The 72,089-nt window shown below is 46.9% G+C and overlaps 1 protein-coding gene and 1 pseudogene across 3 annotated transcripts; both read right to left on the bottom strand.

Moving 5' to 3' along the window:
• Nucleotides 1-25,308: 25,308 nt before the first annotated feature.
• On the bottom strand, nt 25,309-30,149 carry LOC147974885 (uncharacterized; annotated as a pseudogene).
• Nucleotides 30,150-33,479: 3,330 nt separating this feature from the next.
• On the bottom strand, nt 33,480-45,435 carry LOC125550759 (uncharacterized). 3 transcript variants are annotated; one of them, XR_007301852.2, is made up of 5 exons: nt 45,071-45,435; nt 44,756-44,912; nt 44,604-44,666; nt 34,171-34,259; nt 33,480-33,847 (listed from the first exon to the last, which is right to left on the bottom strand). XR_007301852.2 is itself a non-coding variant. In XM_048713841.2 (3 exons), exons 1-2 carry the CDS (start codon nt 36,578-36,580, stop codon nt 34,213-34,215), a joined length of 1,788 nt encoding a protein of 595 aa, XP_048569798.2. In that variant the 5' UTR covers nt 36,581-44,597; the 3' UTR covers nt 33,480-33,847; nt 34,171-34,212. The 3 variants fall into 3 exon arrangements, 1 of the variants encoding a protein (XP_048569798.2); XR_007301853.2 differs by having other exon boundaries at nt 44,616-44,666; XM_048713841.2 differs by lacking the exons at nt 44,604-44,666; nt 44,756-44,912; nt 45,071-45,435 and adding an exon at nt 34,840-44,597.
• Between the last annotated feature and the right edge of the window lie 26,654 nt (nt 45,436-72,089).

Here is a 72,089-nt window from a genome sequence, read left to right as displayed (position 1 = left end):
AGTGTATAATAAAGCCCATAAACATCCAAAACAGTAGATAATATAGCATGGAGAAATCAAAAATTATAGATACGTTGGAGACATATCAAAAATCCCGAAACTTGGCATGGTGTCATGACATGGCACCAACATGTTGCGGTAATTTTTTTGACCGAATTGGGACAAGCTTTGGTGTAATCTTCTTGCAAACCGGAGCTTCCCTCAATAAGGCTCGTGGTTCCGAGAGGAAACGTGCCACCTCCGTGTGCGAAATAACATACGTACACTGTCTTCTCCTACCTTAATTTTTTTACACAGCCAGATTAGACAAAATTGAAGTACCGTGCTAAATTTTGGAATTATTCCGGGTTCGTTTGGCCTTTTTATACATTAATTCAGTTTCTGGGCATTTAATGTGCATAATTCAAATTTGGACTACAAGCACATGCTCCAGTGCACCAAAGTTGTTTGAAAAATGACATGTGTGTCCTTGGGTGAATTTCTAGGTCCCATGCAAGAGATGAGAGTGAAATTCAAACATCTGGGCGTCGTGGCTCGGCCGGAAATATTAAGAAATTTGGTTTTTTTAATTCCTGTAATTCCAGAACACACCTGAAAATCATAGAACTTGGCATGGTCTCATGACATGGCACCAACATGCTGTGGTAACTTTTCTGTCCGATTTGCGAACGCGCACACATTAACAATCAAAAGTGTCACACCCTAGTTAGTTCAAGCATTAGAGTGTGCATCATGTTTAAATTCCTCTTAAATTTGAAATGGGGAAGACAGAACCCCCAACACCCCCCCCTTGGAAAACAACTAGGGTTTACTGAAATTATTTTTCAATGAACCTGAAATGCCCTTCTAAAAAGTTCACTCTCTTTGTCTTGGGTTAGAACCTCTGGCAAAATTGGTGCACAATTTTCTAGGCCAATAGAAGGTCATTGAATTAAATCATAAGTATTTGATTTTGGGCATTTAAATGCTATAAAATAATTTAAATGCTCAAATAATTCTAAAAATAAATGTTTGTTGTTGGAAATATTCTAAACAGAGCCCACAATTATTTTCAGGATTTTTGGAAACGTTTTAGTATTTTTAATAAAGCCCAACACTTGCAGTTAAATAGAAAAAATAGAAACAAATCAAAAAAGAGAGAGAGAGGGAAGCCCACCTGGGCCTTACCTGTGCTGGCCCAGCCCACCTGGCTCGGCCCAGCCGACTGGCCTTGCCAGTCGTCGTCCTCCTCCCGCCAGGAGGACGAGGAGCGCGTGGCCGGCGCCTGCGGCCACACGCCGGCCACCTCCTGCTTCTGCCGATGCCCTGGAGACGTCCAGGGATGCCACGCCGACCCCCACGTCCCCCTCTCATCCTCCCTCACTCTCCTCCTCGTCTCCCTCACCCTTTCCCGCGATGGCCGAGCGCGATCCTCGCCGCCGTTCGCCGTAGACGTCACCAGAGCCACCCCCTCGCCCCTCCGACAAGCCCAATAGCTCCGCCTCGTCGCCCTGGACCTCTCCGCTGACCCACGCGACTCCAAACGCCACCGAATGCCGTCTTCGTCCTCGTCTTCAACCTCGGGCACCTGAGCCGTCTCCGATCGATTCGTCGCCGCCAGAACCTCCCCGCTGTGAGCTCCTCTTCCTCTTCCCCTAGCTCCCATGCTCGTTTGGCCTCTGTAGTCGCCACTTCCACCGCACCCGAAAGCTCCCCGCCGCCGGCCATGGCGCCGTCGTGGCTAGAGCCACAGTGGCTCGAAGCCAAGCTCACCGTTGTGCTCAGCGCAGCACCAGGAGCCCGTAGCCACCACCAGCTCCTTCTCCCGTGCACCGTAGCGTCGAACCCAACCCCGTCCGAACTCCGGCTGCCGCTGTCGAGCTCGCCGGCGTCGTTTCCGGCGTCCCCGTGTCCAACCACTTGCACCACCGGATGCGGCAGCTCCCCAGCTACGCGTAGCACGTCTCCACCGGCGATTTGGTCATCGGAGGACCAAGTCCGAAGCCCTCCGCCGTCTTGGCCTCGCCGGCGACTCAACGTCGGCGGGATTAGCCCCGCTGACCAGGGGTTTGACCCCAGGTTGACTTCCCTGAGTCAATGACAAGTGGGCCCCCTCTGCTAACTAAATCAAATTAGTTTTAACTAAAAATAATTAGTTTAATTAACTACTGACACGCGGGACCCACCAATCAGGTTTGACCTGGACCTCCCCGTTGACCACTGACGTCACCCTGACGTAATGCTGACGCAGTAATTAAATTACTGGAATTTTTCTTATACAGGAAATTCCAGAAAATAGTCAAAACTTCTAAAAATCATAGAAAATCAACCATAGCTCCAAATGTAAAGATTTATATATGAAAAATGATTAGAAAAATTCAATCTATCCATCTGTAATGGTTTCATGCATGACAAAACAAGTTAACCTTGCTGTTTAAGCAGAATAAGGTAATGCACTAATGTGGCTATGTTAAATGAACTAACATTTGAACCTCTGGTTCAAATAAGCACATTCCTGTCTGTTGTAGCTTGCATTAGGCCAAGACACATTCATATTGCCATGTCATAGCACGCATCATATTGTTGCATATCGTCATGTGTTGATTGTGTTCCGATGTGTTCTTCGTGGTAGGTTCTGCCTCCGAGGATATTCACGAGTATCCAACTGAAGGGCAGTATCCCACTACCACTCCATCAGGCAAGCAACCCATCGATCATTCCGATACAAACCCATGTTCTCGCTTCTGCTCTTGATTACTGCATTAAGACAACGCGATTCAAACTGCTGTGTGCTACGGTAGTTGAACCCTTATCCTCTGCATGACCTGTCATTGCCACGGTAACTAGATGAAACCCACTAGCATGTGTAGGAGTTGATTGAGCCATGTATGTGATTCCTACCTTGCTATGCCTGCTATGCTTAGAGTTGTGTCAGGTCTGGTTCATCTGGGTGATGGGCTAGAGTGAAATGCTTATGTCGGTAATGTGAGGGATGTGTTGAACATGTTTTGGTAAAGGTATCGATGAGAGGCCATGTAGGAGTACATGGTGGGTTGTTTCATTGGGACCGTCCATAAGAACTGAGATCTGTATGTGTGATTTAAGATGCAGTTACTACCATACATTGGGCCCGAAACCAATGGACCCTCTCGGCTTCTTAATCACCCTAGTACTCTGTCCAGGAGTAGTTTCTGGTGTTTGTAGGTTATGTGTTGGCGGCCGTGCGTAGTGTTGACCCTAGGGGTGGGCTATGTTGCGGTAGATACACCGTGGCAATGTTTACCGAGTCACCCGTTTGGTGTCTCGGGAACCCTGCTCACATCGTTCGGGGCCGTATGTGGAAACCTCGGCCGGACTCCCTGCGGATGGAACCTGGATAGGCGATAAACCTGGACTAGAGACTTAAGTGTTTAGGTAGGCCGTGGCCGACACCCTCGCTGGGCTTCCACTTGAAGGTTGCCGAGTACATGTCGTGTAAACGGCGGTAAGTGGTGAAAGCGTGTATGAAGAAGTACACCCCTGCAGGGTATAAAACTATTCGAATAGCCGCGTCCGCGGTAAAGGACTACTTGGTTGCCTATACAGTTCATAGACAAGTTAATGGATGCTACTAAAAGACTCAAGATAAGTGTGAGTACCGAGGATGGCCCTCTCGTAGGATGACGAGGGAGGATCCACGGTGGAGTATTGTGTTAGTGAGTAGTGGACTCGTGTGCGAAAACTACTTTACTAGTGGAAGTTCCATAGGACAGCTTAGCCAAGAGTCAAAGCTGGCTTGCTGCAATAACCCCACCACCTTCTTGAGAATGAGCATGTATAGTAGGTTCTTTTGTAAGACTTGCTGAGTACCCTTGTACTCATGTTTGCTTAATTACTGTTTCCAGACGACAACACCGCCCCCTCCGATGGGTTCTACGTAGATCTTGACGTCGACGAGTGACTAGCCACCCAGGTGGTGATCCTGGCCATGGAGGGCCCTATGTAGATAGACAGGCTTCGAGAAACCTTCTTTCTTTCTAGTGTCTGTACTCAGACTAGTTGCTTCCGCTTGTGCTTGTATGATTGTATGACTTGAGTGTCGGGTCATGTGACCCCTATCTGTATGAACATGTTATGTATGGCTCTCTGGAGCCTTTAAATAAAGTACTTGAGTTGTAGAGTATTGTTGTGATGCCATGTTGTATGTACTCATATCGGGCATATTGTGTGTATGATTGAAATGCTTGGTATGAGTGGGATCCGACAATCTAGTTGTTTATCCTTGTCAGCCTTTCTTATGGGTAAATGTAGTATAGTGTTCCTCGAGCCATAGTAGTCCGCTACAGCCCGGTTCACCGGAGTCCTGCTAGCCCAGCACTACTGCTCAGGACACTTGACTGGCCGGCATGTGTTTCACTTTGTTCCTATGTCTGTCCCTTCGGGGAAATGTCACGCGGTGATATCCGGAGTCCTGCCTAGCCTGCTACAGCCCGGGTTCCCCGGAGTCCTGTTAGCCCAGTGCTACAGCTCGGAATCACTCGCTGATGACCGACATACTCGATGTGATTCAGGTATGCCTGTCTCCATAGGTCTATGCCGCTTTGGGTTCACGACTAGCCATGTCGGCCCGGGTTCTCTGTCATATGGATGCTAGCGACACTATCATATACGTGAGCCAAAAGGCGCAAACGGTCCCGGGCCATGGTAAGGCGACACCCATGGAATACCGTGCATGAGGCCGCAAAGTGATATGAGGTGTTACCGGCTAGATCGATGTGGCTTGGAATCAGGGTCCTGACAGCGTTGGTATCAGAGCCGGACTGCCTGTAGGTTCGTTGAGCCAAACTGGTCGATGTCGAGTCTAGAAATGCTTTAGTTATATGTAGGGGAATTGATTGTGGGAGGGAACGTAAGGCTCTTTTACTCCTTTACCCTATGCCTCTGATCTGAGTCATTCTCTTCTCATTCAACGTGGGTTAAGACTACGCTCTCTTCTTCTATCAGGTTCACGTGTTACCAATCCGTAGTAGCTTATAGGATTGTTGTTACAAGTCCCAGTTCAGTTTCTACTATTCTTAGTATGTTGCTAATTGAATCAGAACCTTGATATGATGTTGTTGAGTGGTATTGCAGACTGTTGTGGATGTCTCAAATCTTTTCTTAGCATTTACAGCTGTTATGCTGTCCAATTTTCCCTAGAAATTCTAATGTATTTGCATCGTGGTTGTGCTTTCAGATGGCCAACCGTGTTCAAAACCAAGTGGTTCGCCTGACCCGGTGCCTCGACGTGCCCGGTCATACTTCTATGTTAGTCCGGGTAATGATCGAGACGGGTTACCATTGGTATCCCGAATACACCGTCGAAGAGCAATTCCGAGACTTTAATCAAAGCCAATATTTCTGCACCATCAGGATATTTCCTTCTTATCCTGGATCTACCGAGCCCCTTCACTGTTCCTATGGACTCGGGGTTACTGTTGAGATGGCTGTGTAGGATGCTGCCTATTCCATGATGACCATCATGCGAGTCCGGACTGGCCTGCTTCGGAACACCGACTTCCGTTACATGCCAGCTTCACTTCCTGGAGCGCAAGGGTATCTCCAGGCTATCTATGCTGACTCCACTCAGGAGGATTCATTAACTCGTACCACTGCAGAGATGCTCGAAGATAAGGACCGAGAGAATCGGGCCTTGAGGTTGGAGCTTTTCAATACCCGTGCTGATCATTGGGCTACATTGACTCGGTTTGCACCTGCGGTGCAAGCTGGATGTATGGATACAAGGGATCTGTATCCTGTGAGATCTGCTTTGCCAGACATGGTGGATTGGCGTGATGTGGGAGGCATCACCCCACCCCGTGGTCCCCGCAGGCCACCGTTTGTTGGTACAAGACCTCATCCTAGCCCCTATGGTCCACAGGCTCCTCAGGACCGTCTGTTCCCGGATGGTCACGTTGAACTTCCAGGTTATGGAGGTGACTTCTATGAGGACTACTACGGAGCTGTCTGAGTTAGTAGTAGTATCACTAGTATTGTAGTAGTTGTATCTCCACTGTCCTGCGTGACTTGTGGAATATGACTTGGTGTGTAATCAATTCCGGAGGTGTAGACAAATAATGTATAGGAGCTTGGAATGCCTCCGATGAGATGTAACATTTTTCATCATAGTGGTACTGTAGCCTGGGCTTGTACTAAACTATGTATGATGTGTATGACCGTTGGTATATATATGGCAGTCTTATATTACCATGACATACGAATGAACATCTCTGCATTCCGTGTTATCCATTACATTCTGCACTTCCTTGCTAAGTTTGAGCCATCCTTATCTAAACTGTTGTCTTGTTTTCTCCTAGGATGGTCAACACCCGCAGCAACCCTGCTGCCTCGGAGCAGGGGAAGCCAGTGCAGCTAGGGGTAAAAATCTGCCTCACCCGCCTTCTCTGGCCGAAGTAATGCTGGAGGCGGAAAGAAACAAGCGCGAGACTAACCGCCTGCTAGAGCGGATTGAGCAGAACACTGCACGCCACCCGCGAAATGACTTGGTGTCAATCAATGACTTTATCAAGCTGTACCCACCAAAGTTTAACCATTCCGTCGAACCCCTCGACGCGGATGACTGGCTTCGCAGCATCACCCACAAGCTACGTTCTGCCAACGTAGCCGAAGCCGACAAGGTTACTTACGCTGCCTACCATCTCGAAGGCCCTACTAGCCTCTGGTGGGAAAATTTTGAAGCTATGTGTCCGGTCGGCCAAATCACTACTTGGGCTGAATTCAGTGAGGCTTTCCCTGAGCATAACATTCCGGAAGGTCTCGTGGATCACAAGAGAGAGGAGTTCTACAACTTCACCCAAGGAAGACTGACTGTGGATGCTTATAGTCGTGAATTTGGGAATCTGGCACGTTATGCCCCTGAAGAGGTATCTACTGACGCTAAGAAGCAGGCAAGGTTCCGCAAGGGACTTAGCCCTGAGCTTCGCCGCGATATTCGTCTGCACGAGTGCACCTCCTTTCAGAAGTTGGTCAATAAAGCCATCAGTGCTGAGACAGGCCAGACTGATTATGACGCTTCACACAAGCACTCCCGTGATTTTGGCTCTTCATCCGGCTCTGGAGCTCAGAAGTGCCGGGTGTGGATCCCAAGCACGGCACTGCCACCCAGGTTCATCCCGAGGCCATCCTTTGAGGCGCCTCGTCCCAACCAGCAATTTGCACCGCCCAAGCCCTATGGTGGCCCCGCTGCTAATGCTGCTCCACGCCCCAATGTGGTGACATGTTTCAAGTATGGAGAGCCGGGTCACTATAGCCGAGAGTGTCCCCAGAACAACAACCCCAGTCAAACTGGAAAGTCCGTTGGCCGTGGTAAGCCCGCGGGAAAGACATTCTACGCCAAGCCGGCCACCACTGCCCATGGACATGTCAACTATGTTTCAGCTGAGGAGGCTCATGAGGATCCCAACGTCGTCCTTGGTACGCTCCTTGTTAACTGCCATCCGGCATCTGTTCTTTTCGATACTGGAGCATCTCATTCATTCATATCCGAGAACTATGCTCGAGTGCATAACACGACATTCTGTGCCATGCCCACTTCCATGGTAATTCAAACTCCGGGTTCCAAATGGCAAACTTCTAGAGTAAGCCATGGGAACGAAATTCTTGTTGATAGACTTGTCTTCCTTGCATCCTTAATAGCTCTCAAGTCCTCGGACATAAACATCATCTTGGGTATGTACTGGATGTCAGCTCATTATGCTAAGGCTGATTGTGCCACTAGAACCGTTCAACTTATTCACCCATCGGGCAAGACAGCCAATGTCTTAACTCGAGTGGCCAAGCGCCAGGTCTACTCCCTAAATGCCAACCCCCTTCCAGACCTTGAGGACGTTCCGGTAGTCCAAGACTTTTCGGATGTCTTTCCAGAAGAACTGCCAGGTGTTCCACCTGACAGGGATGTCGAGTTTGTGATAGACCTTGTTCCAGGAACCGTTCCAATCTCTAGAAGACCCTACAAGATGGCACCCTTAGAACTAGCCGAGCTTAAGAACCAACTCGATGAGTCCTTGAAAAAGGGTTTCATCCGTCCTAGTTCCTCTCCTTAGGCTTGTCCTGTCCTCTTCGTCAAGAAGAAGGATGGAACGGATTGAATGGTTGTGGATTATCGACCTGTCAATTTGGTCACCATCAAGAACAAATATCCGCTTCCCAGGATCAACAATCTGTATGATCAGCTCCCTGGATCCTCAGTCTTTTCCAAGATGGATTTGAGGTTGGGCTACCATCAAATCAAAATCAGAAACGGGGACATTCCCAAAACGGCCTTTGTTACTCGTTATGGCCAATACGAGTACACCGTTATGTCTTTCGGTTTAACCAATGCCCCAACTACCTTCTCTCGGTTAATGAACTCGGTCTTCATGGAGTACTTGGATAAATTCGTCATAGTATACCTCGATGACATACTCATCTACTCCAAGAATGAAGAGGAACATGCTGAACATCTAAGGCTGGTATTGATGAAACTTCGAGAGCATCGCCTTTATGCCAAATTCTCCAAGTGTGAATTTTGGTTGCCCGAAGTGACCTATCTAGGCCATGTAATCTCTGGCAAGGGTATTGCTGTCAATCCCGAGCGAGTTCAAGCCGTCCTTGATTGGACTCCACCTGAGACGGTCAAGCAAGTTCGGAGCTTCCTGGGCTTAGCGAGCTATTGCCGCCGCTTCGTTGAGAATTTCTCCAAGGTTGCTAAACCTCTAACTGAACTCCTCAAGAAAGATAAAAAGTTCGAGTGGACTCCACAGTGCGAGTTCAGCTTTCAGGAACTGAAAAGACGCCTGACATCTGCTCCCGTACTGGTACCACCAGACTTCTCCAAGGACTTTATTATCTATTGCGACGCCTCGCGACAAGGACTAGGTTGCATACTCATGCAAGATCGTCAGGTAATTGCCTATGCTTCACGGCAATTACACCCACATGAGGAAAATTATCCCACACATGATCTAGAGCTTGCAGCTGTAGTCCATGCACTTAAAACCTGGCGACATTACCTTCTCGATAATCGTTGCAAGATCTTCACCGATCACCAAAGTTTGAAATATATCTTCACCCAACCAGATTTGAATCTCAGGCAAAGACGTTGGGTCGAGTTGATCTCGGATTACGACTTAGGAATAACTTACACCCCGGGCAAAGCCAATGTCATGGCTGATGCGCTAAGCCGTCAGTCCTATTGTAACAACCTGATGTTACAACAAAGTCAACCACTTCTCCATGAGGAATTTCGTAAGTTTAATCTTCACATTGTTCCTCGAGGATTCCTATCCACCCTGGTGGCGAAACCTACCCTTACGGATCATATCATCAAGGCACAGAAGGTAGATCCGGGAATCTCCCGTATTAAGAGAAGCATTAAGAAAGGAGTCACAAATTGTTTCTCCATTGATGATCAAGGTGTCGTATACTTTGGAAATCGCCTAGTGGTTCCAAAGGCACGAAACCTGAGGCAGCTGATCCTTAAGGAAGCTCATGAATCCCCTCTCACCATTCATCCCGGTAGTACTAAAATGTATCAAGACCTATGCCAGAGGTTTTCGTGGACTAGGATGAAGAGAGAAATCGCTCAATACATTGCTAATTGCGACGTTTGTCGTTGTGTTAAAGCAGAGCATCAACGGCCTGCTGGCACCCTTCAACCTTTGGCTATTCCTGAATGGAAATGGGATAAAATCAGTATGGATTTCATCACTGGGTTTCCCAGGACCAAGAGACGGAATAATGCCATCTTCGTTGTGATCGACCGACTTTCCAAAGTAGCCCACTTTCTACCTGTTCGTGAGAGTATCACCGCTAGCCAGCTAGCTGAGTTATACATCTCCTGAATAGTGACTCTTCATGGTGTTCCATTGGAAATTAACTCAGACCGTGGGAGTCTCTTCACCTCTCGATTTGGGAAAGTTTCCAAAATGCTATGGGAACTCATCTCTCCTTCAGCGCTGCCTTCCATCCTCAATCAAGTGGTCAAGTAGAGCGAGTCAATCAAATTCTGGAAGATATGCTCCGAGCCTCCGTCGTCTCGTTCGGAATGAGTTGGGAGAAATGCCTTCCATTCGCGGAGTTTGCTTATAACAATAGTTATCAAGCCAGCTTAGGCAAGGCTCCTTTTGAAGTTCTCTATGGACGAAAATGTCGAACGCCTCTTAACTGGTCAGAAACCGGGGAAAGACAACTCTTTGGGCCGGATATGATTCAGGAAGCAGAAGAGCAGGTTCGCGTTATTCGTGAGAAATTGAAAACAGCCCAATCTCGTCAAAAGAGTCAATATGACCGTAAACATAAGCCTATGACTTATGAAGTTGACGAGAAGGCTTACCTTCGGGTTACCCCGTTAAAGGGAACCCATCGTTTCGGTATCAAAGGCAAATTGGCTCCTCGTTACATCGGACCCTTTCGCATTCTTGCCAAATGAGGAGAAGTTGCCTACCAATTGGAACTACCTCCGCATCTTTCCAGAGTTCACGATGTCTTCCACGTTTCACAACTCAGGCGTTGCTTCGCGGATCCTATCCGTGAAGTGGACCACGAAGCGCTTGATCTACAAGATAACCTCTCTTATCGGGAATATCCCGTTCGTATCCTTGATCAAGCCGAGCATACCACTCGACGTCATAATATCAAGTTTCTCAAGGTTCAATGGTCACACCATTCCGAGAAAGAAGCCACTTGGGAAAGGGAGGATCGTCTTTGACTCGAGTACCCCACCTTCTTCCCGGAGGATCCTAAATCTCGGGACAAGATTCTTTTGAGTGGGGGTGAGTTGTCACACCCTAGTTAGTTCAAGCATTAGAGTGTGCATCATGTTTAAATTCCTCTTAAATTTGAAATGGGGAAGACAGAACCCCCAACACCCCCCCCTGGAAAGCAACTAGGGTTTACTAAAATTATTTTTCAATGAACCTGAAATGCCCTTCTAAAAAGTTCACTCTCTTTGTCTTGGGTTAGAACCTCTGGCAAAATTGCTGCACAATTTTCTAGGTCAATAGAAGGTCATTGAATTAAATCATAAGTATTTGATTTTGGGCATTTAAATGCTATAAAATAATTTAAATGCTCAAATAATTCTAAAAATAAATGTTTGCTGTTGGAAATATTCTAAACAGAGCCCACAATTATTTTTAGGATTTTTGGAAATGTTTTAGTATTTTTAATAAAGCCCAACAGTTGCAGTTAAATAGAAAAAACAAAACGAATCAAAAGAGAGAGAGAGAGAGAGGGAAGCCCACCTGGGCCTTACCTGTGCTGGCCCAGCCCACCTGGCTCGGCCCAGCCGACTGGCCTTGCCAGTCGTCGTCCTCCTCCCGCCAGGAGGACGAGGAGCGCGTGGCCGGCGCCCGCGGCCACACGCCGGCCACCTCCTGCTTCTGCCGACGCCCTGGAGACGTCCAGGGATGCCACGCCGACCCCCACGTCCCCCTCTCATCCTCCCTCACTCTCCTCGTCTCCCTCACCCTCTCCCGCGATGGCCGAGCGCGATCCTCGCCGCCGTTCGCCGTAGACGTCACCAGAGCCACCCCCTCGCCCCTCCGACAAGCCCAATAGCTCCGCCTCGTCGCCTTGGACCTCTCCGCTGACCCACGCGACTCCAAACGCCGCCGAATGCCATCTTCGCCCTCGTCTTCAACCTCGGGCACTCGAGCTGTCTCCGATCGATTCGTCGCCGCCAGAACCTCCCCGGGCTCGCTAACCCCCTCTCCGACCCCGCTGTGAGCTCCTCTTCCTCTTCCCCTAGCTCCCATGCTCGTTTGGCCTCTGTAGTCGCCACTTCCACCGCACCCGAAAGCTCCCCGCCGCCGGCCATGGCGCCGTCATGGCTAGAGCCACAGTGGCTCGAAGCCAAGCTCACCGTTGTGCTCAGCGCAGCACCAGGAGCCCGTGGCCACCACCAGCTCCTTCTCCCGTGCACCGTAGTGTCGAACCCAACCCCGTCCGAACTCCGGCCGCCGGCGTCGTTTCCGGTGTCCCCGTGTCCAACCACTTGCACCACCAGATGCGGCAGGTCCCCAGCTACGCGTAGCACGTCTCCACCGGCGATTTGGTCACCGGAGGACCAAATCCGAGGCCCTCCGCCGTCTCGGCCTCGCCGGCGACTCAACGCCGGCGGGATTAGCCCCGCTGACCAGGGGTTTGACCCCAGGTTGACTTCCCTGAGTCAATGACAAGTGGGCCCCCTCTGCTAACTAAATCAAATTAGTTTTAACTAAAAATAATTAGTTTAATTAACTACTGACACGCGGGACCCACCAGTCAGGTTTGACCTGGACGTCCCCGTTGACCACTGACATCACCCTGACGTAATGCTGACGCAGTAATTAAATTACTGGAATTTTTCTTATACAGGACATTCCAGAAAATAGTCAAAACTTCTAAAAATCATAGAAAATCAACCATAGCTCCAAATGTAAAGATTTATATATGAAAAATGATTAGAAAAATTCAATCTATCCATCTGTAATGGTTTCATGCATGACAAAACAAGTTAACCTTTCTGTTTAAGCAGAATAAGGTAATGCACTAATGTGGCTATGTTAAATGAACTAACATTTGAACCTTTGGTTCAAATAAGCACATTCCTTTCTGTTATAGCTTGCATTAGGCCAAGACACATTCATATTGCCATGTCATAGCACGCATCATATTGTTGCATATCGTCATGTGTTGATTGTGTTCCGATGTGTTCTTCGTGGTAAGTTCTGCCTCCGAGGATATTCACGAGTATCCAACTGAAGGGCGGTATCCCACTACCACTCCATCAGGCAAGCAACCCATTGATCATTCCGTTACAAACCCATGCTCTCGCTTCTGCTCTTGTTTACTGCATTAAGACAACGCGATTCAAACTGCTGTGTGCTACGGTAGTTGAACCCTTATCCTCTGCATGACCTGTCATTGCCACAGTAACTAGATGAAACCCACTAGCATGTGTAGGAGTTGATTGAGCCATGTATGTGATTCCTACCTTGCTATGCCTGCTATGCTTAGAGTTGTGTCAGGTCTGGTTCATCTGGGTGATGGGCTAGAGTGAAATGCTTATGTCGGTAATGTGAGGCATGTGTTGAACATGTTTTGGTAAAGGTATCGATGAGAGGCCATGTAGGAGTACATGGTGGGTTGTTTCATTGGGACCGTCCATAAGAACTAAGATCTGTATGTGTGATTTAAGATGCAGTTACTACCGTACATTGGGCCCGAAACCAATGGACCCTCTCGGCTTCTTAATCACCCTAGTACTCTGTCTAGGAGTAGTTTCTGGTGTTTGTAGGTTATGTGTTGGCGGCCGTGCGTAGCGCTGACCCTAGGGGTGGGCTATGTTGCGGTAGATACACCGTGGCACGGTGTACGGAGTCACCCGTTTGGTGTCTCGGGAACCCTGCTCACATCATTCGGGGCCGTATGTGGAAACCTCGGCCGGACTCCCTGCGGATGGAACCTGGATAGGCGATAAACCTGGACTAGAGACTTAAGTGTTTAGGTAGGCTGTCGCCGACACCCTCGCTGGGCTTCCGCTTGAAGGTTGCCGAGTACATGTCGTGTAAACGGCGGTAAGTGGTGAAAGCGTGTATGAAGAAGTACACCCCTGCAGGGTATAAAACTATTCGAATAGCCGCGTCCGCGGTAAAGGACTACTTGGTTGCCTATACAGTTCATAGACAAGTTAATGGATGCTACTAAAAGACTCAAGATAAGTGTGAGTACCGAGGATGGCCCTCTCGTAGGATGACGAGGGAGGATCCACGGTGGAGTATTGTGTTAGTGAGTAGTGGACTCGTGTGCGAAAACTACTTTACTAGTGGAAGTTCCATAGGACAGCTTAGCCAAGAGTCAAAGCTGGCTTGCTGCAATAACCCCACCACCTTCTTGAGAATGAGCATGTATAGTAGGTTCTTTTGTAAGACTTGCTGAGTACCCTTGTACTCATGTTTGCTTAATTACTGTTTCCAGACGACAACACCGCCCCCTCCGATGGGTTCTACGTAGATCTTGACGTCGACGAGTGACTAGCCACCCAGGTGGTGATCCTGGCCATGGAGGGCCCTATGTAGATAGACAGGATTCGAGAAACCTTCTTTCTTTCTAGTGTCTGTACTCAGACTAGTTGCTTCCGCTTGTGCTTGTATGATTGTATGACTTGAGTGTCGGGTCATGTGACCCCTATCTGTATGAACATGTTATGTATGGCTCTCTAGAGCCTTTAAATAAAGTACTTGAGTTGTAGAGTTTTGTTGTGATTCCATGTTGTATGTACTCTTATCGGGCATATTGTGTGTATGATTGAAATGCTTGGTATGAGTGGGATCCGACAATCTAGTTGTTTATCCTTGTCAGCCTTTCTTATGGGGAAATGTAGTCTAGTGTTCCTCGAGCCATAGTAGTCCGCTACAGCCCGGTTCACCGGAGTCCTGCTAGCCCAGCACTACTGCTCAGGACACTTGACTGGCTGGCATGTGTTTCACTTCGTTCCTATGTCTGTCCCTTCGGGGAAATGTCACGCGGTGATATCCGGAGTCCTGCCTAGCCTGCTATAGCCCGGGTTCCCCGGAGTCCTGTTAGCCCAGTGCTACAGCCCGGAATCACTCGCTGATGACCGACATGCTCGATGTGATTCAGGTATGCCTGTCTCCATAGGTCTGTGCCGCTTTGGGTTCACGACTAGCCATGTCGGCCCGGGTTGTTTGTCATATGGATGCTAGCGACACTATCATATACGTGAGCCAAAAGGCACAAACGGTCCCGGGCCATGGTAAGGTGACACCCGTGGAATACCGTGCGTGAGGCCGCAAAGTGATATGAGGTGTTACCGGCTAGATCGATGTGGCTTGGAATCGGGGTCCTGACACAAAGTCATTTTGGAACAAGTGCTGTCACGTTACAAATCAGAAACGCAAGTATTATTGAAACCATTGGTGTTCGACTTACCAATTACGTGTGGCCACGCGTCCCCTTTTTTATTAGCTAGGAGGTGCCGTGCGGGGTAGCTATTTGAGTACGGGAGGCATGCGATCAGACCCCTGCGCATGCTCATCGAGAGGAGAGCCCTTTTGACCGCTACCTGTCGCGCACCTCCCTCCCAACGTCTCCATTAATGGTGCCTGAGCACCTGTTCTACGGCATGGCTATATGTCTCACTGGACTGAGATTTAAGAGAGAAAAATGAAAATCTAAAAAGAAAGTTTTGCACGGATCTTGATGTAAGATCCGACGAACCTATATAGCATCGACTGCGACTTATAGCAAGCATGATGAATATATATATAAGGACGATGACATTGGATAATAATTGTCTTACATATTTATAAACATAATTAAAAAAGCCACATGCGGTAATGCCCGATATACACAAGGGCAAAAGAAGAAGGAAGACAACTAGTCTCCGTGGCGGGCGGCGACGAGCTCTTTCTTGTCCTCAGGATGCTGGTTGAGAGCATCCACGGATTCCTCCACCAGCCTTCTGCGTTCGATGCGCGGCATGGCATTCTCGTCCATAAGTTTCTCGACGATGACGCTGGTCCTCTTCAACAAGGCAGTGGTCTGCTCCTACTGCTCCGCACTTCCGGCGATCTTCGCCCTCAGCAGGTCATCCTCGGCCTGGAGCTTCGCATTACTCCCATTTAGTTGCTGGATGACGTCGGTAGACTGTTCAAATGAGGCTTGCAGGTCATCCTGCAACCTTGCCCACCTGGAGATCTGATCCATCTGCCTAAGGACGGGGGCACGCATGCGCCCGTAAGAGTTCTCGCCTGCCCGCGAGGCATTTTCCCAGGCCGCTGCGGCAAGGGAGGGCATCTCTGCTGCATTCGCGGCGCGGCGGGACATCTCTTCTGCTTCCGCGGCATGGCCGGACCAGTTTGCTGCATCGACGGTGCGGTGGGTCCTCCGTGCTGCTTCGGCGGTGCGGCGGGACCTCTCTGCTGATACGGCCATGCGGCGGGACATGTTGGCTGCTATCGCGGTGAGGCAGGACATCTCTCGTGCTCCCGCTTCCAGGCTTGCCTCTCCCTGGTGGCAATCTCTCGACCCAGAACTCATGCTGGCCATGGCGGACGCAAGGAAACGATGATGAATGACTTGTTTGTTTTTGACTTTTTGTGGATGAGGAGTTGAGGAGGAATGCGCAGTCATCTTGGAGTAGTAGTATTTATAACCGCGTAGTAATATGCTCCTAAGTGGGAAACCGTTTAGGTTTTGATCGGTGTGAACAGGTTTGCAATTTGGAATGTGACGGGACGCATGCTCAAAATTTACTGACGGTTATAAGTGCGGCACTATTCCCGGAAGGCGTAACGTGGGCGCGTACGCCTTCTCGGCCGCGTATGTGGCGTTTGCACCATATGGTGCACCGCAATAGGCAATGTCAGCACACGTCTTGTTCCAACAACCGTGTGCGCTCGTTATTACCATCACGCATGCTTCTTTTAATTAGAATGGGTGTGCCCGTCTAGCGCGCACATGTTGATCTATCTAACTATTTCAGTTTGTAGTGGCTAATCGCAAACAGTTCATCCATGTGAAGTGTATGCCATCAATCGCAGACACTTTGATCTGGCTTACCCGTTTCTATTTTGTTGCCTAATCGCAAACAGTTAATCCTTCTGAAGTGTATGCCCTCAATCACACACACCTTGATCTGGCTGACCATTTCTTTTGTGTTGCCTAATCACAAACAGTTCATCCGAGTGAACCGTATGTTGTATATCGCACACACCTTCATCTGGCTTCCCGTTTCTTTTGTGTTGCCTAATCACAAACAGTTCACCCGAGTGAACCGTATGATGTGTATTGCACACGCCTTCATTTGGCTGCCTATTTCTTTTGTTCCTCCTCATCGCAAACAGTTAATTGAACTGAATCGTATGCCCTTCATCGCACACGCAACTAAAATCTGAACCGTGTTTGATGCATCCTCCATCGCAAACATTTTCACCTTTTTTGATGGTTTTCATACACCACCATTTATGATTATTGCATCGCACACAGTTTCTCGAAGGGTCTCTGATCGTAGTGTCGCGTTAGCAGCATCTTGCAGTAGTGCCTTGGCAAAGTTTTGAAGAAGTCCAAAATGGATCGGTCAAAGAGAGGGTTCTTTCTTGTGTTGCAAGGTTTGAAATTGAGTCAGACTCAATGCCCGACCACTGCAAAAGATAGAGAGAAAATAAAAGTCATTCCCTATGCCTCGGCCATAGGTTCTATCATGTATGCTATGTTGTGTACCAGACCTGATGTCTGCCTTGCCATAAGTCTAGCAGGGAGGTACCAAAGTAATCCAAAAGTGGATCACTGGACAACAGTCAAGAACATCCTGAAGTACCTGAAAATGACCAAGGATATGTTTCTCGTTTATGGAGGTGACAAAGAGCTCGTCGTAACTGGTTACGTCGATGCTAGCTTTGACACTGATCCGGATGACTCTAAGTCACAAACTGGATATGTATTTATATTGAATGGTGGAGCTGTCAGTAGGTGCAGTTCCAAGCAGAGCGTCATGGCGGGATCTACGTGTGAAGTGAAGTAAATAGCTGCTTCTGAAGCAGCAAATGAAGGAGTTCATATCCGATCTAGGTGTAATACCTAGTCCATCGGGTCCAATGAAAACCTTTTGTGACAATACTGGAGCAATTGCCTTAGCGAAGGAATCCAGATTTCACAAAAGAACCAAACACATCAAGAGACGCTTCAACCCCATCTGTGATCAAGTCAAGGAGGGAGACATAGAGATTTGCAAAATACATATGGATCTGAATGTAGCAGACCCGTTGACTAAGCCTCTTCCACAAGCAAAACATGATCAACACCAAGACTCCATGGGTGTTAGAATCATTACAATGTAATCTATACTATTGACTCTAGTGCAAGTGGGAGACTGAAGGAAATATGCCCTAGAGGCAATAATAAAGCTGTCATTTTATATTTCCTTATTCATGGCAAATGTTTATTATTCATGCTAGAATTGTATTGATCGGAAACCTAAATACATGTGTGAATACATAGACAAACAGTGTGTCCCTAGTGAGCCTCTACTTGACTAGCTCATTGATCAAAGATGGTTAAGGTTTCCTAACCATGGAGATGAGTTGTCATTTGATAACGGGATCACATCATTATAAGAATGATGTGATGGACAAGACCCATCCGTTATCTTAGCATATTGATCGTTCAGTTTTATTGTTATTGCTTTCTTCATGTCAAATACATATTCCTTCGACTATGAGATTATGCAACTCCCAAATACCGGAGGAATGCTTTATGTGCTATCAAACGTCACAACGTAACTGGGTGATTATAAAGATGCTCTACAGGTATCTCCGAAGGTGTTTGTTGATTTGGCATTAGATCGAGATTAGGATTTGTCACTCCGAGTATTAGAGAGGTATCTCTGGGCCCTCTCGGTAATACACATCATAAGCTTGAAAGCAAATGACTAAGGAGTTATTCACGAGGTGATGTATTACGGAATGAGTAAAGAGACTTGCCGATAACGAGATTGAACTAGGTATGAAGATACCGAAGATCGAATCTCGGGCAAGTAACATACCAATGGACAAAGGGAATAACGTATGTTGTCATAACGGTTCGGCTGATAAAGATCTTCGTAGAATATGTAGGAGCCAATGTGAGCATCCAGGTTCCGCTATTGGTTATTGATCGGAGAGGTGTCTCGGTCATGTCTACATAGTTCTCGAACCCATAGGGTCCGCAAGCTTAACGTTCGATGATGATATTGTATTATATGAGTTATATGATTTGGTGAATGAATGTTATTTAGAGTCCCAGATGAGATCACAGACATGAAAAGGAGTCTTGAAATGGTCGAGAGGTAAGGATTGATATATAGGACGATAGTATTCGGACACCGGAAGTGTTCCAGAGTGTATCGGGTATTTATCGGAGTACCGGAGGGGTTACCGGAACCCCCCCCCCCCCCGGGGGGGGGGCATATGGCCCACATGGGCAATGGGAGGGGAGCACACCATCCCACAAGGGGTGGCACCCTTGTAGCGCCCTCGATGCGGCTATATCTCCCACGTGTCGAAGCATGACTTAGAGGCATAACCGCATGGAAAGCAATCTCGCAAGTGAGGTAATGTTCACACAACCCATGTAATACATAAGGGAAAGAGATACATAGTTGGCTTACAATTGCCACTTCACACAATACATGAATAAAGCATTACATCATTCAGATACACACAAGGTCTGACTACGGGACCCAAAATGGAGAAGACTACCCCAAATGCTACACAGATCCCCGATCGTCCCAACTGGGCTCCACTACTGATCGACTGGAAAAAGGAACAACAAATGAACACGAACTTCATCGAGCTCGGTTGCGTCACCTGCACGGTATCATCGGCACCTGCAAACTGGTTTTGGAAGTATCTGTGAGTCACGGGGACTCAGCAATCTCACACCCTCGCGATCAAGACTATTTAAGCTTATAGGTAGGGAAAAGGTATGAGGTGGAACTGCAGCAAGCGACTAGTATATATGGTGGCTAACATACTCAAATGAGAACGAGAAGAGAAGGCAAAAGCACGGTCGAGAATCTATGATCAAGAAGTGATCCTAGAGCAACCTACGTCAAGCATTACTCCAACACCGTGTTCACTTCCCGGACCCCGCTGATAAGAGACCATCACGGTTACCCACGCGGTTGATGCATTTTAATTAAGACAAGTTTCAGGTTTTCTACAACCGGACATTAACAAATTCCCATCTGCCCATAACCGCGGGGACGGCTTTCGAAAGTTCAAATCCCTGCAGGGGTATCCCAACTTAGCCCATCACAAGCTCTCACGGTCAACGAAGGATATTCCTTCTCCCAAGACAACCCGATCAGACTCGGCATCCCGGTTACAAGACATCCTCGACAATGGTAAAACAAGTCCAGCAAGACCGCCCGATGCGCCGACATCCTGATAGGAGCTGCACATATCTCGTTCTCAGGGCAACACCGGATGAACACTACGTACAGCTAAAACCAGCCCTCAAGTTTCCCCGAGGTGGTGCCGCAAGTGGCTCTGTTTCGGACCAACACTTAGACAAGCACTGGCCAGGGGGGGTTAAAATAAAGATGACCCTTGGGCTGGCCTAACCCAAGGGAAAAAAAGGCTAGGTGGCAAATGGTAAAACCAATGTTGGGCCTTGCTGGAGGAGTTTTATTCAAGGCGAACTATCAAGGGGTTCCCATTATAACCCAACCGTGTAAGGAACGCAAAATCCGGGAACATAACACCGATATGACGGAAACTAGGGCGGCAAGAGTGGAACAAAACACCAGGCATAAGGCCGAGCCTTCCACCCTTTACCAAGTATATAGATGCATTAATTAAATAAGAGATATTGTGATATCCCAACAAAAAATCCATGTTCCAACAAGGAACAAACTCCAATCTTCACCTGCAACTAACAACGCTATAAGAGGGGCTGAGCAAAGCGGTAACATAGCCAAACAATGGTTTGCTAGGACAAGGTGGGTTAGAGGCTTGGCTTAACAATATGGGAGGCAAGATAAGCAAATGGTAGGTATCGCAGCATAGGCATAGCAAAAGAGCGAGCAACTAGCAAGCAAAGATAGAAGTGATTTCGAGGGTATGGCCATCTTGCCTGAAATCCCGCAAGGAAGAAGAATGAGTCCATGAAGAAGATAAACGGACGTAGTCGAACGAATCCTCACAACACGACGTTATCGGAACCAACCCGAAGAAGCAACACCGGAAAGAAGCAAACAATCATGGTAAACAACCATCACATAATCATGGCATGATGCACAACCAAGTATGATGCATGTCCAGTTTAATGAGGCGTGGCATGGCAAAGAGCACAAACAATCCTACAAATTAAGTGGAGCTCAATATGCAACGAGTTGCATATTGACAGAACACCACATTAATTATTTAGTTCTCTCCCAGTTAGGTACTCAACAAATTTAAATGTTGGTTAACATGGCAAGAGGTGAAGCATAACAAAACTATACTATCTAAACAATTTAAATGGGGCCAGATATAACAAATAACGAATCCGGTAAATCCCCATATGCCTTAGTAATTTATTGCAACAACAATTTAAACATTTTAATTGTTGTTATCATGATGCGGATGACATGAACAAGTTTTATGCAATTTTTATTAAAAGTTGATAAGAGCATTATGAAGCATTTTGTCATCATGGCGGAAACGAAAAGGGGTGCCATGGCAACGATAACAATAACGGTGCCACGGCAACGTTCCGGTTCCGGTACTTTGATTGAGATACCGATGCAAAGGGGGAGTGTGCAGATGCGTGCAAAAGATGGTGGGGCGCTCCCGGATTCCGGGTGTCCCACGAGTTGGTGACAAGGAAACGAGTGACACTTTGGACACGATGCAAACATGAGCATCTCATACATTGCAAGCATTCGTTCACGGACGTCGTCTCGGGGTTATACCTTCGAAGTGTGCAAATGGGACGGTTCTCGTTCGGTGCCAAGTAAAGGAAGTATACGTTTCCGGGACGTAGTGGAAGTAGGGGGTACACAATGACGGTAGTGGTACACGTTTTCGTAGAAGGACTTGACGAATCCGAGTCACTTGGGGTCGACGGTAGTCGTTCACGTTTCGAGGAGGAAGTAGAGGTTCTCGCGATCTCGGCGGCGGTAGTTGTTCACGACGGTAGTGGAACTTGACGGATCCGAGCTCTACGAGGGTCGTCGTGGTACTCGTTCACGTTGTAGTCATACATGTTCAAGAAGAAACTTATGCGGTGTCGTGGAACTTGGTAACATGCCCGTCGACGGTAGTTGTTCTCATTCGTTCGGAGAGGTACTTGATGACTCCAACGTCTTCGGGGCGACGGTAGTGGTACACACGAAGGTAGTCGGACTTGATGGATCCGAGGGCTCCGGGCGTCGTGCACAGTTCGTAGACGTTCGGGTCTCCCGTAGAGGTACTAGACGCATCCCGGATATGTAGTCGTACACGCACGTAGATGAACTTGGCGGGTCCTCAACGTCCTGGTACTTGGCGTTCGGTGTGGTACTTGCCGAGCAAGAGGCGAAGTCATGGTTCGACGGTATTGACCGCAAAGGTGGTTGCAGCCACGGAAGGCCGTCGGAGAGGGAGCAGGGGCGCGAGGAGGGCCATGGCAGGCACGGGTCTGCCGGACCTGCAACTATGGTTGATGCCAACGGCAGAGGAGACTTTGGGGTCGGCCCTGGCGCCAACTTGACCATGGAGACGAAACAGAGGTTGGCGGCTGGAGGTGGAGGGGAACACGACGAGGCGGACGACAGCGGCAAGCTCGCTGGCACGGCTGGTGGCGGAGCTCGTCGGGCGACGGAGGCGCGGCGCTGGCGAAGGGAGGCCATGGCAGATGGGGGCGGCGCGGAGCAGCAACCTGCTGCTGGTCGCCGGTGCGGACGAGGCAAGGGGCGGCGGAGCAGAGGCTCGTTGGCGGACAGTAGGGGCAGGGAGACTCGCGTGGTGGTGGCGCGAGGGAGCTGGGCGGCGTCCTGCAGGAGCCGGCGAGGGGCGACTGCAGGGAGCGGGCGGCGCCATGGTGCTCGAGAGGCGCTGGGAGGACCATGATGTCGAGGAGGTCGAGGGAGTGAGGGAGTTAGGCGAGGGGATCGGGCTCCTGGCGCTGCGAACGCGTGCGTGGGTAGCGGCGGCAGAAGGGAAAACGAGGAAGGAGGGGTTTCGAGGAGAAGGGGAGCGCGTGGGGATCGGCTAGGGTTATTGGCACCGTCGCTGGGCCTTAGCCTCGGTGCAACTGGGCTGCGGGCTTAGAGGTCGGCTGGGCTGCAGGCTCTCTCTCCCTCCCTCTCTTCTAAAGCCCAGGAAAAAAACAGCAAAGGAAAGAAAAAAAGAAAGGAAGGGTGGAGAAAGGATTAGGCATGGGGATAAATTTACTGGACTCGCAAAAAAATGCGTTTGTCCCACGAAAAATAGAGAAGGCCATGATTGAGAGATCTAAATGCAAATCCATTTAAATTTAATTCAAATGGTTTGAATAAGTTCAAGGTAAAGAAGAGTCCAAAAATATTCGGATTTTTGGAGGAGCCCCGATAAAAGGGAAAAGAAATATTGGGCAAGGTTTGGAGATCAACACGAAGTAGAAAAGGCATGGGGAATATGCAAGTGTGTTTATGGGTGATTCTGAAAATAGAATATTTAATATAGCTCCCTAATATTGGGAGGGTATGTTATAAAGAGAAGTCACCCTTCCCTCGATTTAAATGGATCGGAGATCCATACGATTTATTTAGTTGAGCTAAGAAAAAGAAATGACATGATGGCATGATGACATGATGCAATGCACACGATGCAAAGATGAATGCAACAGACGAAACAAATCACACAACGAATCTCGGAAACCCTGGAAGGACTCTAAAGCTCCGGTCTTGGGGCGTTACAGCCCCCCCCTTATGGCAGGAGGCTGAATTGGAGGAGAAGAGGGGGTTCGCCCCCCCCCCCTCCTCCTTCTCTTCTTCCCTCTTCCCTTTTTCCTTCCGGCAATTATGGAAGGGGGGCCGAATTGGGGAAGACCCCAAGTAGGATTGAGCCTACTTGGGGCACACCCCTTGGCTGCTCCTCCCTCCCTCCACCTATATATATGTGGAGGGCGCCCCTAGCACACCCAAGACAATTTCCTAGCCGTGTGCGGCGCCCCTCCACCTTTTACTCCCACGGTCATATCTTCATTGTGCTTAGGAGAAGCCCTGCGCGGATCACTTCACTATCACCGTCACCACGCCACCGTGCTGACGGAACTCATCTACTACCTCGACACCTTGTTGGATCAAGAAGGCGAGGGACGTCACTGAGCTGAACGTGTGCAGAACTCGGAGGTGCCGTATGTTTGGTACTTGATCGGTCGGAGCTAGAAAAAGTTCGACTACATCAACCACGTTGTCAAACGCTTTCGCTTACGGTCTACGAGGGTACGTAGACACACTCTCTCCCTCGTTGCTATGCATCTCCATGGATAGATCATTGCGTGTGCGTAGAATCTTTTTTTGTTTTCCATGCAACGTTTCCCAACATGAAGCCCTATGTGATACGACGGGATATTCCGTTCTTCCAGAAGCTATATTTTCTCCTATCCCTTCGATAGGTCTAGCCAGAGCATTTATAACACGACGCAAGTAAGCCTCGCTCATGGTATCCGATAAATTCTTCTATTGCCTAGTAGTTCCGTGTAAGCCCGAGCATTTATAGGCTGGATCTGGCCGCTCGGAGGCGGGTGACAGCGGCGGCTCAGATGCATCGGCCGAGGTGAGAAGGTGGTCTAGGTTGTGCGGCACCTCGCTTGTGGAGGTTGGACCTCTTCTGCTGCAACCACGGCGTGCCTTTAGCCTAGATCTATTCGCAGTGGACAGCGGCACTGCTTCAAGGGGGGCACACCATGGTTGACCGTCGCAGAAAATGATTGTAGGCGATGTTTCATGTTCTGTCACCAGGCTTTTTGTCACAAAATACAACAGATTTTGCAGTGTAGCTTTGCCCTTCGGTGGTGCCCATGGAGGGTGTGCCCTCAGCTATGCGGTGCCCTTCGGCTACTCTTGTGGCTTTTCACATAACGGTATGTGTGCATGCCCGCGAAGCTATCTGGGTGTGTGCTCAGCTCCATGATGCCCTTCAATATCGCCGGTGACATCGTTGTTGTGTTGTTGCCTCGGTAGCGTGTGGCTCTTCGTGTATGCAGGTGGCGTGGAATCGGCCGCATGCAGCTCTTCGGCTGCGCCAATGGCCTTGAGGTGTCATGGTTTAGTATCAGCTGATTGGTGCTCTTCCTCCATGGTGACGATGCTTCTCATGCGGAAGGTACCTTTGTTGGTTTTATCTCGGTCTTGGAGGTGGTTTGTCAGTGGTGTGGTGAGGTTGATGCTTGCGATGTGGTCTGGGCTATGCGTTGCCTCGACAATGCGACGGTACCAAAGTTCGCCTCTGTAATTGCTTAGAGAGGTGTCCTGTGTCTCGTGTGTATATGTCTTGTGTGTGTGCGTATGTGTGTTTTTTGGTTGTGTCTTTCCTTTCTTGTTTCTCTGTGTATGTTGGTTCACTTGAATCTATCTCATATAGAGCCGCAACGTTTCTGGGCAAAATCGATTGAAAAAATTCAGGTGGGTATCCTGATAGACAACACTAGTATTTCTCGCAATCAAGCTCTCCGAAGTAGTAGATTAGGATACAAAGTTTACATGAATTGGGGAATTGTGGTTGCAAGAGGAACAAGAGGAACAGGAAAGGGAAAACAGGGTAGGTAGCCGCCGCCGATAGCCTGATCCTCTGGATGCCCTTCTCGTCCGATGCCACAGCCTTAAGTAGGAATGGCCACTGGGTTGGCCCATTCGCGACCCACGTAACTCTCATTGGGCTTCTTGATTCTCTTGGGCCTGGTAGCTGTGAGTGCGTCACTGCTGGCTCGTGGGTCCTTGCTGGCAGGTACCCTAACATCCCCCCTTCCTTGAGCAATGGCTTGACCCCAAGCTGCCACACCGGGAAACTGTGCTTGCAGAGCTTCTCGATCCTCCCACGTCGGTTCCATGTGTGATGCTTCAGACCACCGCACCTTGACTTGCTCGATCATTGCCCCGTTCTTGTGGTGCCACTTGGTCTGGAGTATTTCCACAGGTACTGCATGTTCCTCCTGGCTGCAAGGAAGTTCAGTTAGGACCGGCGTACCAGGAAGTAATGCGCGTCGCAGCATGGAGACATGGAAGACTGGATGCACTGTCTCTTGAGGTGGAAGTTGTATCTTGTATGCCACTTTGTTGATCCTCTCAATGATAGGAAATGGGCCATAGAACTTGAAAGATAACTTGTGATTCGCCCGGGGTGCCATAGATGATTGAACATACGGCTGCAACTTGAGATAAACCATGTCCCCCACAACAAACTCGCGGAATGATCGTTTCTTGTCAGCATGTGTCTTCCTATAATTGCGAGCTCGTTGCAGATGCTGTTGCACCAAGTCTTGGACCATCGCCCGCTCCTCCAACCAGGCTGCGAGAGAAGGAATGGAACACGAATCAGCCGCTGATAAGCCCCAGTGCTTCGGCTCATGCCTGAATAGGGCCTTAAATGGAGTCATCCCGATCGCCAAATGGTGCGACGAGTTGTACCAAAACTGAGCCAGTGGTAACCGGAAGCTCCAACATCTCGGGCAAGCATGCGTGAAACAGCGCAGGAATGTTTCCACACACTGATTCACACGCTCGGTCTGTCCGTCAGTTTGCGGGTGATTTGCAGTGCTCAGTCTCAGTTTTGTGCCCGCATAATTGAACAACTCTTGCCAAAACTTGCTCGTGAACACTGGATCTCTATCCGATACAATTTCTTTTGGGAAGCCATGAATCTTGTAGATATGAGACATGTAGACTTGAGCTACCTTTGCTATCGTGTATGGATGCGTCAATGGAATGAAGTGAGCATACCTTGTTCTCTTATCCACAATCACCCAGAGGCAGTTAAATTTACCTGATTGTGGCAGTCCATCCACAAAATCCATTGTGATAAGGTCCCATGGTTCAGCAGGAATTGGCAGAGGCTTCAGAAGTCCTGGAGAGGCTGCCCTGTCAGGCTTGGCTTGCTGGCACACCGTGCAACACTGAACATAATGCTTGACATGGGTTTTCATCTTAGGCCAAGCAAACAAGCGACGAATCCGACGATATGTGACCGGGAACCCCGAATGACCTCCCAAGGCACTGTCATGGAATGCTCCCATAATTTTTTGCTGGAGGGAAGTAGACCCACCTAGCCAGATACGCCCGCGGAACCGTAGAACACCCTGTTGCAAGGAAAACCGCCATTTTGGGTCTGCTCTGATTGCCAGTTGTGTGAGAAACTTTTGTGCTTGAGGATTGTTGTTGTAACTGTTCAGTACATCTTCTAACCACGCGGGCTGACAGACAGACACGAGCTCCACAGTTTCTGTTGCTGGACCCCTAGAGAGAGCATCAGCTGCTGTATTGTCACTGTCGTTCTTGTACTTGATGCGGTACTGCAACCCCAAAATCTTGGTGAATGCCTTCTGTTGCCAGGGAGTAGTAAGGCGTTGCTGTTCCAAATGTATCAAGCTTTTTTGGTCAGTGAAAATGATGAACTCAGCATGTTGCAAATATGGTCTCCATTGATCTACCGCAACTATGACCGCCAAGTACTCTTTTTCGTACGTCGACAGCCCTTGGTACCTGGTGGACAGAGCTTTACTCATGAATGCAATTGGGTGGCCTTTCTGCTGTAGCACGGCATCAATGCCCTTGTCGCTAGCATCTGTCTCCGCAATGAACTGCTCGTTGAAGTCAGGCAGTGCTAGAACTGGTGCAGAAATGAGTTGCTCTTTCAGCAGTCAAAAGGTCGTTTCCGTGTTGCTGGTCCAGACAAAGGGCACTCCTTTTTTTAGCAAGTTGAAGAGAGGCCGTGCTATCACACCAAAATTACGTACAAAACGCATGTAGTACCCAGCCAGCCCAAGGAACCTGCGCACACCCTTGACATCTTCAGGAGTCGCCCAATTGGCTACTGCTCGGACTTTTTCAGGTTCGGTCGCCACCCCTGCTGCACTGATCACATGTCCCAAATAAGATATCTGTTGTTGACCAAACTCACACTTGGATCTTTTCACTTTCCACCAATCCTGTTTCAACAGTGTCAAAACTTACCTTAGATGCTGCACATGTTCCCTTAAGGTCTTGCTAAAGACTAATATGTCATCGAAGAACGATAGGACACAGTGTCGCAAAACGGGTTTCAACATCGTATGCATTGCTCCATTGAATGTGCCTGGTCCTCCAGCAAGCCCAAACGACACAACCTTCAACTCAAAGTGCCCCTCATGTGTTTGAAAAGATGTCTTAAACTCTTCTCCTTCTGCCAGACGTATCTGATGGTAACCGGCCCTCAAATCCAGTTTAGAGAACCACACAGCTCCATGAAGCTCATCCAACAATTCTGCAATTACCGGAACAGGAAATTTACCAACCACCGTGAGAGCATTGAGGTGGCGATAGTCCACGCATAGACGCCATGTGCCATCCTTCTTCTTAACAAGAATGACTGGCGAAGAAAAAGGGCTGGAGCTCTTTTGGATAACCCCTTGTCTGAGCAATTCTGCAACCTGAGCCTCAATCTCATCCTTCTGAGCTGGTTTATAACGGTATGGCCACACATTGACCAGCTGCGCCCCTGGAATCAAAGGTATCTTATGATCACAGGAGCGACGGGGTGGCAGCCCTGTTCGTTCCCCAAACACATCCTCGAACTCATCAATCACTTGCTGAATACATTCTGGCACTGCTTCTTTGCTGTCAAAGTCCGATGGCGTCATACAGACAAACACCATGTGTGAAATAGCCCCTATCTTGCACAAATTTTGTAGTTGTACCGCGTTGATCTGTTGGCAAGAAGATGATTGAGACTCGTGGCCATGCAATTGCGTGTGACCCTCTGTTGTGGTGATCTGAATCAACTTAGCACGCCAGTCCACTCTCATTGGGCTATTTGCTTCCAACCAATCCATTCGCAAGATTGCGTCATAGGTACCCAGCGGCAGCAACTTCATGTTAGTGGTGAATTCCTTGCCCTGACTGTACCAAACACATGCTGGTATCTCTGCATTACACGCAAGTTCACCCCCGTCTGCTACACGCACCTTGCACGCGCGAGGCAGTGGCTGTACCCCTGTCAACTGGTTTGCCAAGGTACTTTTGATGAAGGAGGTGGAGCTGCCCGAATCCACTAACATGAGCACCTCGCGGCCTTGAATCCAAGCCCGCAACTAGAAGGCTTTGGGCGCTACTCCTCCTGATAGAGCCTGACGAGAGATTGCCATCACTGTTTCTGGGGCTGCTGGCGGTTCCGAAATATCACCGATAGTGTCGATGCCGAATAGATCCACTAATTCTTCCACGACGTGCAATTTCACCGCCGTTGGGCACACATGCTCATGCCCCCAGTGCTCACCGCACTTGAAACAGAGACCCCGAGCACGCCGATAGTCTCGGAGAGTCTTGAGCTTGGCAGAATCCGCACGCGCCGCTTCAGTACCACGGCGATCTGCTGCTGGTGCCGCGGGTACGATACGGCTTGGCGAAGGAGCAGGTGGAGGCGGCAGCGGCAATGGTGTTCTCGACCTTGGCGTTGCTTCTGGTGGTCTTGGAAATGCACCAAGGACCCCATCCGCGACTTCCTCTTGAAGAAGGGCTAACGCGTAGGCCGTGTCCAGATCGGGTGGCCGCTGCACAAGCACCACCGCGCGAATGTCCTTCCGCAGTCCCTCGACGAACCGTGTCAAAAAATAATATGGGTGGATGTTGTCAGAGTAAGAACTAAGGTGATTAATGATTAACTCAAATTGCTCAATGTAATTAGCCACAATAGTAGTCTGGCGGACAATATAAAACTGTCGGATCAGCATTTGGTGTCGATCGCGCTCAAATCGAGTGCATAACAAAGCAGTGAACACTCCCAGTCGAACTCAGACAGGCATTTCTGAATAGATTGCAGCCAGATGGAGGCTGAACCCGAAAAATTAAGGGCAGCCATAGGAACCCAGAATGAAGGAAGAATGCCAAACATGTGAAAGTATTGTTCACAAAGTGTCTTCCAGAGATTAGGGTTTTCGCCCTTGAATTGAGTAAAGGAAATGGACGGATGAGCTTGGCCGAGTCCAGTGAGCAGCTGACTTGCATGTGCAAAGGGAGAAAGAGCCGAAGGGGAAGACGGGCCTGCGCACTGACCGTTTGCCGGGAGCGGCGGCGGCGTCTGAAACGGCACCGCCGGCGGCCCCCGTGAGATGGTGAAGACGCCATGGCCTGTTGGCCCTTGTGGAAGCTCGACCGCGCCAGACGCGGCTCCGGTGTGGACGCCGGTCGCTGCAGGTTGTGGTTTGCTCGGTGCAGGATCTTGGGTCCCCGCACCCTCCTTGGTGGGCGGCGGCTGCGCGAGTTGCAGGGCCGACACGGAATCGCCCAGATCCGCGATGCGCCGCTCGAGATCGGGGCGCCATGCCACCAGGTCATCGACCTTCGAGTTGGAGGCGATGATCGTCGTCGTGTGCTCCTTCAGAGTGGTCTCCAGACGCTCCAGGAAAGTCTGGATGGCCGGATCCATGGCAATGAGGTGAGCTCGCGCTTGCCGGGTAGCTCTCGTCTCCATGACTTGCGCCAGATCGACGCGGCGGAGAGGGAAGGGCCTGGTCTCTGATATCATATGATAGACAACACTAGTATTTCTCACAATCAAGCTCTCCGAAATAGTAGCTTAGGATACAGAGTTTACATGAATTGGGGAATTGTGGTTGCAAGAGGAACAAGAGGAACAGGAAAGGGAAAACAGGGTAGGTAGCCGCCGCCGATAGCCTGATCCTCTGGATGCCCTTCTCGTCCGATGCGACAGCCTTAAGTAGGAATGGCCACTGGGTTGGCCCATTCGCGACCCACGTAACGCTCATTGGGCTTCTTGATTCTCTTGGCCCTGGTAGCTGTGAGCGTGTCGCTGCTGGCTCGTGGGTCCTTGTTGGCAGGGACCCTAACATATCCGCTCTCCCCCTGACCATGAGAGAGAGAGAAAGAGAGAGAGAGAGAGAGAGAGAGAGAGAGAGAATCCAACTTAAAGGACATTGTCCGGGCATGCCTGATGCGCATAGAAAGGAATTAAATTCCATTAGTTAAATTGAATTATGTGATGACTGCATAAATACTAAGGGCATGGACACTCTAATGGAATGGGACTGAGAGGAAGAGCCTGATTTATAGGAGTGGGATGTGCAGAAACATCCTGACTTTAAAAGTACCTGATTAAATGTTGGTTTTTTTGCAGGGTAAAGGGATTGTATTGATTAAATAATAGTCACATTACAATCTCGTAGGATGAGGTCTAATATTTCATCAGACCCTGATCCTAACCAAACTACTATTCATTCCTCTAGACAACCAAAACGAGCAAGCAGATCGTTCGCTTGGTTCATTTCCCGAGAGATTTTGTTGACAACGAAACGCCTCCCTTGGTTCATGCGATGCTTCACGTGCTCAACTAGATGACCCAGCTGTGAGCTATCTCGAGATGGATTATTAATCATCTTAGCGACCCCCATGGAATCTGTTTCAACAAGGACATCATGCTGACTCCACCCAAGTGCAAGGGACATGCCTTCCATACAGGCACTTAGTTCCGCCTCAAGTGCTGATCCGCAACGACGAAGAAAACGGCAGGAAGAGAAAACAATTCGTCCATGCTCATCACGGAGAATCATACCTGCCCCTGCCGCCCCTATACTCTCACTGTATGACCCATCAATATTTAGCTTCAGCATGCCAACATGTGGTCTCTCCCAACTATTGGTTGTAGCATGTGTTATATGCGAAACTACAGCCGGGGCCGGTCCATTCAGTACACCTTTTCCTCTTATAATTTGCTCGGTAGTCTGGTTCTTGACCTGCGATAAGCTTGCCAGGTAACTGCATAAGAACCGTCAGGATCCTTCCGCAGATGGAAAAGGCTTGTCATGAGTAAGCTCATTATGTCTATGCCATACTCTTCAGAGGATCATCAGGATACGAGTACAGACTTGGTCAGTCCGTGGGAATAAAAGCTCCGGGGTTCACTCAGTTTGTAGACACTCCATAATCGCATGTGAGGGAAGGTCTCAAACGTCACGCATGGCGTTCCATAAAGCCTGATCCGGCGGGCAGCGATAAAGAGCGTGCTTTACATCCTCTTGTTCCTGCCCACAGATCGTGCACACTCTGATTACTGGGATATGATGATTTTTCTTGTTCTTCTCTATTGCTAATGAATTAGTAATTGCACGCCATGCAAAAATACGGACTTTGGGAGGAGCCGGCAAACTCCACATCTTCTTCCAAATCTCACGATCACCATTCGACCTAGTACTTGTGGCTGGCACATTACGAGCATGCTCTGTCAAGCTGAGACCAAGCTTATAAGCACTCTTAACAGAGAAGATGCCGTTTTTTTCCGGCTTGACCGGTGGTTGTATGTTCTTTCATTCCCTCCAATCACTAAACCTCGTCACGTGATTTTTCACTCTAATCATGTTTTGATGGACACGTCAATTTTTCTTCCATTGCAATGCACGGGCATTTGTGTTAGTTGAAATCAAAATCCACTCGATTCGGTCTGTTACTTGATTCTCCAATCCAAGAGAAAAGTTAGAACAAGGTTGACTGCTATTATCACTAGTCCGAACACCAGGAGCTTGTTATTTGCAAAGCTGATATTATCATTACGCAAAGAGATTGTTATTACATCTTGACATTTGTGTACACCAGCTTGTTATTTACAAAGCTGCTATTATCAAGCAACGAACATGAGCTTGTTATGTACACTTTGACATCTAGCTAAGCAAAGAGCTGACATAAATTTTGTCATGTAGTTATTATTTGCAGAAGGCAGAAGCTTATTAAAAAAACCTTAATTGAGTACCAACATGAGCATACATGCAATGGACAACATCAACTACTTTTCGCCATGTACTCCCTTTGTCTCATAATATAAGACGTCTGTTATTATTAGCTTGCAAAAATGTCTTATATTATGGGATGGAGGGAGTACTCTTCCAAAGCTCCAAGCAAGAGACACCTGGGCATGGCTAATTTGACATTTACTAGACCATACATCCAACATGGAGCAACTTGTAATAGAACATGACCGATGAAAAATGTGTTGCTCATCATCCACAACAGTGGCTCTAGTTCTTGGAACATATTAGTAGCTCTAGTTTGTGTTAAAGATAGACCAAAGGGATTACATGATATTTTTCCCAAGTGAAGCTTAACATTCAGACAATGCCAATGCCACACTAAAAGAAAATTTGTTGTTCACCTAGTTGGCATTCTGCCGAACGGTTGGTGCGTATCTCGTATGCCACGCGAGAGGCCGGTAGTGGCGGTGAGGGACAAGGGGGAGGAAGGGTATGGGAACGGTGGCCCGAGCAGGGAAGGACAGGCTCGTTCCCGCCGTTTTCAGTCCGAGTTCGCGGGGGGCAAGTTTCGTACATCAGCAGCGCAGCGACGCACTCGCCCTCCGTCGTCTATATTAGTAGCAACGCCAAATCGCCAATCCACGCCGGAACCAGACCGACTCCTCCATAACTCCATCCATCGATTGATCGAAGGGACCAAGAAATCAAACCCAACCGACTCCTCCATTGACCCATCCATCGAAACCAAACGCGGAGCAGAGGATCGAAACCAAGAACCTCTGGGCTTTGGCGCTTAAGCATTGAGCTGACTTGGTGTTTCAGCTGATAATCCAGGCAGAGAATTACTGCGAATTTTCAGTCAGAACCAGACCCACCAAACTAGAGTATTATAGACGGTAGCAGCGTCGGTTTTACACCCTATGTCACGACATTCCTGGTTTCAGCTATGTTTATTTAAGAGTCGGTGTACAAACATGGAAACTAAACCAAAACAAACCTAACAAAAACGAACAATCACAGAACGACAGGCCATCACAGGAAACTAAGAACACCACCACAGTTTCAGCAAGTAGCGGAAGCCAACAGCAACAATCTCGGTTTCAGGGTTCTAGTTCCTTCAGCATCAGTCATTTAAACAAGAGAACATCTCAAAAACTCTCAACGCTACACAAAACTCTTTTGGCTCCAGAGAAGAGCAGCCAAGCACAACCCTGCAGTAAAAACATCTTGAAATCTGACTTGCGAAGCTCAAACTCCCTGGATTAGCTATTCAAAAGCACCTTGCTACATTAGGAGCTTGGCTAGACTAAAAGCCACGGTAATTTTTTTCAGATAACACATAAACACCGCTGACCACATTAATGTGATGTGACAAAGTGACAACTAACTACTGCAGCAGCCCTTTCTTCACCTAGAGAAAATAAAATCATTAATCTGTTAGTAAACTGACACAGACAAAGATAAAATATAATAGTGGCACCTATGTAACACAGTGTATGAACAAGAAGTGTGTACGAAATGATGATGAGCTCATCAACATAAAGAAGGCATATATCACATCGCCTCAAAAAAGAGCTATATCTCATTACTGGATATATCTCCTAGGAATACCGATTGACAACAAATAGATCATTCAGCCTTTTTACATGAAAATGTTGGGTGGGGGAGTTGAAAGATGTGACTAGTGTTTGTAATAATAAGAAGTTCCGAAACTATATCAGAAGATATTCTTACCTGTTGAACCATTTCAGCACATTAAAATATCGAACCAGGCAGTCATCCTAACATTTCAGCTTCTTTACATCCACTAGTAATGGTTGTGCCTAGAAGCATAAGAACTCAGGTAACTAACAACAGTTCCACAATAAAGACAAATGATACAAGAAGGCAACATGAGACAATTCGAAACTGTAGAAACAAAGTGAAAAATTATGCCAAAACAACAAACTGTAGAAACAAAGTGAGATTGGGTATCCTGTTTTAAATAGAGGAGCTCAAGAGACAAGAAATTCAGTTTATTTTCGAGAGATACAAATATACTAATCACCAGGTGGAGGGGTCATTGGCAAGTGACAGAATCACAACTATTTCAGGAAAGCATAGATTCAATGGGAGTTGTAACTGAAAATTTATGTGATACAAATTTTAAATAAAAGAAAAAATTATTTCTATGTGCTATGACTGTAACAATCACCTACAGAAGGCAAGCATATTCAAACAATAACATATACTAAAATAACACGGCTGTAAATTCGTCCATTAGCAAAGGTGCAATTGCTAACTAAGTTCAAGTTGTAAGTGTAACATTTAAGAATCACAATAACACTATGCGAGCAATCATGTAGAAAACATCACAAGATTGGGTTACTTCCTAAGATATACACGCCAAGGATGAGCAATCACCTGGTGGGAAGAAACCCGTGAAAGGATAACAACACTCCCTATACTCCCTGAAACGGGTTCCATTAAATTTCCTGGATTGCATTGACTTGAGTTGAACCATATAGACACTCTCATATCTATATAAAAAGATTACATCGTTGTCCTCTTCATAGCCCAGAAATTTGTCCTGCCATTTGATCCTTTTATTGCCCCGAGGAGGGATCTTAAGAAGCTTGTGCAATGAAACCGTTTTCTGCAACAACCATATGCAAACACCTTGACAATTGACCTTCCTCTGCCACATTTGAAGGTTATGACAAGACAACATGGCAAGACCAACGGCGCCATCCTCTGCCTGGATGATCTGAAAGTTGCCAGTATTATTCATACCAGGAGGCCCCTTGATCATGGTAAGGTTCTGGCTGTCCAAATCAAACTCAAGTATTGTACCTCTCCCATTCATAACTGGCCAGTAAAGGACATTGCCAACAAGGGTGCTACGACAACCATGAAAATAAGTATTATCTGGAGCCTCAACTGATATGAGATTGCCCCATGTGTCAGTCATCGAGGAGTAAACGTAGGCGAGGAGTTGATTATCCACGCCATCCCAGGACACCAATACCACCTTGAAGGGGCTGGAGGGCCCCTTGTAGCCGGCTGTGCAGAGCACCGCTCCAACAAAGCTCCACTTGAACTTGCATGGAAGAGCCACGCGACACTTCTCACTTGTGATGGGGTCGCACACAATGAGGTATTTCTGCTCCAGATCTTCGATAAGTACGCGACCGTGGCGGCAGTCGAGCACATAGGTAAGTCGGGGGCGTCCAAGGGAGAACCGCTCCGGAGGGATGTAGTCGGCAACTAGGGCCGGAATGGGGGTGAACACCATACCTTCCTTGCTGCAGTTCTCGAAGATGCCGAGGAGGGGCGGCTTGCGGTGGTGTGCGTAAAACTGGCAGAGGAACTTGGGGTCGATGAGGAGGCCTCGCCAGCGCTTGCAGATGGCAGTCGCTCGGGGGAATGAGTACAGGTCCGAGGGGAGGCGGAGAAAGATCTCCCTGAGTATATCGTCGTTGTCCGGCAGGGAGGAGGGTGCCTCCGACGAGGTGCCGCGGTGGCGTCGACGTCTACGACGAGTTGTTCCATTATCCTCCTCACCAACCTGGATCTGGGGACGGACGCACATGCCACATGGGTGGGCAAGTTCGTCACACTCCTCGATGGTGTGGATCTGGGAAAGGAGGCGTGCGTTGCGGTGGTGGCTGGCCACTCCAGCAACCTCCTCACTTGGGTGGATCTGAGGACGGAGGGGCGTGCCGCGTGGGTGGGCCAATCCGCTGCCTGGGTGGATCTCAGAAAGGAGGTGTGTGCTGTAGCAGTGGCTGGCCATTCCGAAGGCACCAACCTCCTCACCAACCTGGATCTGGGGACGAACACACATGCCATGCGGGTGGGCAAGTCCGTCACCCTTCTCAACGGCATGGATCTGGGTAAGGAGTTGCGCCCTGCGGCGATGGCTGGCCATTCCAGCAACCGCCTCACTTGGGCGGATCTGGGGACGGAGGGGCGTGTCGCTTGGGTGGGCCAATCCGTTGCCCTCTTCAATGGTGGAGAAAGGAGGAGCAGGGCGATGGTTGGCCATTCCAGCAACCACCTCACTTGGGCGGATCTGGGGACGGAGGGGCGTGCCGCTTGGGTGGGCCAATCCGTTGCCCTTTTCAATGGTGGAGAAAGGAGGAGCAGGGCGATGGCTGGCCATTCCAGCAACCGCCTCACTTGGGCGGATCTAGGGACGGAGGGACGTGCCGCTTGGGTGGGCCAATGAGTTGCCCTCTTCAATGGTGGAGAAAGGAGGAGCAGGGTGATGGCTGGCCATTCCAGCAACCGCCTCACTTGGGCGGATCTGGGGGCGGAGGGGCGTGCCGCTTGGGTGGGCCAATCCGCTGCCCTCTTCAATGGTGGAGAAAGGAGGAGCGCGTTGCAGCGGTAAGTGGCTATCCCGGCGGAGCACCAAGACCTAGATGAAGCAAGAAGGCATGGGGGAAAGAGGAGTGTGGTTTGTTTCGTGACACAATTCCTTATTTGACACAAGCAAAATATTTAATTCCTTATTTGACACTAAAAATTGTTTCTTCCTTATTTCACGCCCGATCTAAATCTCTACTCCTATAAAAATGGCAATTTGTGATGATGGTGTGTCTGCCTCTATGCCATATTGACCGTCCAATCTAGAATGTAAGGCTGAAACTGAGGCAGGTAGTCCCCGAGCACATTTTGCAGAAACACCCCACACATCAGACAAAATTTTGGAGAAGACACCCGAAACACAAAGCCGATACTTTGGAAATTTCTGCTTCTCTCACGAAACAAACAAGCCTTCGAGAACCCCTCCCAAATTCCTCGCCGTCGGCCCTTCCCATCTCATCCGCGCGACTGCTGGAGCTGAGTTGCGCGAGGGATCCTCCTCTTCTATACGTAGTTCAGTAGTTGTAATTAGGGTCTCGGTAAATTGGATTTTGACTTCAAGCCTTCCCCCGTATCTCTGCTTCTAGATCTTGCCGTGCAGGCCGCCAAGATGGAGCCGTGGCGGTGGTTGCTTGCTGCCACATCCAAGTGTCCCTCTGCTCTCCCGTCCTGCCACCCCTGCTGGTATGGATTTCCTTTTGGAAACACTATGCCCAGAAAAGGGGACGAGCCCAGCTCCTGGCACAATCGACGCACGCGCACGATTGAGCGTGACCTTTCACCATTAGGCCTTCGTTGCCGGTGCCGGTCACCCGGCAGGAGGTCCAGGCTGCCGTTGCCAAGAAAGTCGGGCTGCGGGCGCTCCATGGCGCTGTCCGCTGGCGTGGTGTGTTGAATGCTGTCGGTGCCGGCGTGTATGCCAACAGGAGCCCGACCAACATCAGCCTCATGTCAGTTGCGTCGTCCGCGTGCTCACGGACAGCGGCGTCATCCAATGCGGACTAGGAGTATCCGATGTTATTCAGACGAGTAGTGCAAGCTCTGAACTGTACACATAAATGTAACGAGGACGCCCCCACCTCAGCTCTCAGGTTCCAGGGATATGCACAATCACATCGGCACAGCGTCTTTCCGCACAGCCGAGTATCAGTGTTGCTTCCTTGGTGACGATTGACGCGCCGCTGCTGCCGCGCTCTGCCTCCATGCTTCGTCGCGGCAATTCTTGCCGGGAGGTATGCACACATATATTTCATCCCCAAGATTGCATATGTGATTTGCTTATTTGATCAATTTCGGTTTGTAGGAGTTTAAGCACCTCTTTTTAGAGATGGATAGGCTAATCAATAGCTTTATAATTGTACAATCAGTAAGAACGGTTACTTGAAAAGGCTTAGGCAGTCAGCTCTAACAAGGAAATGCAAAACTGATTTCGCAAAAGAAGTAGAGGTGATGGCCAGGCTCTGGCATGCCAACCTTGTTTGCCTTCTTTCTTACTGCAATGAAGTCGACAAGCGGATACTCATCTACGGTTACATGTCGGACATCAGCATGATCTCTACATTCTATAATTTGTCTTGCCTATGATCAGAATTGGGATCACAAATTCACAATAGATCATCAAGTTCTCTTCTGCAACTATTGGTTATCGTTGTTCTGTGCTCCAGTAGAGAAGTACAGCTCATTGCTAAATGGGCTAGAGTCAGGGAAACACAATGTGCTCCAGTAGAGAAGTACAGCTCATTGCTACATGGGCTAGAGTCAGGGAAACACAATAAGTTGCATGTAGATAAAGTTCTGAATAATAGAACTACAAATTTGGACAATACGTTCAGAGGAAGCTTGTATGCTTGACATGGTGAGCTCCAAACTTTTGTGAACAAGCGTTTCCAATAGTTTAGAGCTGCTGCTTTATTGCCAGTATTTGGGTGGTCTGTGTTCAAATTTCTAACACAAGTAACGCACTTCGGGAAGTTCTATCTATCGTGTATCCATGCTCTGCCAATACCTGATATAAGTTCATTGCAAGCAGCCAAGAACTACAGCTCTATCGCCATTCATGATTGTTGGCCTATGGCCTACAGAGAGAGTAATTACTAAATTAGTGTTTACCTCATGCATTATGTGCCATAATGTAGTTGTGCCGTATGCCTTTTGTATTATTTTCGCCGACGACATATATAGGTAACTGATTAGTATTGCAAGATGTTGTGGCTAAAGTGTTGTCTGGTTAATACTGCATTCCTCCATTACCGATAAAGTGTTACTTCTATGTCAGTTATATATTATGTTGCTCTATGTTCATTGCTTTCGTTGACATCAGATTGTGCATATATGCAATATGCAGATGCATGTCTGACTGCCCTCGGGTTCAGACCCGTATTATCATGCAATGCCCGATAGTTAAACTCTCTGCATGCCAGAATTTTGTCTGCAGTCTAATCATCTTGCGGTGTAGTAGTTCCATAGGGATAGAGAATCGCAGATGCAGCTCTCCAGTATCTTCACTTCTTGATTATATTAAGAAAACTTAAACTAAGTATCTCTTATCTAGGCAGTCAAAGGTATGTTATTAGTTTGCAAAGATACAGAGCTCTAGCTTCCTTTATTTAGAGAAAGATTGGGTATCTTGTACTGGCTCACTCTATAATGTGATATGTTCTCAACATGCTCTTCGTGACCTATGCAATGATTTTGTACTTCTCTTACTGATCATTAGAGATTTATATGTTTGCTTGAATGTCTTAACGTCACTGCTATGCCAGTTAACTTCTTGTGATGATACATTTTAGAAAAACTTAATTTAAACAGAGGATAAATAAGTGATTGCTAATTTTGGTGTATGAACTTGAGGCTCGGGTCATAATCCACTTGCTTGTGTAAACCAAGGTAATGTTCCCGCATAAAACATGCTAAGGTAATGCCCTCCTGTTTCTACTAGAAAGAATTTGACCATCAAATTATCATTTTCTGTTTCGAAGGTTAATCAGTTTGCCCAAGAGGCCAAGACCACTACAGAGCCAACCACATGTTTTGAACTGCAAAAGCGAAGGGGAGAGACCTGTTGCCTATCCATATACTGACAAAACATGATATGTGTTGCAAGAACTACAAACTGTGTTGGCAATCGGAATATTGGTAGACTAATGAATATAAAAAAGATGTCGTTCCTTGTATCAGTTGTTAGATTTTCCTTTTTTCTTGTGATTCTTGGCACTAGGATATTATCAGTTGTTATCGTATCTATAATACCTAAATAGTTCATCCCCACTATCTTATTTCTCTTAACGTGTAGGCTATCCACCTCATCAACCTATCCACCTCAGCTATCCTGCCATGTCACCAGCTCTCTACAAAGTGGCTATTCGGTTTTTGTCCTGTGGTTGTTTTTCTGCCTGTTCAGTTTTCTTTGCTAGCAGACTGGCAATCCATTAGTCTAGCATACATGGCAGCCCATTCGTTTTCAGTCGTTTTGTTTTCTCCCACTAGCGAACTGGCAATTAAAGCAGCCCACATCATAGATACTCAACAAATCCATGAGAAACGACTAGACGGGAACTGATCTAGGCGATCAAGAAAAAAATGTGCCGTCTTCTGCCCTTCCTTGCATCTTTTTTTGCCCTCCCTATAAATTAGCTTGATCTCCACATGATCGCGATACTGCTTCTCCTTGCCATACATATGAACCATTCTAAAAGACCAGATGCATCGTATCCTCCACCTCCCAGGCTCCCACCGCATTTTCACTAATGAACAAAGCAGCACTTCGTCTGCGTATCTCATCTTCAGCCGCTGCCTTCGGAATCCAGCTCTGCAATGCAATACCATGTCACCACTCAAAGATGTGGCTCGATCTCGGCGAAATCAGACCTCAACCTATTCAGGTGGGGTATTCCGGCGCGATCTCGACGAGGCATGGAGGGTGTCTCCGTCCGATGCGTGTTTACCGCCTTCAAGATTTCGTCTTCAAGGGCAGACTACAACTGCGGTGCACAGAGCGTCAAGCGATGGTGTCTCTCCGTGACCAGGGTTGGCTGCAAGTTTTCTTCTTCGTCTGCGGCTTCGTTGTCCTTTGCATATTGTACTGTTGCAGGAGTACTACCTTAATAGAAGTCCAGTAATTCTGCGGTGTACCTTTCAAAAAAGAGAAGAGAAAGGTGTCACCGGGCACCTGCAGCGCCTCACCGGTGCCCCACATTGGCTTCGCCTAGCCGGGCTCCTCTGACCGTCCACATCGGCTTCACTCGTCTGAGGCCGCCCTCCATACTCCACTCCGCTCCATCGCAAGGCAACATGAACCTTGCTGCTTCCCGTCATGAAGCCCCTTCAGTCCTCCCTTTGCTCTGGCGTGGAGCTGGCGAGCCGGTAGGCGTGGCTTGCATTGGGCGAGGAAGAACAGGACTCTTTGCAGTTGGGATCAGCCTAATTAACTCGATCTTGCATATTGTAGGTACAAAATCAGCTACCAAGTAATTAATCTAATCAAGTAGAAAAACATATTTTAGACACTGCTCCCAACAGCCAGGGCGTAAGTCACAGGACCAAGGTTCAGTTAACCTGTTAATAAAGTTATTAATAAATAACCTGTACCTCTTATCTCTTTCTCCTCCTCTGTTTCTAGCTTAACACAGCTTGGTAATGGCCAGCTGCACTTTCCGTGCAGTGTTAACATTACCTTCATGTAATTGAAATCGGTCACTCAGGTTTCATACATGTTTTGAAATGCCTAAGGCAGAAACTGCTCTGCCTTTTCTTTCAACAAAAAAGTTATTAAATAGTATACCTGACTTCATGCCCATATATTTGCAGCCAAGAAATTGTGATTTTGGATCCATCTCCATGGCACATACCATGAATCATCACCTTGCCAAGATGAAGTTCATGTGCCTTTACTTTGTTCTTTCATACTCACCCGATTTTCCTTACTATTCATGCATTTATTATTCTGTTTGTTCCATGCTTAAAGCGCTGGAATTCCTGCTATTTATTTCCCATGGCCATTGGCACCTTTAGTCCTAGAACATCTATAGTTTTCAGGCATAGTATTTCTTCTGCAGATTAAGTTTATGTCATTGTTTCTGGAGGAACCCACCTTTTAAGTTAATTCAGTATCTCTGCTCCTTTACTGCTCCTACTGCTTTGTTGGGAGATGCTTACTGAATTGCTTAACACAAGCTTTAACGACGTGAATCAAACTAGCAGCTGTGCAATTAATTTCTTCTATTAAACATTTGATAGCTCAAGTGGTGCTATTCCAGTGCACTTTCTAGTTTTCGATGGTGCTCTTGCTGATTGTCTTAATGCCTTAGACACTTTATTAAAAAGGGAAAGCTTGCAATTCCCTCTGCCCTCTTACCTCCATGTATACGTACATAGGTACCTTATTTTTCCTGCTCAAGTAGCAGGGGATTGATACGTTGCTTCCACCTACATCGTCATTTCTTGCAGGCACCTTCTATTTTCTTTCAGCTGCAATATTAATTGGATCTCTCCTCAAAATATTCGTTGCTTCTGTCAATTGTGAAGTTCCATCTTATTTACTTATATTCTACATGCACAATGTTACTAATCTCTGTCCAATCTCAGTGTATGATCTATAAGAATTTTGTATAGCTTGCATATAATGCCCAGACTCATTAGCCCATTCTAATATTTTGTAGAGATTTCATATTATGATTAGCAAGATGAAGCCTGAGTACGGTATCATCCCTTCATGTCAAGCATCCGCTACTACTATCTGCATTAGCTTCGCCTCAGAACATACCCTTCTCATTTGGAAAGAGGAATATGTTCGTAGGTGTTCACACTAATTATTATATAAGCTACCAGAGATGTTAACGAACACAAGAACAAACTAATGTTTCCAGTTTATTAGTAGATACAACTATATGTTGCAACACACCCTATTTTTACACTTGCTTTTATTTATGAACAATTTGGTTATATTCTGTAGAACTTATGTAATACTCCCTCCGTTCCTAAATATTTGTCTTTTTAGAGACTCAAATGGACATATTTTAGAGTGTAGATTCACTCATTTTGCTCCGTATATAGTCACTTGTCAAAATCTCTAGAAAGACAAATATTTAGGAACGAAGGGAGTAACATGCAGAAGATATTTACAACAGGATCCACATACAATACACATTAAGTAATGGGAATTTGTACATACCTTTCATCGCATCTCCATTTGAGAATCCGGCTCTTAGAGTGTTTATATACAATATTATTAATGTAAATGATATGAGATTACTTATGCCATAACACTACATTTGCTATCTTTATAATTATACTGCAAGTATTATGTCCATTCCAGAAAAAATCATCTTAAGATCATATATCCATCTTATTCAAACAAAGTTATTCTATTTATGCATTACCACGTGCGTAGGACTAAGAATTCCCGCAGCAACGTGCGGGGGAATTACCTAGTTTGATAGAAACTACTCCCTCCGTCAAGTCTCTAAAACGACTTATATTTGTTTACAGATGTAGTAGCTATCAGAAATAGGATGTTTTGAATGTGATGAAACACTGTGTGCTATGGCGGAGAGAAGTGAAGTGGAGCAAAATTGGGTGATGGGCCGAGATGAGTGAGGTAGGAAGAAAGAATAACACGTGCGGCGACTTAGCATGTTCGGCGGGAAATAACACGACACAATTTAAATCAGCGTGTGTGCACACTTTGAAACCAAACATTGTTTGAGTGCACTTAATATGGGACGAAGGGAGTATAATTTATTTCCGTAGCAACGCATGGGCAGCTAACTAGTTTCATTACAAATCTAACATTTCCATCAAAAAAAATCCGCATAACAGTGTTAAATGACATGTGAAAGGACTTTCACGTGTGAGACCCACTGGTGATCCTTTTGCCCCCAAAACATCTAGCCCATCATCCTCTTTCTTTGTTTCCCTCACATACATGTGAGACCCACTAGTCATGTCTTTCTTCGATTGCGTGAACAACCCAACCCGTAATGCCCCTCCTCCTCCCTCCACCGCGGACGAGGCTTCTCTGCAATATTGCTTCCCTGACGTGGGTGGCTGACATGTCGCCCCACAGGCAATCTGGCACATAGGTTAGTGATCCCACGCCAAACGATAGCAAGTCAGTGGACTTCACTGCCGGCAGCCACAGTCACCACCCAAACCTTTATAAGCGCACTCACCCTCCAAGCGGCCACACCACATCCCTCTTCAGCCTCCTGGTTGCCGATGGCAGGCGTGCTCGCCCTCACAGCAGCCCCTACCTTCTTGCCACCTCCTCTACCTTTTCCACACCGACTCACTCAGCCACAAGTCGTCGGAGTCGAGGATGAAGAACTCTGACCGCCTCATCTCTCCTCCGCGAGCTCTGACTCAGAAGCCCAGCATGAGAAACTGTGAGCACCGTCTCTCGATTTAGATGCCCAACACGAGAAACTGTGAGCAGTATTGCTCGATTCACTACCCCATCAGTATCGAGCAGTCCATGGCTTCCCTCCTTGTCACCGGCGAGCAGTCCCGTGGCTGTCCTCCCCCTCCCCACGCCCTCCTCCACCAGGCTAGATCCTCCTCGCAGAGGTCAGCAGTGGCAGAGCCAGGAATGAAGCCAAAACCCTGGGCCAAATTTTTTCCGACAACATAGAAAAACTTTGGACCTTATAACAACCCCAAAAATACCTCGTAACATTTCTAAACAATACCTCATATGAAAACATATAAAATAAAGTTCAATTGCTCAACAAAATTTTAATTAAAATTCAATGCACAATGATCCAACCAAATCTATAAAACATGACAGAAGTACAAATAATAATAACGGGATACAAAAATACCAAATCAATTACTTCATTCATCAGTGCCTCCCATAGCTTGATCAACGGTAGATGAACCAACACCTTCAATGCATTATAAAGTTATAATTTCATAAGAAAAGGCATAAACATCAAGTGAAACAACTATCATTGCTACAAATCTAAAAACTTACCACTTCGACGAGGTAAAAGCCCTTTGTGAGACCTATATGATTGAAAGCGATATATAATAGCACCATCATCAATACTTTCAAATACATCTCGGTCAATACAGCAAACCATCCTGTAATTCAGCCAATCGTCTCTCATCTTATTCCTCAACTTCTATTTCTACAACATAAATGAAATAGGCAAATACATCAATTTGAATTCAAACCGTGCATATACGACTGAAAACACGGTACAAGCAGTCCCTGACAGTCCCTGGTCGGCTGGTCCTTGAGTACAAGTGAAAATAATCAAAGAAAATTAGCAAGGTCACTACTCACTGGTAAGGCCGGGAAGTAGGGAACGACGCACGGCGGCGAACGGGCGCACCGCGCCCGGGAACAGTTGCGGAGACCGGGACTAGGGGAGCAGCCTGAGGCGGAGCCGCGGAGGGGCCTGCCTCTGCCTGGGGGCTGGGGTCTGGAGAAGTGGGGGAACGGCGGCGGTCGGTGGACGGCTCCACGGCGGCGGCCCGCGACAGGTAGACGGCGGCAGCCTCGAGCCTGGTCGGCGGCTGAGAAGAGAGGCGGCGGCGCGAGCTTGAGTTCGTGCAGGTGCGTGGAGCCGTGGATGTGAGAGTTCGTGCGAACTAGGGTCTTTTTTGGTGTTGACGGCGTGTTTGGTTCGGGGGAAATTAGATGGGAAATGGGAGTCGAGGGATGATGAGATTAAAAGTGCCCTATTTGATTAGAGGGGATGGGAGTTTAAGTGGGAAGGGAAATGAAAGTTGAGAAAGTCAATTTTTATCTATTTCTTTTTAAGGGGTACTTTGTTAATTCGTGATCAGAGTTTTATCTCACGTTAATTCCTATCATATACCAAACAAGGGAATGGGAGTAAATATCTATTTTCCATGACTAATCCCTCCATAAACACCCTACAGCGTGTTTGGTTGGGGAAAGTTGAAGACAGGGAATGGGAGTTTAAGGTAAGTGGCACTTTAAATCCTTTGATTGATTCAGGGATATGGGAATTAAGAAGGGAAGGGTAAGGGGAATTAAGAGGCCCAACTCCTTCAAATCTCTTCCTTAGGGAGCCTGGTAATTTAATCGGGGATTGGGAATTGACAGAGAAAAAAATGTTTTGTTAGTTTGGACGTGATGAGGGGTGACGTTTCACGTTGAAAGTTGGTTATTTCTCTGCCTAATCCCACCAACTAAATAGGGGGAGTTAATTATTTCTTAAATTTCCATCTTTAATTGCTTTCACATAACAAACAGAGGAGTGGGACTTCAAATCAACTTTCCATGTATAATCCCTTGGCAAATTCCCATCGCTAAACTCCCATGCCCTCTCCCTGTCGTTACCAAACACGCCGCTAGTGTAAACTCTCATTTCCTTGCCCAACTCTTTACCAAATAGGTTGAGAAAAATCGTGCGTCTAGTGGATTTAACACAGACAAAAAACCATAAAGCTTTGTTTGGTAGAAATGGATTGGGAAGATTTGGGAAGGAGGAGATCAAGGAATTTGATGAATCTCTTCCTTCCATTCAATCCCCTTAACTCCTCTCACATCCCTAAGTCTCCAATCCTTTTTCATAAAACTTGTTTGGTAGACAAGGTTTGCTATAATAACTATGATAATAGCAACAGTACAGTTAAAAATCCAACCTTTATTAGTTTAACAACTCTTATAATAAAATACCGAACTTCACGGGTACTTGCTCTTAGAGTATGCAAAGTAGCAAACTATAGTAAGAAAACATAGAAAATAAATCGCTCCCAGATCATACAATCGGCTATGACAAGTTCATGGTTCACATAAAAACACGGAACCATATACAACGAAAAACTTGCTAAGTTGAACATTATGTTTGGTAGGCATTTTTCTACAGAAGATGAATTGCTCCCAGATCATCCAGCTTTTGAGTGACCAGAAGTTTATCCATCCAGCTTGTTTAGTCTTTGCTTCTTTGGGTGCCTAAGAACCTGATGAAACAATAAGAGATGAACATGCTTGTTTGTAGTTAAAACAAAAACCAGGAAAGCATGTACATGAAGATACATTCTGCCATTCAAATTTGAATGGAAATCTAGTCATGTTTGTTGTTTCTTTGAGCAACTCCAAAGCCCACCATATGATAAGAAGTGACTCTGATACTCTCATGGTCTAAGAAGAAGAATCACACGTTAACACTTCGTGTTGTGTCAATTGATTACAGACGGTGTTAACTCAATTCATAACAAACAAGTTTGGGTCGATTCAATATGATCGTTCTACGAAGGTCACAATCTCAATGTTGTTTTAAGACTATCATTAAACTTAAGAATATCCTAAGATCCAGAAAATATGATCACCAACAACACTTGTGCTAGTCCTAGAAGCAAGACTAGGAACCCTTTATTTACCGTTTTTCATTCTACACGTGCATATGAGTTTTCTACTGAATCGCATATTCCAGAATCATAGCAGTTATAGCATATGATATAAACTCTATAATTATGAATATGGAAACATAATAATATAAATATTATTGCATCTAGGGCATACTTCCAACACCCACTACCTCGGAACGTCACGACAAAGAGAGCCACAAACTGTGTTGAAGGGCTATTGTTCTGCCAAGACAACCCCTGCACCTCCTTTAGGCCACACCTTGCCCTCCATCACAAATAGAGGGAACCAAACCTCCATGCAAGGCAACAAAAGCTAAGGACCGTCGAAGGACACCGAACACCAAGCTTCATCGCCGCCACGAACCCCCAAGATATAGGTCAACCATCGGCACCAATATGACCAAAGAACTGTTCACCGCCACAGATCATTTCTAACGCCACCATCGAAAACTCCAACAACCCGCCAACCGCGCCAACCCAAACATTAGGCAACCTGAAGGAAATATGCCCTAGAGGCAATAATAAAGTTATTATTTATTTCCTTATTTCATGATAAACGTTTATTATTCATGCTAGAATTGTATTAACCGGAAACATAATACATGTGTGAATACATAGACAAACATAGTGTCACTAGTATGCCTCTACTTGAATAGCTCATTGATCAAAGATGGTTAAGTTTCCTAGCCATAGACATGAGTTGTTATTTAATCAACGGGATCACATCATTAGGAGAATGATGTGATTGACTTGACCCATTTCGTTAGCTTAGCACTTGATCGTTTAAGTTTACTGCTATTGCTTTCTTCATGACTTATATATGTTCCTATGACTATGAGATCATGCAACTCCCGAATACCGGAGGAACACTTTGTGTGCTACCAAACGTCACAACATAACTGGGTGATTATAAAGGTGCTCTACAGGTGTCTCTGATGGTGTTCGTGGAGTTGGCATAGATCAAGAATAGGATTTGTCACTCCGATTGTCGGAGAGGTATCTCCGGGCCCTCTTGGTAATGCACATCACTATAAGCCTTGCAAGCAATGTGACTAATGAGTTAGTTGCGGAATGTTGCATTACGGAACGAGTAAAGAGACTTGCCGGTAATGAGATTGAACTAGGTATTGGGATACCGACGATCGAGTCTCGGTCAAGTAACATACCCATGACAAAGGGAACAACGTATATTGTTATGCGGTTTGACTGATAAAGATCTTCGTAGAATATGTAGGAACCAATATGAGCATCCAGGTTTCGCTATTGGTTATTGACCGGAGACATGTCTCGGTCATGTCTACATAGTTCTCGAACCCGTAGGGTCCGCGCTCTTAAAGTTCTATGACGATCGGTATTATGAGTTTATGTGTTTTGATGTACCGAAGGTAGTTCGGAGTCCCGGATATGATCACGGACATGACGAGAAGTCTCGAAATGGTCGAGACATAAAGATTGATATATTGGAAGCCTACATTTGGACATCGGAAGAGTTTCGGGTGAAATCGGGATTTTACCGGAGTGCCGGAGGGGTTACCGGAACCCCCAGGGGGGTCAATGGGCCTTGTTGGGCCCTAGTGGAGAGAGAGAGGGGCCGGCCAGGGCAGGCCACACGCCCCCTCCCCCTCTGGTCCGAATTGGACTAGGAGAGGGGGGGGCGCCCCCCTTTCCTTCTCCGTCTCCCCTTCCTTTCCCCCTCCTAGTAGGAGTAGGAAAGAGGGGAATCCTACTCCTACTAGGAGGAGGATTCCTCCTCCTGGCATGCCCTCTAGGGCCGGCCGGCCTCCCCCCTTGATTATTTATATACGGGGGCAGAGGGCACCTCTAGACACACAAGTTGATCATTGATCTCTCCCAGTCGTGTGCGGTGCCCCCCTCCACCATAATCCACCTCGGTCATACTGTAGCGGTGCTTAGGCAAAGCCCTGCAACAGTAGCTTCATAAACATCGTCACCATGCCGTCGTGCTGACGAAACTCTTCCCCGAGCTCTATTGGATCGTGAGTTCGCGGGACGTCACCGAGCTGAATGTGTGCTGAACGCGGAGGTGTCATACATTCGGCACTAAGGATCGGTCGATCGTGAAGACGTACGACTACATCAACCGCGTTGTCATAATGCTTCCGCTTAACGGTCTACGAGGGTACATGGACGACACTCTCCCCTCTCGTTGCTATGCATCACCATGATCTTGCGTGTGCGTAGGAATTTTTTTGAAATTACTACGTTCCCCAACAGTGGCATCCGAGCCACGTTTATGCGTAGATGTTATATGCACGAGTAGAACACAAGCGAGTTGTGGGCGATACAAGTCATAGTACTTACCAGCATGTCATACTTTGGTTCGGCGGTATTGTTGGATGAAGCAGCCCGGACCGACATTACGCACGCTTACGCGAGATTGGTTCTATCGACGTGCTTTGCACACAGGTGGCTGACGGGTGTCAGTTTCTCCAACTTTAGTTGAACCGAGTGTGGCTACGCCCGATCCTTGAGAAGGTTAAAGCAGCACTAACTTGACGAACTATCGTTGTGGTTTTGATGCGTAGGTAAGAACGGTTCTTGCTCAGCCCGTAGCAGCCACGTAAAACTTGCAACAACAAAGTAGAGGATGTCTAACTTGTTTTTGCAGGGCATGTTGTGATGTGATATGGTCAAGACATGATGATATATTTATTGTATAAGATGATCATGTTTTGTAACTGAGTTATCGGCAACTGGCAGGAGCCATATGGTTGTCGCTTTATTGTATGCAATGCAATCGCCCTGTAATTGCTTTACTTTATCACTAAGCGGTAGCGATAGTCGTAGAAGCAATAGTTGGCGAGACGACAATGATGCTATGATGGAGATCAAGGTGTCGCGCCGGTGACGATGGTGATCATGACGGTGCTTTGGAGATAGAGATCAAAGGCACAAGATGATGGTGGCCATATCATATCACTTATATTGATTGCATGTGATGTTTATCCTTTATGCATCTTATTCTGCTTTGTTTGACGGTAGCATTATAAGATGATCTCTCACTAAATTTCAAGGTAAAAGTGTTCTCCCTGAGTATGCACCATTGCCAAAGTTCGTCGTGCCGAGACACCACGTGATGATCAGGTGTGATAAGCTCAACGTTCATCTACAACGGGTGTAAGACAGTTTTACACACGCAGAATACTTGGGTTAAACTTGACGAGCCTAGCATATGCAGATATGGCCTCGAAACACTGAGACCGAAAGGTCAAGCGTGAATCATATAGTAGATATGATCAACATAATGATGTTCACCATTGAAAACTACTCCATTTCACGTGATGATCGGTTATGGTTTAGTTGATATGGATCACGTGATCACTTAGATGATTAGAGGGATGTCTATCTAAGTGGGAGTTCTTAAATAATATGATTAATTGAACTTAAATTTATCATGAACTTAGTACCTGATAGTATTTTGCTTGTCTATGTTATTGTAGATAGATGGCCCGTGTTGTTGTTCCATTGAATTTTAATGCGTTCCTTGAGAAAGCAAAGTTGAAAGGTGATGGTAGCAATTACACGGACTGGTCCGTAACTTGAGGATTATCCTCATTGCTGCACAGAAGAATTACGTCCTGGAAGCACCGCTGGGTGCCAAACCCGCCGCAGGAGCAACGCCAGATGTTATGAACGTCTGGCAGAGCAAAGCTGATGACTACTCAATAGTTCAGTGTGCCATGCTTTACGGCTTAGAATCGGTACTTCAACGACGTTTTGAATGTCATGGAGCATATGAGATGTTCCAGGAGTTGAATTTAATATTTCAAGCAAATGCCCAGATTGAGAGATATGAAGTCTCCAATAAGTTCTATAGCTGCAAGATGGAGGAGAATAGTTCTGTCAGTGAACATATACTCAGAATGTCTGGGTACCATAATCACTTGACTCAGCTGGGAGTTAATCTTTCGGTTGATAGTGTCATTGACAGAGTCCTTCAATCACTTCCACCAAGCTACAAGAGTTTCGGGATGAACTATAATATGCAAAGGATGGATAAGACGATTCCTGAGCTCTTCGCAATGCTAAAGGCTGCGGAGGTAGAAATCAAGAAGGAGCATCAAGTGTTGATGGTCAACAAGACCACTAGTTTCAAGAAAAAGGGTAAAGGGGAGAAGAAAGGGAACTTCAAGAAGAACGGCAAACAAGTTGCTGCTCAAGAGAAGAAACCCAAGTCTGGACCTAAGCCTGAGACTGAGTGCTTCTACTGCAAAGGGACTCGTCACTAGAAGCGGAACTGCCCCAAGTATTTGGCAGATAAGAAGGATGGCAAGGTGAACAAAGGTATATGTGATATACATGCTATTGATGTGTACCTTACTAGAGCTCGCAGTAGCACCTGGGTATTTGATACTGGTTCTGTTGCTAATATTTGCAACTCGAAACAGGGACTACGGATTAAGCGAAGACTGGCTAAGTACGAGGTGACGATGCGCGTGGGAAATGGTTGCAAAGTCGATGTGATCGCCGTCGGCACGCTACCTCCACATCTACCTTCGGGATTAGTTTTAGACCTAAATAATTGTTATTTGGTGTCAGCGTTAAGCATGAACATTATATCTAGATCTTGTTTGATGCGAGACGGTTATTCATTTAAATCTGAGAATAATGGTTGTTCTATTTATATGAGTGGTCATCCACCCTTGAAGAGTGGTCTATTTGTGTTGAATCTTGATAGTAGTGATACACATATTCATAATGTTGAAGCCAAAAGATGTAGAGTTTATAATGATAGTGCAACTTATTTGTGGCACTACCATTTGGGTCATATTGGTGTAAAGCGCATGAAGAAACTCCCTACTGATGGACTTCTGGAATCACTTGATTATGAATAACTTGGTACATGCGAACCATGCCTCATGGGCAATATGACTAAAACGCCGTTCTCCAGAACAATGGAGCAAGCAACAGATTTATTGGAAATCATACATACTGATGTATGTGGTCAGATGAATATTGAAGCTCGTGGCGGGTATCGTTATTTTCTCACCTTCACAGATGATTTAAGCAGATATGGGTATATCTACTTAATGAAACATAAGTCTAAAACATTTGAAAAGTTCAAAGAATTTTAGAGTGAAGTGGAAAATCATCGTAACAAGAAAATAAAGTTTCTATGATCTGATCATGGAGGAGAATATTTGAGTTACGAGTTTGGTCTACATTTGAAACAATGCATAATAGTTTCGCAACTCACGCCACCCGGAACACCACAGCGTAATGGTGTGTCGGAACGTCGTAATCATACTTTACTAGATATGGTGCGATCTATGATGTCTCTTACTGATTTACCGCTATCGTTTTGGGGTTATGCTTTAGAGACAGCTGCATTCACGTTAAATAGGGCACCATCGAAATCCGTTGAGACGACGCCTTATGAACTATGGTTTGGCAAGAAACCAAAGTTGTCGTTTCTTAAAGTTTGGGGCTGTGATGCTTATGTGAAAAGGCTTCAACCTGATAAGCTAGAACCCAAATTGGAGAAATGTGTCTTCATAGGATACCCAAAGGAGACTGTTGGGTACACCTTCTATCACAGATCCGAAGGCAAGACAATTGTTGCTAAGAATGGATCCTTTCTAGAGGAGTTTCTCTCGAAAGAAGTGAGTGGGAGGAAAGTAGAACTTGATGAGATAACTGTACCTGCTCCCTTATTGGAGAGTAGTTCATCACAGAAACCGGTTCCTATGACACCTACACCAATTAGTGAGGAAGGTAATGATGATGATCATGAAACTTCAGATCAAGTTACTACTGAACCTCGTAGGTCAACCCGAGTAAGATCCGCACCAGAGTGGTACGACAATCCTGTTCTGGGGGTCATGTTACTTGACCGTGACGAACCTACGAACTATGAGGAAGTGATGATGAGCCCAGATTCCGCAAAATGGCTTGAAGCCATGAAATCTGAGATGGGATCCATGTATGAGAACAAAGTGTGGACTTTGGTTGACTTGCCCGATGATCGGCAAGCCATCGAGAATAAATGGATCTTCAAGAAGAAGACTGACGCTGACGGTAATGTTACTGTCTACAAAGCTCGACTTGTTGGAAAAGGTTTTTCGACAAGTTCAAGGAGTTGACTACGATGAGACCTTCTCACCCGTAGCGATGCTTAAGTCCGTCTGAATCATGTTAGCAATTGCCGCATTTTATGATTATGAAATTTGGCAAATGGATGTAAAGACTGCATTCCTGAATGGATTTCTGGAATAAGAGTTGTATATGATGCAACCTGAAGGTTTTATCGATCCAAAGGGTACTAACAAAGTGTGCAAGCTCCAGCGATCCATTTATGGACTGGTGCAAGCCTCTCGGAGTTGGAATAAACATTTTGATAATGTGATCAAAGCATATGGTTTTATACAGACTTTTGGAGAAGCCTATATTTACAAGAAAGTGAGTGGGAGCTCTGTAGCATTTCTAATATTATATGTGGATGACATATTGTTGATTGGAAATGATATAGAATTTCTGGATAGCATAAAAGGATACTTGAATAAGAGTTTTTCAATGAAAGACCTCGGTGAAGCTGCTTATATATTAGGCATCAAGATTTATAGAGATAGATTAAGACACTTAATTGGACTTCCACAAAGCACATACCTTGATAAAGTTTTGAAGAAGTTCAAAATGGATCAAGCTAAGAAAGGGTTCTTGCCTGTGTTATAAGGTGTGAAGTTGAGTAAGACTCAATGACCGACCATTGTAGAAGATAGAGAGAAAATGAAAAGTGTTCCCTATGCTTCAGCCATAAGCTCTATCATGTATGCAATGCTATGTACCAAACTGTTGGGGAACGTAGTAATTTCAAAAATTTCCTACGCACACGCAAGATCATGGTGATGCATAGCAACGAGAGGGGAGAGTGTTGTCTACGTACCCTCGTAGACCGTTCACGGAAGCGTTATATCAACGCGGTTGATGTAGTCGTACGTCTTCACGATTCGACCGATCCAAGCACCGAAAGCACGGCACCTCCGAGTTCTGCACACGTTCGGCTCGGTGACGTCCTCGCCTTCTCGATCCAGCAAGAGGGGCGAAGTAGTAGATGAGTTCCGACAGCATGATGGTGTGGTGACGGTGTTGGTGAAGAACAATCTCCGCAGGGCTTCGCCTAAGCACTACGAAAACTATGACGAAGGATAAACTAGAGGGGACGGGGTTGCCGGCACACGGCTTGGTGTTTCTTTATCTGTCTTGGGTGCTAGCCCTACCCCTCTATTTATATGTTGAGCCTTGGGGTCGAAACTTGGAGTAAAAGCCTCCACAAAGTCGGTTTCACCCGAAAGGCAAGAGTCCTTCTCGGACTCCAGGGCCAGACGCCAGGGTTCCTGGCATCTGGACCCAGACGCCAGGGACCCTGGCGTCTGGCCCTTGGACTCCGCAAAACTTCCTTTTGCGCTTTCCAAAAACCTTGTGGGCTTTCCCCTTTGGCCCAAATAAAGTGTTCTCGTACCCAAACATTTTGGGAAACATCCGGAACCCCTTCCAGTGATTTCCGGAACCCTTCCGGTGACCAAACACTATTATCCCATATATCAAACTTTATCTCCGGACCATTCCGGAGTTCCTCGTCATGTCTGTGATCTCATCCCGGACTCTGAACAACATTCAGTCATCAACATACATAACTCATATAGTACTATCGTCAATGAACGTTAAGCATGCGGACCCTACGGGTTCGAGAACTATGTAGACATGACCGAGACACCTCTCTGGTTAATAACCAATAGCGGGACCTGGATGCCCATATTGGCTCCTACATATTCTACGAAGATCTTTATCGGTCAGACCGCATAACAACATACGTTGTTCCCTTTGTCATCGGTATGTTACTTGCCCGAGATTCGATCGTTGGTATCTCAATACCTAGTTCAATCTCATTACCGGAAAGTCTCTTTACTCGTTCCGTAACACATCATCCCGCAACTAACTCATTAGTTGCAATGCTTGCAAGGCTTATAGTGATGTGTATTACCGAGTGGGCCCAGAGATACCTCTCCGACAATCAGAGTGACAAATCCTAATCTCGAAATACGGCAAACCAACAAGTACCTTCGGAGACACCTGTAGAGCACCTTTATAATCATCCAGTTATGTTGTGACGTTTGGTGGCACACAAAGTGTTCCTCCGGTAAACGGGAGTTGCATAATCTCATAGTCATAGGAACATGTATAAGTCATGAAGAAAGCAATAGCAACAAACTAAACGATCAAGTGCTAAGCTAACGGAATGGGTCAAGTCAATCACACCATTCTCCTAATGATGTGATCCCGTTAATCAAATGACAACTCATGTCTATGGTTAGGAAACTTAACCATCTTTGATCAACGAGCTAGTTAAGTAGAGGCATACTAGTGACACTCTGTTTGTCTATGTATTCACACATGTATTATGTTTCCGGTTAATACAATTCTAGCATGAATAATAAACATTTATCATGAAATAAGGAAATAAATAATAACTTTATTATTGCCTCTAGTGCATATTTCCTTCAGTCTCCCACTTGCACTAGAGTCAATAATCTAGATCACATCACCATGTGATTAACATCGATAGTTCACATCATCATGTGATTAACACCCATAGTTCACATTGCCATGTGACCAACACCCAAAGGGTTTACTAGATTCAGTAATCTAGTTCACATCGCTATGTGATTAACACCCAAAGAGTACTAAGGTGTGATCATGTTTTTCTTGTGAGAGAATCTTAGTCAACAGGTCTTTCACATTCAGATCCGTTATGTATTTTGCAAATTTCTATGTCTACAATGCTCTGCACGGAGCTACTCTAGCTAATTGCTCCCACTTTCAATATGTATCCAGATTGAGACTTTGAGTCATCTGGATCAGTGTCAAAACTTGCATCGACGTAACCTTTTACGACGAACCTTTTGTCACCTCCATAATCGAGAAACATATCCTTATTCCACTAAGGATAATTTTGACCAATGTCCAGTGATCTACTCCTAGATCACTATTGTACTCCCTTGCCAAACACAGGGCAGGGTATACAATAGGTCTGGTACACAGCATGGCATACTTTATAGAACCTATGGCTGAGGCATAGGGAATGACTTTCATTCTCTCTCTATCTTCTGTCGTGGTCGGGTTTTGAGTCTTACTCAACTTCACACCTTGTAACACAGGAAAGAACTCCTTCTTTGAGTGTTCCATTTTGAACTACTTCAAAATCTTGTCAAGGTATGTACTCATTGAAAAAACTTATCAAGCGTCTTGATCTATCTCTATAGATCTTGATGCTCAATATGTAAGCAGCTTCACCGAGGTCTTTCTTTGAAAAACTCCTTTCAAATATTCCTTTATGCTTCGCAGAATAATTCTACATTATCTCTGATCAACAATATGTCATTCACATATACTTATCAGAAATGCTGTAGTGCTCCCACTCACTTTCTTGTAAATACAGGCTTCACCGCAAGTCTGTATAAAACTATATGCTTTGATCAACTTATCAAAGCGTATATTCCAACTCCGAGATGCTTGCACCAGTCCATAGATGGATCGCTGGAGCTTGCATATTTTGTTAGTACCTTTAGGATTGACAAAACCTTCTGGTTGCATCATATACAACTCTTCTTTAATAAATCCATTAAAGAATGCAGTTTTGTTTATCCATTTGCCAGATTTCATAAAATGCGACAATTGCTAACATGATTCGTACAGACTTAAACATAGATACGAGTGAGAAACTCTCATCATAGTCAACACCTTGAACTTGTCGAAAACCTTTTTGCGACAATTCTAGCTTTGTAGATAGTAACACTACTATCAGCGTCCGTCTTCCTCTTGAAGATCCATTTAATCTCAATGGCTCACCGATCAATGGGCAAGTCAATCAAAGTCCATACTTTGTTCTCATACATGGATCTCATCTCAGATTTCATGGTCTCAAGCCATTTCGCGGAATCTGGGTTCATCATCGCTTCCTCATAGTTCGTAGGCTCGTCATGGTCAAGTAACATGACCTCCAGAAAAGGATTATCGTACCACTCTGGTGCGGATCTCACTCTGGTTTACCTACGAGGTTCGGTAGCAACTTGAGCTGAAGTTACATGATCATCATCATTAGCTTCCTCACTAATTGGTGTAGCAGTCACAGGAACATATTTCTGTGATGAACTACTTTCCAATAAGGGAGCAGGTACAGTTACCTCATTAAGTTCTACTTTCCTCCCAATCACTTCTTTCGAGAGAAACTCCTTCTCTAGAAAGGATCCATTCTCAGCAACAAATATCTTGCCTTCGGATCTGTGATAGAAGGTGTACCCAACATTTTTCTTTTGGGTATCCTATGAAGACACACTTCTCTGATTTGGGTTTGAGCTTATCAGGTTGAAACTTTTTCACATAAGCATTGCGACCTCAAACTTTAAGAAACGATAGCTTAGGTTTCTTGCCAAACCATAGTTCATACGGTGTCGTCTCAACAGATTTAGATGGTGCCCTAGTTAACGTGAATGCAGTTGTCTCTAATGCATAACCCCAAATCAATAGTGGCAAATCGGTAAGAGACATCATAGATTGCACTATATCAAATAAAGTACGGTTATGACGTTCGGACACACCATTACACTGTGGTGTTCCAGGTGGCGTGAGTAGTGAAACTATTTCACATTGTTTTAACTGAAGGCCAAACTCGTAACTCAAATATTTTACTTCTGCGATCATATCGTAGAAACTTTTATTTTTGTTACGATGATTCTCCACTTCACTCTGAAATTCTTTGAACTTTTCAAATATTTCAGACTTGTGTTTCATCAAGTAGATATACTCATATCTACTCAAATCATCTGTGAAGCTCAGAAAATAATGATACCTGTCGCGAGCCTCAATATTCATCGGACCACATACATCAGTATGTATGATTTCCAACAAATCTGTTGCTCGCTCCATTGTTCCGGAGAACGGAGTCTTAGTCATTTTTCCCATTAGGCATGGTTCGCAAGCATCAACTGATTCATAATCAAGTGATTCCAAAAGCCCATCAGCATGGATTTTCCTCATGCGCTTTACACCAATATGACCTAAACGGCAGTGCCACAAATAAGTTGCACTATCATTATTAACTTTGCATCTTTTGGCTTCAATATTATGAAAATGTGCATCACCATGATTGGGATCCAACAAGCCATTTTCATTGGGTGTATGACCACAAAAGGTTTTATTCATGTAAACAGAACAACAATTATTCTCTAACTTACATGAATAACCGTATTGCAATAAACATGATCCAATCATATTTATGCTCAACGCAAACACCAAATAACATTTATTTAGGTTCAACACTAATCCCGAAAGTATAGGGAGTGTGCGATGATGATCATATCAATCTTGGAACCACTTCCAACACACATCGTCACTTCACCCTTAACTAGTCTCTGTTTATTTTGCAACTCCCATTTCGAGTTACTACTCTTAGCAACTGAACCAGTATCAAATACCGAGGGCTTGCTATAAACACTAGTAAAGTACACATCAATAACATGTATATCAAATATATCTTTGTTTACTTTGCCATCCTTCTTATCCACCAAATACTTGGGGTATTTCCGCTTCTAGTGACCAGTCCCTTTGCAGTAGAAGCACTCAGTTTCACGCTTAGGTCCTGTTAGGACCCCGATTCCAAGTCACATCGATCTAGCCGGTAACACCTCATATCACTTTGCGGCCTCACGCACGGTATCCCACGGGTGTCGCCTTACCATGGCCCAGGACCGTTTGCACTTTTTGGCTCACGTATATGATAGTGTCGCTAGAATCCATATGACAGAGAACCCGGGCCGACATGGCTAGTCATGAACCCAAAGCGGCACAGACCTATGGAGACAGGCATACATGAATCACATCGAGCATGTCGGTCATCAGCGAGTGATTCCGGGCTGTAGCACTGGGCTAACAGGACTCTGGGGAACCCGGGCTGTAGCAGGCTAGGCAGGACTCCGGAAGTCACCGCGTGACATTTCCCTGAAGGGACAGACATAGGAACGAAGTGAAACACATGCCGGCCAGTCAAGTGTCCTGAACAGTAGTGCTAGGCTAGCAGGACTCCGGTGAACCGGGCTGTAGCGGACTACTATGGCTCGAGGAACACTAGACTACATTTCCCCATAAGAAAGGCTGCCAAGGATAAACAACTAGATTGTCGGATCCCACTCATACCTAACATTTCAATCATACACACAATATGCCCGATATGAGTACATACAACATGGCATCACAACAAAACTCTACAACTCAAGTACTTTATTTAAAGGCTCCAGAGAGCCATACCTAACAAGTTCATACAGATAGGGGTCACATGACCCGACACTCAAGCCATACAATCATACAAGCACAAGCGGAAGTAAATAGTCTGAGTACAGACACTAGAAAGAAAGAAGGCTTCTCGAAGCCTGTCTATCTACATAGGGCCCTCCATGGCCAGGATCACCACCTGGGTGGCTAGTCACTCGTCGACGTCAAGGTCTACGTAGAATCCATTGGAGGGGGCGGTGTTGTCGTCTGAAAACAGTAGTTAAGCAAACATGAGTACAAAGGTACTCAGCAAGTCTTACAACAGATCCTACTATACATGCTCATTCTCAAGAAGGTGGTAGGGTTATTGCAGCAAGCCAGCTTTGACTCCTGGCTAAGCTATCCTATGGAACTTCACTGGTAAACTAGTTTTCGCACACGAGTCCACTACTCACCAACACAATACTCCACCGGGGATCCTCCCTCGTCATCCTACGAGAGGGCCATCCTCGGTACTCACACTTATCTTGAGTCTTTTAGTAGTATCCATTAACTTGTCTATGAACTATATAGGCAACCAAGTAGTCCTTTACCGCAGATGCGGCTATTTGAATAGTTTTATACCCTGCAGGGGTGTACTTCTTCATACACGCTTTCACCACTTACCGCCATTTACACGACATGTACTCGGCAACCTTCAAGCGGAAGCCCAGCGAGGGTGTCGGCCATGGCCTACCTAAACACTTAAGTCTCTAGTCCAGGTTTATTGCCTATCCAGGTTCCATCTGCAGGGAGTCCGGCCGAGGTTTCCACATACGGCCCCGAACGATGTGAACAGGGTCCCAAGACGCCAAACGGGCGCCCGGCATACCCGGCCACGGTGTATCTACCGCAACATAGCCCACCCCTAGGGTCAGCGCTACGCACGGCCGCCAACACATAACCTACAAACACTAGAAACTACTTGCAACTCCTGGACAGAATACTAGGGTGATTAAGAAGCCGAGAGGGTCCATTGGTTTCGGGCCCAATGTACGGTAGTAACTGCATCTTAAATCACACATACAGATCTCAGTTCTTATGGACGGCCTCAATGAAACAACCCACCATGTACTCCTACATGGCCTCTCATCGATACCTTTACCAAAACATGTTCAACACATCCCTCATATTACCGACATAATCATATCACTCTAGCCCATCACCCAGATGAACCAGACCTGACACAACTCTAAGCATAGCAGGCATAGCAAGGTAGGAATCACATACATGGCTCAATCAACTCCTACACATGCTAGTGGGTTTCATCTAATTACTGTGGCAATGACAGGTCATGCAGAGGATAAGGGTTCAGCTACCGTAGCACACAGCAGTTTGAATCGCGTTGTCTTAATGCAGTAAACAAGAGCAGAAGCGAGAACATGGGTTTGTATCAGAATGATCAATGGGTTGCTTGCCTGATGGAGTGGTAGTGGGATACCGCCCTTTAGTTGGATACTCGTGAATATCCTCGGAGGCAGAACCTACCACGAAGAACACATCGGAACACAATCAACACATGGCGATATGCAACAATATGATGCGTGCTATGACATGGCAAGATGAAAGTGTCTTGGCCTAATGCAAGCTAAAACAGAAAGGGATGAACTCATTTGAATCAAAGATTCAAATATTAGCTCATTAAACATGGCCTTATTAGTGCATAACCTTATTTTGCTTAAACAGCAAGGTTAACTTGTTTTGTCATGCATGAAACCATTACAGATGGATAGATTGAATTTTTCTGATCATTTTTCATATATAAATCTTTGCATTTGGAGCTATGGTTGATTTTCTATGATTTTTAGAAGTATTGACTATTTTCTGGAATTTTCTATTAAAGAATAAATCCAGTACTTGAATTAATGCATCAGCAATGCGTCACTGTGACGTCAACGGTCAAAGGCGCCAGCCCAGGTCAAACCTGACTGGTGGGCCCCTTCTGTCGGTCTCTCAGCTAACTAACAGAGTTAGTTAGTGTTTAGTTAGCACTACACTGGGTTAGTTAGGCTCTGGGCCCACATGTCAGTGAGAGAGGGTTAGTTAACGGCATCATTAACCTCTAACAGAGTTATTGACTCTAATTTAAACTAATCTAAATTAGTTAGGAGCCGGCCCCACACATCAGTGTCTCAGATGGAGTCAAACTAGGGTCAAACCCCTGGTCAGCGGGGCTAATCCCGCCGGCGTTGAGTCACCGGCGAGGCCGAGACGGCGGAGAGCTTCGGATTTGGTCCTCCGGTGACCAAATCGCTGGTGGAGACGTGCTACGCGTAGCTGGGGAGCTGCCGCATCCAGTGGTGCAAGTGGTTGGACACGGGGACGCCGAAAACGACACCGGCGAGCTCGACAGCGGCGGCCGGAGTTCGGACGGGGTTGGGTTCGACGCTATGATGCACGGGAGAAGGAGCTGGTGGTGGCTACGGGCTCCTGGTGCTGCGCTGAGCACAACGGTGAGCTTGGCTTCGAGCCACTGTGGCTCTAGCCACGACGACGCCATGGCCGGCGGCGGGGAGCTTTCGGGTGCAGTGGAAGTGGCGACTACAGAGGCCAAACGAGCACGGGAGCTAGGGAAAGAGGAAGAGGAGCTCACAGCGGGGTCGGAGAGGGGGTCAGCGAGCTCGGGGAGGTCCTGGCGGCGCCAAATCGACCGGAGACGGCTCGGGTGCCCGAGGTTGAAGACGAGGGCGAAGACGGCGTTCGGCGGCGTTTGGAGTCGCATGGGTCAGCGGAGAGGTCCAGGGCGACGAGGCGGAGCTATTGGGCTTGTCGGAGGGGCGAGGGGGTGGCTCTGGTGACGTCTACGGTGAACGGCGGTGAGGATCACGCTCGGCCATCGCGGGAGACGGTGAGGGAGACGAGGGGGAGAGTGAGGGAGGATGAGAGGGGGACGTGGGGATCGGCGTGGCATCCCTGGACGTCTCCAGGGCGTCGGCAGAAGCAGGAGGTGGCCGGCGTGTGGCCGCGGGCGCCGACCACGCGCTCCTCGTCCTCCTGGCGGGAGGAGGACGACGACTGGCAAGGCCAGTCGGCTGGGCCGAGCCAGGTGGGCTGGGCCAGCACAGGTAAGGCCCAGGTGGGCTTCCCTCTCTCTCTTTTTTTTGATTTGCTTCTGTTTTTCTATTTAACTGCAACTGTTGGGCTTTATTTAAAATACTAAAACGTTTCCAAAAATCCTGAAAATAATTGTGGGCTCTGTTTAGAAAATTTCCAACAGCAAACATTTATTTCCAGAATTATTTGAGCATTTAAATTATTTTATAGCATTTAAATGCCCAAAATCAAATACTTATGATTTAATTCAATGACCTTCTATTGACCTAGAAAATTGTGCACCAATTTTGCCAGAGGTTCTAACCCAAGACAAAGAGGGTGAACTTTTTAGAAGGGCATTTCAGGTTCATTGAAAATAATTTTAGTAAACCCTAGTTGTTTCCAGGGGGGTGTTGGGGGTTCTGTCTTCCCCATTTCAAATTTAAGAGGAATTTAAACATGATGCACACTCTAATGCTTGAACTAGCTAGGGTGTGACAACTCACCCCCGCTCAAAAGAATCTCGTCCCGAGATTTAGGATCCTCCGGGAAGAAGGTGGGGTACTCGAGTCGAAGACGATCCTCCCTTTCCCAAGTGGCTTCTTTCTCGGAATGGTGTGACCATTGAACCTTGAGAAACTTGATGTTATGGCGTCGAGTGGTACGCTCGGCTTGATCAAGGATACGAACGGGATATTCCCGATAGGAGAGGTTATCTTGTAGATCAAGCGTTTCGTGGTCCACTCCACGGATGGGATCCACGAAGCAACGCCTAAGTTGAGAAACGTGGAAGACATCGTGAACTCTGGAAAGATGCCAAGGTAGTTCCAATTGGTAGGCAACTTCTCCTCGTTTGGCAAGAATGCGAAAGGGTCCAATGTAACGAGGAGCCAATTTGCCTTTGATACCGAAACGATGGGTTCCCTTTAACGGAGTAACCCGAAGGTAAGCCTTCTCGCCGACTTCATAAGTCATAGGCTTATGTTTACGATCATATTGACTCTTTTGACGAGATTGGGCTGTTTTCAATTTCTCACGAATAACGCGAACCTGCTCTTCTGCTTCCTGAATCATATCCGAGCCAAAGAGTTGTCTTTTCCCGGTTTCTGACCAGTTAAGAGGCGTTCGACATTTTCGTCCATAGAGAACTTCGAAAGGAGCCTTGCCTAAGATAGCTTGATAACTATTGTTATAAGCGAACTCCGCGAATGGAAGGCATTTCTCCCAACCCATTCCGAACGAGATGACAGAGGCTCGGAGCATATCTTCCAGAATTTGATTGACTCGCTCCACTTGACCACTTGATTGAGGATGGAAGGCAGTACTAAAAGAGAGACGAGTTCCCATAGCATTTTGGAAACTTTCCCAAAATCGAGAGGTGAAGAGACTCCCACGGTCTGAGTTAATTTCCAATGGAACACCATGAAGAGACACTATTCGGGAGATGTATAAATCGGCTAGCTGGCTAGCGGTGATACTCTCACGAACAGGTAGAAAGTGGGCTACCTTGGAAAGTCAGTCGATCACGACGAAGATGGCATTATTCCCTCTCTTGGTCCTGGGAAACCCAGTGATGAAATCCATACTGATTTATCCCATTTCCATTCAGGAATAGCCAAAGGTTGAAGGGTGCCAGCAGGCCGTTGATGCTCTGCTTTAACACGACGACAAACGTCGCAATTAGCAATGTATTGAGCGATTTCTCTCTTCATCCTAGTCCACCAAAACCTCTGGCGTAGATCTTGATACATTTTAGTACTACCGGGATGAATGGTGAGAGGGGATTATGATCTTCTTTAAGGATCAGCCGCCTCAGGTTTCGTGCCTTTGGAACCACTAGGCGATTTCCAAAGTATACGGCACCTTGATCATCAATGGAGACACAATTCGTGACTCCTTTCTTAATGTTTCTCCTAATACGGGAGATTCCCGGATCTACCTTCTGTGCCTTGATGATCTGATCCGTAAGGGTAGGTTTCGCCACCAGGGTAGATAGGAATCCTTGAGGAACAATGTGAAGATTAAGCTTACGAAATTCCTCATGGAGAAGTGGTTGACTTTGTTGTAACATCAGGTTGTTACAATAGGACTTACGGCTTAGCGCATCAGCCATGACATTGGCTTTGCCCGGGGTGTAAGTTATTCCTAAGTCGTAATCCAAGATCAACTCGACCCAACGTCTTTGCCTGAGATTCAAATCTGGTTGGGTGAAGATATATTTCAAACTTTGGTGATCGGTGAAGATCTCGCAATGATTACCGAGAAGGTAATGTCGCCAAGTTTTAAGTGCATGGACTACAGCTGCAAGCTCAAGATCATGTGTGGGATAATTTTCTTCATGTGGATGTAATTGCCGTGAAGCATAGGCAATTACCTGACGATCTTGCATGAGTATGCAACCTAGTCCTTGTCGCGAGGCGTCGCAATAGATAATAAAGTCCTTGGAGAAATCTGGTGGTACCAGTACGGGAGCAGATGTCAGGTGTCTTTTCAGTTCCTGAAAGCTGAACTCGCACTATGGAGTCCACTCGAACTTTTTATCTTTCTTGAGGAGTTCAGTTAGAGTTAGCAACCTTGGAGAAATTCTCGACGAAGCGGCGGCAATAGCTTGCTAAGCCCAGGAAGCTCCGAACTTGCTTGACCGTCTCAGGTGGAGTCCAATCAAGGACGGCTTGAACTCGCTCGGGATTGACAGCAATACCCTTGCCAGAGATTACATGGCCTAGATAGGTCACTTCGGGCAACCAAAATTCACACTTGGAGAATTTGGCATAAAGGCGATGCTCTCGAAGTTTCATCAATACCAGCCTTAGATGTTCAGCATGTTCCTCTTCATTCTTGGAGTAGATGAGTATGTCATCGAGGTATACTACGACGAATTTATCCAAATACTCCATGAAGACCGAGTTCATTAACCGAGAGAAGGTAGCTGGGGCATTGGTTAAACCGAAAGACATAACGGTGTACTCGTATTGGCCATAACGAGTAACAAAGGCCGTTTTGGGAATGTCCCCGTTTCTGATTTTGATTTGATGGTAGCCCAACCTCAAATCCATCTTGGAAAAGACTGAGGATCCAGCGAGCTGATCATACAGATCGTTGATCCTGGGAAGCGGGTATTTGTTCTTGATGGTGACCAAATTGACAGGTCGGTAATCTACAACCATTCGATCCGTTCCATCCTTCTTCTTGACGAAGAGGACGGGGCAAGCCCAAGGGGAGGAACTAGGATGGATGAAACCCTTTTTCAAGGACTCATCGAGTTGGTTCTTAAGCTCGGCTAGTTCTAAGGGTGCCATCTTGTAGGGTCTTCTAGAAATTGGAATGGTTCCTGGAACAAGGTCTATCACAAAATCGACATCCCTGTCAGGTGGAACACCTGGCAGTTCTTCTGGAAAGACATCCGGAAAGTCTCGGACTACCGGAACATCCTCAAGGTCTGGAAGGGGGTTGGCATTTAAGGAGTAAAGCTGGCACTTGGCCACTCGAGTTAAGACATTGACTGTCTTGCCCGATGGGTGAGTAAGTTGAACGGTTCTAGTGGCACAATCAATCTTAGCATAATGAGCTGACATCCAGTCCATACCCAAGATGACGTTTATGTCCGAGGACTTGAGAGCTATTAAGGATGCAAGGAAGACAAGTCTATCGACAAGAATTTCGTTCCCATGGCTTACTCTAGAAGTTTGCCATCTAGAGCCAGGAGTTTGAATTTCCATGGTAGAGGGCATGTCACAGAATGTCGTGTTGTGCAATCGAGCATAGTTCTCGGATATGAATGAATAAGATGCTCCAGTATCGAAAAGAACAGATGTCGGATGGCAGTTAACAAGGAGCATACCAAGGACAACGTTGGGATCCTCATGAGCCTCCTCGGCTGAAACATAGTTGACATGGCCACGGGCAGTAGTGACCAGCTTGGCGTAGAATGTCTTTCCCGCGGGCTTACCACGGCCAACAAACTTTCCAGTTTGATTGGGTTGTTGTTCTGGGGACACTCTCGGCTATAGTGACCCGGCTCTCCACACTTGAAACAAGTCACCACATTGGGACGTGGAGCAGCGTTAGCAGCGGGGCCACCATAGGGCTTGGGCGGTGCAAATTGCTGGTTGGGACGAGGCGCCTCAAAGGATGGCCTCGGATGAACCTGGGTGGCAGTGCCGTGCTTGGGATCCACACCCGGCGCTTCTGAGCTCCAGACCCAGATGAAGAGCCAAAATCACGGGAGTGCTTGCGTGAAGCGTCATAATCAGTCTGGCCTGTCTCAGCACTGATGGCTTTATTGACCAACTTCTGAAAGGAGGTGCACTCGTGCAGACGGAGATCGCGGCGAAGCTCAGGGCTAAGTCCCTTGCAGAACCTTGCCTGCTTCTTAGCGTCAGTAGATACCTCTTCAGGGGCATAGCGTGCCAGATTCCCAAATTCACGACTATATGCATCCACGGTCAGTCTTCCTAGGGTGAAATTGCAGAACTCCTCCCTCTTGCGATCCATGAGACCTTCCGGGATGTGATGCTCACGGAAAGCCTCACTGAATTCAGCCCAAGTAGTGATTTGGCCGACCGGGCGCATAGCTTCAAAATTTTCCCACCAGAGGCTAGCAGGGCCTTCGAGATGGTAGGCAGCGTAAGTAACCTTGTCGGCTTCGGCTACATTGGCAGAACGTAGCTTGTGGGTGATGCTGCGAAGCCAGTCATCCGCGTCGAGGGGCTCGACGGAATGGTTAAACTTTGGTGGGTACAGCTTGATAAAGTCATTAATTGACACCAAGTCATTTCGTGGGTGGCGTGCAGTGTTTTGCTCAATCCGCTCCAGCAGGCGGTTAGTCTCACGCTTGTTTCTTTCCGCCTCCAGCATCACTTCGGCCAGAGAAGGCGGTTGAGGCAGATTTTCAACCCTAGCTGCACTGGCTTCCCCCTGCTCCGAGGCAGCAGGGTTGCTGCGGGTGTTGACCATCCTAGAAGAGAACAAGACAACAGTTTAGATAAGGATGGCTCAAACTTAGCAAGGAAGTGCAGAGTGTAATGGATAACTCGGAATGCAGAGATGTTCATCCGTATGTCATGGTAATATAAAACTGCCATATATATACCAACGGTCATACACATCATACATAGTTTAGTACAAGCCCAGGCTACAGTACAACTATGATGAAAGACGTTACATCTCATCGGAGGCATTCCAAGCTCCTATACATTATTTGTCTACACCTCCAGAATTGATTACACACCAAGTCATATTCCACAAGTCACGCAGGACAGTGGAGATACAACTATTACAATACTAGTGATACTACTACTAACTCAAACAGCTCCGTAGTAGTCCTCATAGAAGTCACCTCCATAGCCTGGAAGTTCAACATGATCATCCGGGAACAGACGGTCCTGAGGAGCCTGTGGACCATAGGGGCTAGGATGAGGTCTTGTACCAACAAACGGTGGCCTGCGAGGACCACGGGGTGGGGTGATGCCCCCCACATCACGCTAATCCACCATGTCTGGCAGAGCAAATCTCACAGGATACAGATCCCTTGTATCCATACATCCAGCTTGCACCGCAGGTGCAAACCAAGTCAATGTGGCCCAATGATCAGCACGGGTATTGAAAAGCTCCAACCTCAAGGCCCGATTCTCTCGGTCCTTATCTTCAAGCATCTCGGCAGTGGTACGAGTTAATGAGTCCTCCTGAGTGGAGTCAGCATAGATAGCCTGGAGATACCCTTGCGCTCCCAGAAGTGAAGCTGGCATGTAACGGAAATCGGTGTTCCGAAGCAGGCTAGTCCGGACTCGCATGATGGTCATCATGGAATAGGCAGCATCCTGCACAGCCATCTCAACAGTAACCCCGAGTCCATAGGAACAGTGAAGGGGCTCGGTAGATCCAGGATAAGAAGGAAATATCCTAATGGTGCAGAAATATTGGCTTTGATTAAAGTCTCGGAATTGCTCTTCGACGGTGTATTCGGGATACCAACGGTAACCCGTCTCGATTATTACCCGGACTAACATAGCAGTATGACCGGGCACGTCGAGGCACCAGGTCAGGCGAACCACTTGGTTTTGAACACGGTTGGCCATCTGAAAGCACAACCACGATGCAAAGACATTAGAATTTCTAGGGAAAAATTGGACAGCATAACATCTGTAAATGCTCAGAAAAAGATTTGAGACATCCACAACAGTCTGCAATACCACTCAACAATATCATATCAAGGTTCAGATTCAATTAGCAACATACTAAGAACAGTAGAAACTGAACTGGGACTTGTAACAATAATCCTATAAGCTACTACGGATTAGTAACACGTGAACCTGATAGAAGAAGAGAGCCTAGTTCTTAACCCACGTTGAATGAGAAGAGAATGACTCAGATCAGAAGGCATATGGTAAACGAGTAAAAGAGCCTTACGTTCCCTCCCACAATCAATTCCCCTACATATAACTAAAGCATTTCTAGACTCAACATCGACCAGTTTGGCTCAACGAACCTACAGGCAGTCCGGCTCTGATGCCAACGCTGTCAGGACCCCGATTCCAAGTCACATCGATCTAGCCGGTAACACCTCATATCACTTTGCGGCCTCACGCACGGTATCCCACGGGTGTCGCCTTACCATGGCCTGGGACTATTTGTGCTTTTTGGCTCACGTATATTATAGTGTCGCTAGCATCCATATGGCAGAGAACCCGGGCCGACATGGCTAGTCGTGAACCCAAAGCGGCACAGACCTATGGAGACAGGCATACATGAATCACATCGAGCATGTCGGTCATCAGCGAGTGATTCCGGGCTGTAGCACTGGGCTAACAGGACTCCGGGGAAACCGGGCTGTAGCAGGCTAGGCAGGACTCCAGAAGTCACCGCATGGCATTTCCCCGAAGGGACAGACATAGGAACGAAGTGAAACACATGCCGACCAGTCAAGTGTCCTGAACAGTAGTGCTAGGCTAGCAGGACTCCGGTGAACCGGGCTGTAGCGGACTACTATGGCTCGAGGAACACTAGACTACATTTCCCCATAAGAAAGGCTGCCAAGGATAAACAACTAGATTGTCGGATCCCACTCATACCGAGCATTTCAATCATACACACAATATGCCCGATATGAGTACATAAACATGGCATCACAACAAAACTCTACAACTCAAGTACTTTATTTAAAGGCTCTAGAGAGCCATACCTAACAAGTTCATACAGATAGGGGTCACATGACCCGACACTCAAGCCATACAATCATACAAGCACAAGCGGAAGTAAATAGTCTGAGTACAGACACTAGAAAGAAAGAAGGCTTCTCGAAGCCTGTCTATCTACATAGGGCCCTCCATGGCCAGGATCACCACCTGGGTGGCTAGTCACTCGTCGACGTCAAGGTCTACGTAGAATCCATCGGAGGGTGCGCTGTTGTCGTCTGAAAACAGTAGTTAAGCAAACATGAGTACAAAGGTACTCAGCAAGTCTTACAACAGATCCTACTATACATGCTCATTCTCAAGAAGGTGGTGGGGTTATTGCAGCAAGCCAGCTTTGACTCTTGGCTAAGCTATCCTACGGAACTTCACTGGTAAACTAGTTTTTGCACATGAGTCCACTACTCACCAACACAATACTCCACTGGGGATCCTCCCTCGTCATCCTACGAGAGGGCCATCCTCGGTACTCACACTTATCTTGAGTCTTTTAGTAGTATCCATTAACTTGTCTATGAACTATATAGGCAACCAAGTAGTCCTTTACCGTGGACGCGACTATTCGAATAGTTTTATACCCTGCAGGGGTGTACTTCTTCATACACACTTTCACCACTTACCGCCGTTTACACGACATGTACTCGGCAACCTTCAAGCGGAAGCCCAGCGAGGGTGTCGGCCACGGCCTACCTAAACACTTAAGTCTCTAGTCCAGGTTTATCGCCTATCCATGTTCCATCCATAAGGAGTCCGGCCGAGGTTTCCACATACGGCCCCGAACGATGTGAACAGGGTCCTGAGACGCCAAACGGGTGCCCGGCATACCCGGCCACGGTGTATCTACCGCAACATAGCCCACCCCTAGGGTCAGCGCTATGCACGGCCGCCAACACATAACCTAGAAACACCAGAAACTACTTGCAACTCCTGGACAGAGTAGTAGGGTGATTAAGAAGCCGAGAGGGTCCATTGGTTTCGGGCCCAATGTACGGTAGTAACTGCATCTTAAATCACACATACAGATCTCAGTTCTTATGGACGGCCTCAATGAAACAACCCACCATGTACTCCTACATGGCCTCTCCTCGATACCTTTACCAAAACATGTTCAACACATCCCTCATATTACCGACATAATCATATCACTCTAGCCCATCACCCAGATGAACCAGACCTGACACAACTCTAAGCATAGCAGGCATAGCAAGGTAGGAATCACATACATGGCTCAATCAACTCCTACACATGCTAGTGGGTTTCATCTAATTACTGTGGCAATGACAGGTCATGCAGAGGATAAGGGTTCAGCTACCGTAGCACACAGCAGTTTGAATCGCGTTGTCTTAATGCAGTAAACAAGAGCAGAAGCAAGAACATGGGTTTGTATCAGAATGATCAATGGGTTGCTTGCCTGATGGAGTGGTAGTGGGATACCGCCCTTTAGTTGGATACTCGTGAATATCCTCGGAGGCAGAACCTACCACGAAGAACACATCGGAACACAATCAACACATGGCGATATGCAACAATATGATGCGTGCTATGACATGGCAAGATGAAAGTGTCTTGGCCTAATGCAAGATAAAACAGAAAGGGATGAACTCATTTGAATCAAAGATTCAAATATTAGCTCATTAAACATGGCCTTATTAGTGCATAACCTTATTCTGCTTAAACAGCAAGGTTAACTTGTTTTGTCATGCATGAAACCATTACAGATGGATAGATTGAATTTTTCTGATCATTTTTCATATATAAATCTTTGCATTTGGAGCTATGGTTGATTTTCTATGATTTTTAGAAGTATTGACTATTTTCTGGAATTTTCTATTAAAGAATAAATCCAGTACTTGAATTAATGCATCAGCAATGCGTCACTGTGACGTCAACGGTCAAAGGCGCCAGCCCAGGTCAAACCTGACTGGTGGGCCCCTTCTGTCGGTCTCTCAGCTAACTAACAGAGTTAGTTAGTGTTTAGTTAGCACTACACTGGGTTAGTTAGGCTCTGGGCCCACATGTCAGTGAGAGAGGGTTAGTTAACGGCGTCATTAACCTCTAACAGAGTGATTGACTCTAATTTAAACTAATCTAAATTAGTTAGGAGCCGGCCCCACACATCAGTGTCTCAGATGGAGTCAAACTAGGGTCAAACCCCTGGTCAGCGGGGCTAATCCCGCCGGCGTTGAGTCGCTGGCGAGGCCGAGACAGCGGAGAGCTTCGGATTTGGTCCTCCGGTGACCAAATCGTCGGTGGAGACGTGCTACGCGTAGCTGGGGAGCTGCCGCATCCAGTGGTGCAAGTGGTTGGACACGGGGACGCCGGAAACGACGCCGGCAAGCTCGACAGCGGCGGCCGGAGTTCGGACGGGGTTGGGTTCGACGCTACGATGCACGGGAGAAGGAGCTGGTGGTGGCT

This window comes from Triticum urartu, chromosome 4A, assembly GCF_056163025.1.
Source record: "Triticum urartu cultivar PI428250 chromosome 4A, HENAU_Tu73, whole genome shotgun sequence".
Lineage (NCBI taxonomy): Eukaryota > Viridiplantae > Streptophyta > Magnoliopsida > Poales > Poaceae > Triticum > Triticum urartu.
The sequence above is the reverse complement of the archived record's forward strand: the minus strand, read 5'-3'. Positions and strand labels throughout refer to the sequence as shown.

What these genes read in the sequence shown, in the direction of transcription:
- LOC125550759 (XM_048713841.2), bottom strand. Translation starts at nt 36,580, where the DNA reads ATGGCCAGCCATCGCCCTGCTCCTCCTTTCTCCACCATTGAAAAGGGC. An exon ending in CACGGGTTTCTTCCCACCAG is followed by an intron (nt 34,260 to 34,839) that starts GTGATTGCTCAT and finishes TTATGCTTCTAG; the next exon opens with GCACAACCATTACTAGTGGA.